Source organism: Elaeis guineensis, chromosome 7 (assembly GCF_000442705.2).
Source record: "Elaeis guineensis isolate ETL-2024a chromosome 7, EG11, whole genome shotgun sequence".
Classification (NCBI taxonomy): domain Eukaryota; kingdom Viridiplantae; phylum Streptophyta; class Magnoliopsida; order Arecales; family Arecaceae; genus Elaeis; species Elaeis guineensis.
Genome location: NC_025999.2, coordinates 17,996,605 through 18,068,693, shown reverse-complemented (window position 1 = coordinate 18,068,693; position 72,089 = coordinate 17,996,605). Strand labels below are relative to the sequence as shown.

The window sequence follows — 72,089 nt, the reverse complement described above, 5'->3', positions numbered from 1 at the left end:
CAACTTTTATTCAATGTCGGCCTGAGCCCTCTCAACCCTATCGGTATTTTTTCTTTCTCAAGTCATTCGCTGCTTCCTCTCTCTTATTTTGTTTCTAAGCTGTGCTGATCTTTTTTCATTACAGATATGGATGCAGACGCAGCTCGGATACTAGCCAAGGGTCTCAAGGCCCACAAGAGGAAAGGCGCCACAACTTCTGGGTTGGCGAAGATGGTGAGGGTAGAGGAGACAAGCTCGACCGTACTTGCCCAGGCGGCCATTGCCGTTGATGCCCCCTCCGACGTCGAGCCCGCAGTCCCCCGAGCTTCTTCAAGAAACCCTCCGGCCGAGGTTCCCACTCCAGAGTCTCATCCCGAGGAGGTGCCGGGGGTCGAAAGGAAGAGAAGGAAGAAGACGGTGGTCCGCAAGATCAGCAGCAGCAGGGCTGCCATCGAAAGGTCCAATGGCTCCGAAGAGGATCTGGGGGAGAATCCCTTCAACAATAGGGATTTAATAAAAAGGTTGGTCGACGGGTGCGTTCTGCCCGAGATCGTCCACAGGATCATCCATGTCGATCCTGAATAGTGGGTTTGGGACTCTCTGGGGTCCTTTCTTGAGGTAGGTCGATTTACTTTTTTTTTCCTTTCGCTTCTTCACTTTGTTCATTCCTAAGCTTTCATATTGACTTTCTGGCCGCTCTTGCAGATTGGACACCAGCTCATCATCAATATTGAGGCGATGAAAGATGCAAAGAAGGAAGCAGTCCAGGTAGAAAATGGTCACCAGGCTAAGGCTGCCCGTCTTAAGGAGAAGGTCGTCGAAGTCGCGAGTCTCCAAGAGGCACTTCAGAAGGAGGAACAAACTTCAGCGGATCTGAAGGCTGCTTTGGAGGAGGAAAGAAGGAAGGCAGAGGCTGAGGTCTCCAAGCTGAAGGAGCAGATTTCGACCCTAGTCTCGGAGGCAAGGGTCCAAGCAGTGGAGGAGTTCAAGACCTCCTCCGAGATGAGGGATCTGAATATCAAGTTCGGCCAGGCCGTCTTTATCATAGGCTTCAAGCTTTGCCAGGAGTAGGTGGTCGGAAAATTTTTCGAACTCGACCTCAGCTTCCTGGATGAAGCATCCGATGATGAAGCCAGACCTTCCAAAGCTGTTGCCGGTCTCCCTCCAGTTGGGACCTCTTCAACTGCCGTAGCTACCGTGACCGACCTTCCGGAGGCGTCGAGCTCCTCCACTTCTGCTCCAGAGGTCCGAGACTTCTAATTTTATACTTTTTCTTTGTTACAACTTTTTTTTCTTTCTCTTGTGCTTAAGAATTATTCAATCAATGAAATCAGATTCCTCTTTACAGAGAGCTCCTTTTTCTTCTTCAACTTCTCTATTTTTTTTTTCTTGCAATGATTTACATTGTGACGCTCTTGTTTCCCGACAATAGTATCCTGCCAAAGCTCTTCCCCTACCGCAAGGGATTTCTTTGAAGTCCATGATCCGAGATCTGAGAAGGAAAGTTCGTCACCTAACGAAGAAATCAAAGAAGATGGACGTCGAACTTCACAGGCTGAGGAAGAACCATTCGGAAGCCACCGTGGAGGTTACTCGCCTTCGAAACCTCCACAAAAAGGACTTCTTGGACTATAACCGGAAGAAGGCCAACTTTGAAAAAGAGCTTGAGGAACTTCAGAAACGTGCCAGTGATCGATCTTGAACTCAGGCCTCCAAGATCAGCTCCCTCGAGGTCGAGTTGGCGGCCGCACGGGAGAAGATCGATCAATTGAAAGGGAGCTCGAGCTCATCCTGGCTTACGACTCAGGCCGACCATGACTGGGACTGGTCGAAGAAATTCTCCGACCTTCAGAAGTAGCTACAGGATGTCGAGATGAATTACAACACGCATCGAGTCGGCTGGTGCGAGCAAATAGACAACTACAGAAAAAGGCTCAAGATGGTGACCGACGAGGTTACTCACCTTCAGAAGCAGTTGTTCGAAAGAGCCCAGGCCATTTTGGTTCAAGGCTCCGACGAGCTCCGATCCTTGTGGGGGACCATGAAAGAACTGTTCATAGCCTTTGGGAAGGAGAAGGCCGAACTGCAGCGGCTGAAAATTCAGCTGGCCTATGAGCAGCAGGCGGTCAAGGATGCAGAAGCGGGGTCCGAAGTTTTGAGGAAGAGGCTTCGAAAATCGGAGGGCGAAAGCCGGCGGTTCCACCAAATGTATCGGGAGATGCTGTTAAGAAAGAAGGAACTGGAAGAAGAAGTTGAGAACTTAAAGTAATCCCTGATAATGGTTGGAACCGAGAGTTCGAAGTTAGAAAAAGCCGAGCTTCCTTAGAGCTTCTTTTACCTTTTGTTCCATGTATTCTTTTCTTTTCTTGTTATTTTTTTTGGCTTTCAAAGATTTTTGTAATGCTCTCTTTACTAATGAAATGAAATTTTTTTTTTTCATTACCTTGTCTATTCTTGCTCTGAGTTATCGTTTACCGAGCTTCTCTTATCTTTTGTCTTATTTGATGTCGACGTTGTTTGAAGGTTCCTGATCATCGTCGCGTTGATTCACTCTTTTTGTTCATGATCGAAGATTTTTTTGAGGCCATTCGAATTTGATGCTTTCTCTCGATGTTCGAGCTTGGGGTCCGAATTTTTCGTTACTTCAAGGAAGTCTATTTTCTTCTGCTAGTGTTGGGTTCCCCCTTAGAGACTGTGGATTTTTGACAAGAGTTTTCCTCCTCGTTGAGATGAGATCCCTTGTGTCTTAGATGTAGTTCGTTTTTTTCTTATCTCTGGCGTAGCTCGTCGCTTTTCCTTTCTCTCTTCCCTTTTTTTTTTTAATGTTTGGGCGAGAATTTTCCTTCTGCTCCTAACGGGGTTGTAGGGGTGTAGAGGAGCCATTGAGGAGGCTTTTTTTCTCATCCGGTCTTAAACGATCAGGTCTTCGTTTGTGTCAGGATGAGGTTCTCCTCCTATTCTCGACACAGTCAATTTTAGCTCATGTTAGGATGAAATTTTTCTCCTGTTCCTAACATGGCTGTGGGGGCACATAAGGGCCGTTGCGAGGGCCTCTCTTCCCATCCGATTTTTTAATAATCGGGTCTTCGACTTTGCTCTTGTTAGGATGAGGTTCTCCTCCTGTTCCTAACATGGCTGTGGGGGCACATAAGGGCCGTTGCGAGGGCCTCTCTCTCCATCCGGTCTCTTAATAATCGGGTCTTCGACTTTGCTCATATTAGGACGAGGTTCTCCTCCTGTTCCTAATATGACTGTGGGGGCGCATGAGGGCCGTTGCGAGGGCCTCTCCCCCATCCGATCTCTTAATAACCGGATCTTCGATTTTACTTATGTTAGGATGAGGTTCTCCTCCTGTTTCTAACATGGCTGTAGGGGCACATAAGAACCGTTGCGAGGGCCTCTCCCCATATCCGGTCTCTTAATAATCGGATCTTCGACTTTGCTTATGTTAGGATGAGGTTCTCCTCCTGTTCCTAACATGGCTGTGGGGGCGCATAAGGGCCATTGCGAGGGCCTCTCCTCCCATCTGGTCTCTTAATAATCGGGTCTTCGACTTTGCTTATGTTAGGATGAGGTTCTCCTTCTATTCCTAATATGGCTGTGGGGGCGCATAAGGACCATTGTGAGGGCCTCTCCCCCCATCTGGTCTCTAAATAACCGGACCTTCGTTTGTGTCGGGACGAGATTCTCCTCTTATTCCTGACACGCTTAGTTTCGATTGTCTGAAGGAGCTACTCCCTGTCGTTATAAGCTCATGCCAAAAGAAAAGATATGCGAATATGAAACTTTTATTTAAGGCAAAGTTATCGGTAATACATTCATAAATTTTTCGAATTCCATGGTTGCGGAAGGTTCGCTCCTCCGAGCTCTTTTAGATAGTATGTTCTGGGTCGGACTACCTCCCTGACTTCATATGGGCCTTCTCAGTTTGGGGCAAATTTTTCTTGGTTCTGAGGTTGTGAAACAGCGGCTCGTCGAAGTACTAAATCCCCCGCTTTGAAGGTTTTGCTCTTGAGCTGTCTCCCGCTTTTCTTCTAACAAGTCGAGGTTGGCCTTGAGATCCTGAGAGTTGCGCTGCTCGTCGAATGCCATGACTCGTGCCGACGGAAGCTTGAGTTCAATCGGGATAACGACTTCTGTTCCGAAGGCTAAGGCAAAGGGGATCTCCCCTGTGGGCAATCTTTGGGTAGTTCGGTATGCCCATAACATATGATAAAGCTCATCTGTCTAAGTTCTCTTTGCTTTTTCAAATCTCGCCTTGATTCCTTGCAATAGAGTCCTGTTAGCCACCTCGGCTTCATCATTTGCCTGCGGATGGGCTACCGACATGAAGTTATGGGACATGTTTAAGTCCTCACAAAATTCAGCAAACCTTGCTCCAGCAAATTATCGCCCATTATCAGTAATGAGAGTTCTGGATAAGCCGAACCTACAAATGATTGACTTCCAGATGAAGTCCTGTACTTTAGCTTCTGTGATTTTCGCCAAAGGTTCGGCTTCGACCCACTTGGTGAAGTAGTCAATTACCATCAGGAGGAACTTTCGCTGCTCGGATGTCATGGGAAAAGATCCAAGGATATCCATCTCCCATTGTGCAAACGGCCATGGGGCACTCAAGGGTGTAAGTTCGGAGGCGGGCTGTCTTTGGATATTCGCATATCTCTGACACCGATCACATTTTCTGACATATTCAATAGAGTCATGGTACATTGTAGGTCAGTAATAACCTTATCAAAGTAGTTTGTGGGATAAAGATCTGGCCCCCAGGTGACTCTCGCAGACTCTTTCATGTACCTCCCACGAGGCAAAGTCGGCTTCAAAAGGTCGAAGACATTTCAGGAGGGGCAAGGAGTATGACCTCTTGTACAGCTTGCCCTTATAAAGGATATATCGGGAGGCCAGATTTCTAAGCTTTCGAGCTTCTTTTGCATCATGAGGAAGAACCTCGTCTTTGAGGTATGCAACCAGTGGGTCAATCCAGCTGGGTTCATGGCTAATCTCCATTACAAGCTGCGATTCCTCTGTACTTGGACGTTTCATAACTTCGAAGAGGACTTCTTTGGGTAGTTCAGTCGGAGCCAGTGTAGCCAACTTGGAGAGAAGATCGGCCCTGAAATTTTCTGCTCTTGGAATCTGCTTGATGTCAAAGCTGCCAAAGGTAGGGATGATCTCTTTTACTTTTTCGAGATACTTGGCCATACTGTCCTCCTGAGCTTCATAGTTTCCGCTAACTTCTCCCTCCACCAATTGGGAGTCACTGTAGACTTGAAGCCGATCTACTTCTAATTCTTTGGCGATCTTCAATCCTGCAATCAGAGCTTCATATTTTGCTCCATTATTTGTTGCAGAAAATTCGAAGCGCAGTGCATACTCCGCGATAATTCCTTCCGGATTGACCAAAGTCAGGCCCGCACCCACGCCAGACATGTTGGAGGAACCATCCACGTAGAGGGCCTAAAAACCATCAGAGAGATCTGTTCTTTCCTCAGGGGAGTTCGGCTGAAGCCCTGGGTTGTCAGCTTCACCTCGTTCAAGTTCAGCTTCTTTCGGGAAAGTGCATTCCATTATGAAGTCTGCTAATATTTGGACTTTTATCGTCGGTCGAGGTTGATAGTTGATGTCTAATTCCGTGAGCTCGATCGTCCATTTCGCTATCCTTCCGAAAGCATCCGCTCGATGCAGAACTATCTTGATCGGCTGGTCGGTGAGCAGTGTTATGGTGTGCCCTTGAAAGTAAGATCGGAGCCTTCAGGCTGCAATCAACAGGGCGTAAGTTAGTTTCTCTAACTTAGTATATCTGGTTTCGGCATCTCTCAATACTCGACTTATGTAGTAGATCGGCCGTTGAATTTTTACTTCTTCCTTAACCAGAACTGCTGCGAGAGCCACAGGGGAGACCGTCAGGTACAGAAACAACTCCATTCCAGGTTCGAACTTTGCCAATAGCGGAGGTGAGCCGAGGTAGTTCTTCAATTTTTCGAATGCTTGCTGACATTCAGTTGTCCAACAAAAGTTCTTCGGCTGCTTGAGAGTCTGAAAGAAAGGTAGGTACCGTTCGGCCGACTTTGAGACGAAGCGATTCAGAGCTGCTACTCTCCCAGTAAGGTGCTGAACTTTCTTTATTGATTTCGGGGCAGTCATTTTCTGGATGGCACGAATTTTTTTCGAATTTGTTTCGATCCCACGCCCCGATACCATAAAGCCCAAGAATTTTCATGAGGTTACTCCAAAAGTACACTTGGTTGGGTTTAGCTTCATCTTGTATTTTCGGAGGGCGCTGAAGGTCTCCTCAAGGTCGGTGACGTGGTTCATTGAGGATTTACTTTTTACAAGCATGTCATCCACGTAGACCTTCATGTTGCAGCCGATCTGCTCTTTGAAGATCTTGTTCACCAGCTGTTGATAGGTCGCCCCTGCATTTTTGAAGCCAAAAGGTATGATCCTGTAACAGTAAAGACCACGGTCAGTAATAAAAGCAGTCTTTTCTTCATTCTCTGGTGCCATCCTGATTTGATTGTAGCCGGAGAATGTATCCACGAAAGTGAGAAGCTCGTGGCTCGAGGTTGCATCCACTAGTTGGTCAATTCTGGGCAGAGGGTAACTATCCTTTGGACAGGCTTTGTTCAGCTTTTTGAAGTCTATACACATCCTTCACTTGTCGTTCGTCTTCTTGATGAGAACCACATTGGAGATCCAGTTCGGATAGTTGACTTCTCTGATGAACTCAGCTTTCAGGAGTTTATCAACTTCCTCAGCTTTTGCCTTCTGCCTTTTCGGTGCATGACCTCGAATTTTTTTCTTCATCGATCGTTGTTTGGGATCAACGGCCAGACGATGTTTCATGACTTCCGCATCAATCTCTGATATGTCCATTGGAACCCAAGCGAAAACATCTATATTTTTTTGTAGAAAATTGATGAGCTGTGTCCGTACCTCTTCTCCCAGGTTGGAGCCGATCTTCACCATGTGCTCTTCATTCCCATCGTTCAAAGGAATTGAGACAAGATCTTCAATTGGCTCACCCCATTCTTCAGCAAGGTCATCGCGGGTGTCTAATCCATCAACCAGACAGGTGTCAAACTGACCATTTCTTTGTAAGGCTATGTTATAGCAGTATCTTGCCAGGACTTGATCTCCTCTGACCTCTCTGACCCCTTGGCTTGTAGGAAATTTTAATTTCAAATGGTAGGTCGATACCACAGCTCGGAGGGCGTTGAGGTCTGGTCAGTCGAGTATTGCATTGTAGGCAGATAGCGCCCTTACTACCAGAAAATCCACTTGCGCTCTAGATTATTTTGGGTACCGACCTACAACTACGGTCAAAGTTATTATCCCTTCCATTGGCACAGCATCGCCGGTGAACCCTACCACTGGGGAGCTTATCGATCCTAATCGATCATCCGGAATGGATATTTTTGAGAATGCATCGTAAATAAAATATCGACCGAGCTTCCATTATCAACAAGAATGCGGCGTATATCATAATCAGTAATATTTAAAGAAATTACGACCGCATCATTATGGGAAAATTGAATCCCCAGGGTATCTTCTTCAGTAAAGGTTACTGATTCTTCAGTCCTCTGCCGCTTGGGCGGTCTGGCCGATCCACTGGCTGCTCCCCGCTGGGGTCCTCCAGAGATGGTGTTGACGATCCTGATTGGAGGTCAATCTTCAGGCTGTTCTTTTCTCCTTGGCGGCTCTGGTTGTGGTAGGGCCCTCGATCGATCTTTCCTACCTTCAGGCCGACGTCGGATAAATCTGTTGAGCCGACCTCGTCTGATGAGCTCCTCGATCTCATCTTCGAGCTGAATACACTCCTCCATGTCGTGGCTGTGGTCATGATGATAGAGGCAGAACTTGTTAGGGTTGCACTTTTCGGAGTGTGTGCGCATCTTTTTCGGCCTTGGCAGCTGCTCCCTGATCTCCATCAGCACTTGAGTTTTTGGAGCATTGAGAGGGGCGTAGCTGTGGAATCTTCCTGGGGGAGAGCTTCACCGAACTCTGCGGTCTGGGCTTCTCTGCTTATGAGCTCGGTGGGGAGTTTGGACACGCTTGCATCTGGAGGAAGTTTGAGAATGTGGTCGAGCTTCACTCGACCCTTTTTCAGCTGCGGGCTTGCCGGAGTCACCCGCCTGCCGCTCCTTCACAGCCTCCTCGTCCTTCAGCTTGAAGACTTCCTCTGCACAGGCATATCCTTCGGCCCTAGGCAGCAAATCAGCGAAGTCTCTGGGATACTTCTTTTTTAGAAAAAATAGAAGGTCATTCTTTTGAAGACCACTCTTCAGGGCAGCCATTGCAACTGATTGGTCCAAGCTCCGGACCTCCAATACGACGGTGTTAAAATGGTTGACATAAGTTTGGATGAACTCTCCCTCCTTTTGCTTGATGTTGATGAGGGACTCTGAACCTCTCTGGGGATGTCGGCTGCTGACGAAATGAGCCACAAACTGGTGGCTCATTTGATCAAAAGAGAAGATAGTACTCGGCTTCAATGTCGAGTACCAATTTTTTGCTGCTCCCTTCAAGGTAGATGAAAAAGCTCGACACAGGATGGCGTCTGGTGCGCATGGAGCAGCATCATTGTCCGGAAGGCCTCCAGGTGGTCAACCGGATCTGAGGTCCCGTCGTAGCTCTCAAATTGAAGGAGCTTGAAGTTCGACGGGATTGGTTCCTGCGTAATCTTTTGAGAAAAAGGAGGGTCGGTATAGATATCCTCACCGTAAGTAGGGGGAGTATGACGGAGCTCTTCGATCCGTCGGTTCATCTCTTGGAACCTTTGATCCGGGAGATCCTCTCGATCATGAATCTCGAGGGTCTTCTGACAGAATGGAGGTAGGGACCCTCCGGGGGTGGAATCGTGATCAGATAGAGGGCTCTCCGCCCTCTGCTTCTCCTTTTCGGGGGACACAGGGCGACTGGCCTAAGTGGGCCGCTCGATCATCGGCTTCTGAAACTCCGACGATGCTCTTTCCAGCCGCACAGATGCCTGCGGCTGTTGCTGCTGCTGCTGCTGCATGGCCTGCACTACTTCGGTGAGGCCTCTGACCTGCTGAACCAGCAGGTCAAACTGCTCTATGCCAACTGCCATTGCCGGAGGAGGAGCTTGAAAAACTGGAGATGAGGCCGGAGCTGACGGATCTTGCTGAGATCTGACCTTGGAGGCCATAGATCGCCTGGTGGATGCCATTCGGGGAGGCATCAGGTTGGGATCTGACCGGAGAAGAAGAAGAAGATGTCAAAGAAGATGACTGGAGACAGTCCCGTTGAGCACTCTTTTAAGAACAAGGGTCCTGCGAAGACACAAGCACCCTTCCTTTAGTGCCAATTATGTTGGTGCAGAATTTTGTCGATGTCGGAGAAGCTGGAGTCGAGGGGATCACAGCCACCATCGAAACCTGCAAGGAAAGTCTAAATCGGAGTTGGGGGTGCTCCGGCAAGACCCTCCGATGCTCAAGTCAGTATTCTGCTTCAATAGAAATGGAGCACTCGAATGAGATTTTAGCAGAGTTTTGAGATAATGCTTATAGCTTAGAGGAGAACGTATCTAGGAGGTCTCTTTTATAGACGGGAGAGCGTAACCGATTGACAGCGACGTTCGTAACTGCCTGGTAGTGGGCCGTTCGAGGTCACATGGAGTTTGTTACGGAGAGTAGTGGTGTCCATTGTCGCGACTTGCTGGAGAGTGGTGGGGCCACATGGAGTTTGTTACCGAAAGTGGATTGGTGTCTGTTGTCGCGACTTGCCAGGGAGTTCGGATCGGACGGCTGAAGCTCGGTTGGGACGTCTGGTGGAGCGGAATAGCTTTCTGTCTCAGCAATCTAAGAGAAGCTCGGATGTTTCTGAGGTTGCTGACGGGTTAACTGTTGTTGGGTGCCTTAGACGTTGATGCTGCAGACGGAAGTCATCTGCTGTAGAAGTCCGGACGGAAACTTTCTGTTGGAGTAATCCGGCTGGAGTCCGATTGCTAGAGAAGTCCGACTGAAATTTATCTAATGTAGAAGCTTGTCTGAAGACTGTCCGCTGGAGAGGTCCAGTTGCATGAGGAATCTGGCAGAAGGTCGATCGATAGCAAAATTCGGAAGGCGCTATAGAAGGTTGACCAATAGAAGAGTCCGGAAGGCGCTGTGGAAGTTCATCCGCTGGAGGAGTCTGGTTGGCACTGCTGAAGTCCAGTTGGTGCTGTTGAAGGTTGATGGCTGGAGAGGTACGGAAGACATCGGAGACAGTCGGTCACTGTAAAAATCTGACTGCTGGAGCCCGTCCGTTGTAGATGTTCGTCTGGAATCCAATTCTGTTGTAGAAGTTCGGACTGAGTCCGATTCTTGTAGGAGTCCGAAAGGAGGTCGCTTACTGTAGAAGCTCGGATGGAGGTTGGTTGCCGTGGAGGCCCGGATGGAGACCGCTTATTGTAAAAGCTCGGATGAAATTCGAAAGGCGGTCGACCACTGTAGGAACTTGGATGGAGTCTGGTTACTGTAGAAGTCCTGCTGCTGGAGAAGCCCGGACATTGACGAAGTCTGAAAGAAGCTCGGAGTAAAGTCGATCGTGACAGGAGGAAGTCTGAAAGAGATTCGGAGAGTAGTCGATCGCTGTAGAAAATTGGCTGATAGTGAAGCCCAGAGAGCATTTGGAGCAGTCCGATAGACGACTGAAGGAGCTCATTATTGGAGAATTCTGAAGGATACGATAGGAGTTTGTCCATTGGAGGAATCTGGAGGACATTGTGGAAGGTCGACTGCTCGAGGAGTCCGGATGGTACTGTGGAAGCTCGGACGGTCAGGGGAGTTCAGAAAGATGCCGCACAAGGTCGGAAGCTGGAAGAGTCCTGGGAGGGTTGGCCTCTTACGAACTTCGGCTGGGGTTATTTTATACCCAACAGATTATAATTAGATAAATGCAATGCAAGAAGAACTTAATCAATTCGAAAGAAATAATGTATGGACTTTAGTATCAAGACCTAAAAATTATCCGGTAATTGGCACAAAATGGATATATAGAAATAAACTGGATGAACATAAAATATAATTAGGAATAAAGTAAGATTGATTGCAAAGGATTATAATCAAGAAGAGAAAAATAATTTTGATGAGACCTTTGCTCCTGTTACTAGATTAGAAGTAATTAGACTTTTACTTGCATATGCTTGCTTTATGAATTTTAAGTTATTCTAAATGGATGTCAAAAGTACTTTTCTAAATGGATATATTACTGAAGAAGTTTATGTAGAACAACCTCCCGATTTTGAAAATCATACTTTTTTTAATCATATTTTTAAATTAAATAAAGCATTATATGGTTTGAAACAAGCACCTAGGACTTGGTATGAAAGGTTAAGTAAATTTTTGCTTAACAATAATTTTTCAAGAGAAAATATAGATACAACCCTTTTCAATAAAAGAAATCATGATGATATCTTAGTTATACAAATATACGTTGATGATATTATTTTTGGATCTACTAACGAAACTCTTTGTCAAGATTTTGCCAAGCTCATACAGAGGGAGTTCGAGATGAGCATGATGGGAGAACTTATATTCTTCTTTGTACTCCAAATCAAACAAACAAAGGAAGGAATCTCCATCACTCAAAGCAAATATATAAGAGAACTACTCAAAAGATTTAGAATGGAGGGTTCCAAAGCAATTGGTACACTTATGAGCCCATCATGTAAGCTTGACAAGGATGAAGGAGGTAAAAATATAGACTCAAAATTTTATAGAGGGATGATTGGTTTTCTATTATATTTAACTGCTAGTAGACCAGATATTATGTTTAGTATATGTCTTTGTACTCGCTTTCAATCAAATCCGAAAGAATCACACTTGAATGCAGTTAAAAGAATCCTTAGATATTTAAATGGTACATAAACTCAAAGACTATGATATTCTAAGGACTCATCAATTGACTTAATAGGATATTCAGATGCTGATTTTGCTGGATATAGATTAGATAGAAAAAGTACTAGTGAAACTTACCAATTTCTTGGAGTTAACTTAATCTCTTGGTTTAGCAAGAAGCAAAATTTGGTGGCACTATCTACGATCGTGGTCGAATACATTGCAGCCGAAAGTTGTTGTGCTTAAATCTTATGGATTAAGCAACAACGTGAGGACTTTGGCATCAAACTCAATAAAACTCCCATAAGATGTGATAACACTAGTGCTATCAATCTAACTAAAAATTCAATTCATCACTCAAGATCAAAACATATTGAAATTAGACATCATTTCATAAGAGAACATGTTCAAAATAATAATATAATTCTTGACTATGTATGTAGTGAGAAATAATTGGCTGACATTTTTATCAAGACCTTAAGTGAAGATAGATTTTGTGAAATTAGAAGAGAACTAGGAATCCTTGATCTATCAGCTTAAGTATCTCCTTAATTCCAAGTTCTTAATGCCAAAAAATTTATTGAACCAGATTTGTTGAGCTCAATTCTCATCTCTTCTTTTCTCTTAAAAGCTCAAAGCTATACTTCACATGATCAATCTCTATGTAGGCACTTTTCTCTCAAAGTTTTTAGATTTTTTCAATTTTTTTCATCATTCTTATGAATTTTTCTGTGCCATGAGTCGACCCCTAGGGTGGACCCTAGGATAAACTTGTAATTCTGTCAAAACCCTTCGGGCGCTCTCTTTTTATTAAAAAATTTTTTTTGAGCCGACTCAGCCCTTCTTCTTCTTCTTCCTCCCATTGAACCAAAAGCTCTCCCTCTCTTCTCCCTTAAACTGAAGATTTCTCTCAAATCTCTCTTCCCATCGATTTTCACCCTTCAAATTGCCCATTTAGGAACTAACTTCCTCTCTTCTTTCTTTCTCGTTTGGACGGTTCGAGCTTGCCCTAGATTCTACCCCTCTTCTCCAAATCGATGATTTACCTTTCCAAAATTCTTGCCTTTTCTTCTAAAATCCTTTCCTCTCTACCTCTCATTTAGTCTCCTAAGCTCCTTTCAAGTCTCTTTTGTCCAAATGACTCCCAAAATGAAGCTACCATAATGAAGAAAATCTGTTCGCGGGTTGGAAGAGAGTGTGCGCAGAAAAAGAATGACAGTCGAGCCCTCTCCTGCTCCAATCCCAACTCCAGGTCCTGCTTCAGTTTCTACAGAGTCCCCAATCAGTCCAAGCAAGGTACCTCTCTCTGATCGAAAAGTAGAATCCGAGAAGAATATAGATTTCAAATTTTTTGAAAAAGATGGATTCTCTATTGGATCAAAGATTAAAAATCAAGGATGGAAGTTTTACTGTTTATTAAAGATAAATACTTATGTTGATCTAGTCAGACAATTTTATTTAAATTTAAGTTACTTCAATGGATCAGTAAAGTCTACAGTGAAAGGTGTTGATATTATTCTTGATCCTTTGTATTTGAGATAAATTCTGCACTTGCCTTATGAAGGCTATACTAATATGGAGCTCCCAATTAAAGAAGAAAGAATTAATGCTATCTTAGGCAGAACTTTTACTGGTAGTTTAAATAAATTAGAAGCCAAGATACTTTCAGTGGAAATGAGGCTTTTACATCACATGGTGACCAAACTTTTTGTCCCTAGGAGTGGCAGGCATGACCTCTTATCCGGTAGGGATATTTGCATCATGTACCATGTGATCACTAAAACCCCTTTGAACCTTCCTGCTTTAATGTTTGAGGCCATGAGGGAGACCCTGAACAGGTATATGGCTCACTTGCCTTATGGTATGGCACTCACCCTGGTCTTTAGGAGGTTCGGAGTCGGTTTTGAGGGGGAGGCAGTTGTCAGATTATCTCTTTTCAACACCATCAACCGTCACACACTGCACCGCATGGGTTTTTCAAAGACTGATGGCGGTTGGTCAAAAGGTGTTGAGGAGAGAGCAAAGGTGGTTGGTCAAAAGGTGTTGACTTAATGTATTCTGTCACATTTTAGATATATATATTTATATGCTTTGAATTTCAATGAATGTTTATGACTGGGATCAAGTAAACCGTCTTAATTATGTGATATGAAAAATAACTCATATTTGTGCTATGAAATATGTTGAATAGCAATATCTTCTAAATGAGCAAATTGATATGTTTTTTATAATTGCTATAGTGAGGGAGAGTAGAGAAATAAACAATGAAAGAGGGGGAGTAAAGAAAAAAATATGGTATCAAAAAGGGAGAGTAGAGAAAATATATCCTTTATGTTATCTTTTTTTTTCTATCTTCAAAATCTCTTAAGATCTTAATTGATGCCGTCTAAAAGGGAGAGTAGAGAATCAAAAATTGAGATTAAGCAATAAGCAATAGAGAAATAGAATCGAGAGCAATAAACAAAATTGTCAAAGCAAATGTGTCAAAGAACCAAAATTATCAGCAATTTTCAATTTAATCTTCAAAGCAAATAATCTTATAAGCAAATTTTAAATTGATCTTCAAACTACTCATGATGCATTTCATTCAAATAACTGGCTATGATGTTTAAGTGATGCATCTTCATAAATTTGAAATTCATGTTCAATTCATTATATATGTTATACTCTACTTTTGCTCAAGTATTTTGTCATCATCCAAAAGGAGGAGATTATTGGTCTTTGAATTGATTTTGATGATTACAAAGCATTTATGGGAGTTACTAATGATTTTGACTTAGAAAAAGATTTATTATTTTTCAGAGGCAAAATCATAATTTTATCAAGTTCTGATTCGAAAGCCTCAAGAGAAAGAACAGAAGATTTGTGATCTATTGGAGGCAATATCAATATTTTTGGATGTGTATTTTGAAAGAAAATTATGTTTGTAAAATTGAGTCGACCCTATGAGTCGACTGATGTCAAAAGAGGCTAAACGGCATGCTGATTCTTTGGCTGACACACCCAATTGAGTCGACCCCATGAGTCGACCCCTGTGCATGAGTCGACCCTATGAGTTGACCACTGTTATTGTGTACGTCAAAATTACAGAACAGTTATTTTCTATTCTGTGTCACAAAAGTCGACCCCATGAGTCGACTCATGTATATGAGTCGATCCTATGAGTCGACCCCTGCGACGGAAAAACTCCATAACGACTAGTTTTTTAGCTCATTTTGGTACATTTAATGCACATTTAATGATCTCCAATGGCTCTAAAACTATCCAGATCACTCTCCACCATCATTTGAAGCTATAAAAAGTACTTAAAGAAGGGAATAAAGAATGTTTTGAAGAGGTTTTTCAAGCATTCATTTCAGTCTTAAGCAAAGAGCCTTCTTGAAGTTAAAAAAGTTTTTATTTCAAGTTCACCAACCCCTCAAGAGCTCATTCAAGTCTTCAACAACCTTGAGAAGAATCAGAAAAGCTTCTTCATTGTTGTGTAAAATATATTTAAAGCTTTATTTGCTCATTAAAGGAGCTACATTTGTATTTCTGTGTGATTAACTGTTATACTCTATTTTTGAGTTGATCTTTAGTTTTGGAAGGGTTCCAAAATGTGAAAAGGTTGATCCGAACTTTGAATCGAATTGTATTGGGTTGGCTTGTATCCGAAAAATAAGTGTTCTAGCTTGGGATAGCTAGAGTCGGAGGTACTAACATTGTATTCTTGTTGAATACGGTTTAGTGGATTTGAATTCTCAAGTAGGAGCTTGGAGAGTGGATGTAGGTGCAAGGTTGGCATCGAACCAATATAAATCTTGATAGTTTATGGTGTGCTTACTTATTCTCTATCTTATTTTCTTTTCCTTCTTGCACTCTTGCATCTAATATCTTCATTTTACTTAAATCACTCACTTCAACAAACTTGCCTTTTATTACTTAATCCTTGTGGTTCTAGATTAATTTAAAATTTTCAGAAATCTAATTTACCCCTCTTCTTGGGTTGCATAGCTGGGCAACAGGCGGTATCAGAGCCCGGTGCTCTAGCCCTACTTTGATTTAACCATCAAAGAGCTAAAGATCTTTGGCAACTCAAGTTGGTACTTCACTAGCCGAGGGGCAGTCCACAAACCGACCTCCACTTTTCAATGGGTCAAATTATATCTATTGGAAAGCTCGAATGAAAATCTTTATTCAAGCACTTGACTATGATATGTGGAGTATCATAGTAAATGGACCACACACATCCACTAAAATAATTGATGGTGTGGAATCAATCAAACTCGAAAAAGAATGATTTGAGGTTGATAAGAAAATGACTCAACTTAATGCAAAAGCCATGAAGGTTTTATATTGTGCTCTAGATGCTAATGAATTCAATCGTATTTCAACATGCATGTCAGCCAAGAAAATATGGGATAGATTAGATGTAACTCATGAAAGAACTAATCAAGTGAAAGAATAAAAAATTAACATGCTTGTGCATAAATATGAACTCTTTAGAATAGAGCATGATAAATCAATAACTGAAATATTTACTTATTTTACTAATATTATTAATGATCTAAAAAGTCTTGATAAGTCTTATTCAAACAGGGATCTCGTGAGAAAGATTCTTAAGTTTTTATCAAGTACTTGGGAGGCCAAAGTGATCGCAATTCAAGAAGTCAAAGATCTGAATATCTTACTCTTGGAGAGCTTCTGGGATCGCTAATGACACACGAGCTAAGCATGAAACAACATCAAGAAGAAGATGTCAAAAAGAAGAGGACAATCGCCCTCAAATTCACTGCTCAACTTGATGAGAAATCCGATGATACAGAAAATGAAGAGCAGGATGAAAAAAATAGCCCTCATTACTAGAAAGTTTAAGAAATTTTTGAAGAAAAAAAGACAAGGAATGAGGGAGAGGCCACCTACAAAAGGGGAACATAGCAAAGAGAAGGATAAAAAGCAACCCCTTATTTATTATGAATGTAAGAAGCCGGAACACTTTAAGTCTGAATGTCCATATTTAAGAAAGGTCTCAAGAAGTACAAGAAAAAGGTTATGATGGCTACATGGAGCGGAAATGATGAGTCAAGCTTCGAAGAAGAAGATTCAAATTAACAAGCCAACTTGTGCCTTATGGTACATGAAAATGAGGTAAACATTGAAACTCCTAATGACTTTATCTTTGAAGAACTTCATGAAGTATTTTATGATCTAATTGATGAACTAAAGAAGCTAGGGGTAAATAACAAAGAATTAAAATCAAAGAATCAATCTTTACTAAAAAATTGAGATTATTTCAAATGAAAAATTAATTTTGTCTCAAAAAAATCTAAACTTAAAAAATGAGATTGCCAAGTTAAAATCAATGGTTGAAAAATTCACTTTAAATTCAAATAAACTTCAAATGATACTTGACAATCAAAAGACCATTTATGATAAAGCTGATCTTGGATATAATCCTTTAAAAAAATAAAAACTTCTGAAAAATATCTTTGTAAACTCATCATGCAATAAGTTTTTGAATATTACTTGCTTTAAATATGGTAAAGTAGGACACAAATCCTATAAATATTTTTCTAACAAATCTGAAAATTCTAATGTGAATAAAATATTGGTTCCAAAAAGAACCATTGTGACTAACCAAAGAGGACCCAAAAAAACTTAGGTATCTAAAGTCAAAACTTGATTTTTGTATGTAGGTGTATCTTGTATCCCAAGGAACAAATCAAAAATGGTATCTTGATAGCGGGTGCTCAAGACACGTGACTGGTGATAAATTTCAATTCATCACACTTGATGCTAAAGATGGAGGGATGGTCACATTTGGAGACAATGGCAAAGAAAAGATCATCGATATAGGTAACATTGGTATCACTCCCTTCAAGTATATTAAAAATATTTTATTAGTAGATGGTTTGAAACATAATCTATTAAGCATCAGTCAATTTTGTGATAAATGATACAAAGTCTTTTTTGAATCTTCATTATGCATAGTAACTAGTCCTATTGATGAAGGCATTAAATTTGTTGGGCATAGACATGGTGATGTCTATATGATAGATTTGAATGGTCTTTCCAAAATAAACATGCAATGCCTAGTAGCCTTGAATGCCAAGATTAATGAGACTAGTTGACTTTGGCATCGTAGACTTGCACATATTAGCATGCATTCACTTTCAAAACTTATTAAAAAGGAATTGATTACCGGCTTACCCAAATTAAATTTTGAAAAGGATAGAATTTGTGATGCATACCAACTGGGTAAACAAACAAGAGTCTTATTTAAATCTAAAAATATTGTTTCAACTTCTAGGCCATTAGAACTATTGCACATGGATTTATTTGGACTCACTAGAACTACTAGTCTAGGTGGAAAACGATATGACTTTGTGATTATTGATGATTTCTTTCATTTTATATGAGTCTTCTTTTTGGTATATAATGATGAAATTTTTCATGTGTTCTCAAAATTTTATCGAAAAATCACTAATGAGAAAGATTTTTCAATTCAAAATATTCGAAGTGATCATAAAACCAAATTTGAAAATCAAGATTTTGAAAAGTTTTGTGATGAAAAAGGTATTGATCACAACTTTTCAGTATCTAGGACACTCCAACAAAATAGAGTAGTAGAAAGAAAAAATAAAATCCTCGAAGAAATGATCCGTACCATGCTATGTGAAAGCAACCTCCCAAGATATTTTTGGGTGGAAGCAATTAACACGGTATGTTACATATTAAACCGTGCTTTAATTAGATCAATTTTAAAAAAAACTTTCTATGAGCTTTGGAAAGGAAGAAAATCAAACATTGCATATTTTCATATTTTTGGTTGCCGATGTTTTGTTTTGAACAATGGTAAAAAAAGATTAAGAAAATTTGATGCAAAATTCGATGAAGCTATTTTTCTTGATTACTCCTCTTCTTGCAGAGCTTTTAGAGTTTTCAACAAAAGAACTTTAGTAGTAGAGGAGTCAATACATGTTATTTTTGATGAAACTAATGATCTTCCTTCGAGGAAGAATGAAGGTATTGATGATGCAGATCCTCTTATAGAAGGGATGAAGGAGATCACCCTAAAAGACTCAACAATTCAAAATAAAGAAGAACATAAAAATAAACAAGAGGATGAAGGTAAAGAACAACAAGAACAACCTCAAGGCTCAAATGATCTACTTAAAGAATGAAGGTATGATCACAATCACCCCAAAGAATTGATCATTGGTGATCCTACACATGGAGTAAGAACTCATTCTTCTCTTAGAGATGCATACAATTATTTTGTATTTGTTTCTCATTTTGAACCTAAAACCGTAGATGAAGTTGAAAAAGATTATAATTGGATAAATGCAATGCAAGAAGAACTTAATCAATTCGAAAGAAATAATGTATGGACTTTAGTATCAAGATCTAAAAATTATCCAGTAATTGGCACAAAATGGGTACATAGAAATAAACTGGATGAACATGAAATGTAATTAGGAATAAAGCAAGATTGGTTGCAAAGTATTATAATCAAGAAGAGGAAATTGATTTTGATGAGACCTTTACACCTGTTGCTAGATTAGAAGTAATTAAACTTTTACTTGCATATACTTGCTTTATAAATTTTAAGTTATTCTAAATGGATGTCAAAAGTACTTTTCTAAATGAATATATTGCTGAAGAAGTTTATGTAGAACAACCTTTCAGTTTTGAAAATCATGCTTTTCCTAATCATGTTTTTAAATTAAACAAAGCATTATATGGTTTGAAACAAGCACCTAGGACTTGGTATGAAAGGTTAAGTAAATTCTTGCTTAACAATGATTTTTTAAGAGAAAATATAGATACAACCTTTTTTATTAAAAGAAATCATAATGATATCTTTGTTATACAAATATACATTGATCACATTATTTTTGGGTCTACTAATGAAACTCTTTATCAAGATTTTTGGGTACACCCATGAGTCCATCATGTAAGCTTGACAAGGATGAAGGAGATAAAAATGTAGACTCAAAATTTTATAGAGGGATAATTGGTTCTTTATTGTATTTAACTGCTAGTAGATCAGATATTATGTTTAGTATTTGTTTATGTGCTCGCTTTCAATCAAATCCAAAAGAATCACACTTAAATATTGTTAAAAGAATTCTTAAATATTTAAAAAGTACATAAATTCTAGGATTATGGTATTCTAAAGACTCATCAATTGACTTAATAGGAGATTCAGATACCGATTTTGCTGGATGTAAATTAGATAGAAAAAGTTCTAGTGGAACTTGCCAATTTCTTGGAGTTAACTTAATCTCTTGGTTTAGCAAAAAGTAAAACTCGGTAGCACTGTCTACGACCGAGGCTGGATACATTGCAGCCGAAAGTTGTTGAGCTCAAATCTTGTGGATTCAGCAACAACTTGAGGACTTTGGCATCAAACTCAATAAAACTCCCATAAGATGTGACAACACTAGTGCTATCAATCTAACTAAAAATCTAATTCAGCACTCTAGATTAAAACATATTGAAATTAGACATCATTTCATAAGAGAACAGATTCAAAATAAAGATATAATTCTTGATTATATTTGTACTGAAAAATAATTGGCTGACATCTTTACCAAGGCCTTAAGAGAAGATAGATTTTGTAAAATTAGGAGAGAACTAGGAATCCTTGATCCATCAGCTTAAGTATCTCTCTAATTTCAAGTTCTTAATGTCAAAAATTTATTGAACCAAATTTGTTGAGCTCAATTCTCATCTCTTCTTTTCTCTTAAAAGCTCAAAACTGTACTTCACATGATCAATCTCTAGGTAGACACTTTTTCCTCAAAGTTTCAGATTTTTTCAAATTTTTTCATCATTCTTATAAACTTTTCTGTGCCATGAGTCAACCCCCAGGGTCGACCCTAGGGTAAACTTGTAATTCTATCAAAATCCTTCGGGCGCTCTCTTTTTATTGAGAAAAGGCCGACTCAGCCTTTCTTCTTCTTCCTCCCACCAAACCAAATGCTCTCCCTCTCTTCTCCTTCAAACCAAAGATTTCTCTCAAATCTCTCTTTCCATCGATTTTCACCCTTCAAATCGCTCGTTTAGGAACCAACTTCCTTTCCTCTTTCTTTCTCATTTGGACGATTCAAGCTTGCCCTAGATTCTACCCCTCTTTTACAAATCGGTGATTTACCTCTCCAAAATTCTTGCTTTTTCTTCTAAAATCCTTTCCTCTCTGCCTCTCATTTAGTCTCCTAAGCTCCTTGCAAGTCTCTTTTGTCTAAATGACTCCCAAAATGAAGCTACCGCAAAGAAGAAAATCTGTTTGCGGGTTGGAAGAGAGTGTACGCAGAAAAAGAATGGCAGCCGTGCCCTCTCCTGCTCCAATCCCAGCTCCAGGTCTTGCTTCAGCTTCTACACAATCCCCAATCAGTCGAAGCAAGGTACCCCTCTCTGATCGAAAAGTGGAATCTGAAAAAAATATAGATTTTAAGTTTTTTGAAAAAGAAGGGTTCTCCATTGGAACAAATATTAAAAATCAAGGATGGGAGTTTGACTGTCTATTGAAAGAAAATACTTATGTTGATTTGGTCAGAAAATTTTACTTAAATTTGAGTTATTGCAATGAAACAATAAAGTCTACAGTGAAAGGTGTTGATATTATTTTTGATCCAGTATATTTGAGACTAATCCTGCACTTGCCTTGTGAAGGCTATACTAATATGGAGCTCCCAATCAAAGAAGAAAGAATTAATGTTATCTTAAAGAGAGCTTTTACTAAAAACTTGAATAAATTAGAAGGAAAAATTCTTTTCGTGGAAATGAGGCTTTTGCATCACATGGTGATCAAGCTCTTTGTCCCTAGGAGTGGTAGGCATGACCTCTTATCTAGTAGGAATATTTGCATCATGTACCATGTGATCACCCAGATCTCTTTGAACCTTCCTGCTTTGATGTTTGAGGCCATGAGGAAGACCCTGAACTGGTCTAAGACTCACTTGCCTTATGGTATGGCACTCACTCTGATTTTTAAGAGGTTCGGAGTTAGTTTTGAGGAGGAGACAGTTGCCACATTATCTCATTCTGACACCATCAATTGCCACACACTGCACCGCATGGATTTTTCAAAGACTGATGGCGGTTGGTCAAAGGATGTTGAGGAGAGAGTAGAGGAGAGAGCAGAGGAAGAGGGACCGTCTTCACCTCCTCGTGATCACAGAGCATCTTCTGATATTCAGTTCGTGTCTGATCATGAGGCTGGTCCCTCAGAGTCAGTGAGGAGGCATGCTTCAGTTCCACAGTCAGAAAGTAGGGTACATCCTTCGGAGTTCAGACTTGTAGATGATCAGATTGAGCTGATGTCCCAGCGTATTGCCTTCATTTTATCTCAGCAGTTTGTCACCTCAGTCTTTGCTCAGAGGTCGACATCTCAGGATGACTCAGATCAGACTTTGATCCCTCGTATCTATACTATTTTTCAGATGCTCATAGCTCAGTCCATACGACTTGAGGTGCTTGAGGGATGTGTTTTGAGATTGATGGATAGAGTTCTAGATTTACAGAGGTAGGTATTAGCCTTAGCCCATCCCCAGCCGCATGAGGACATCACAGAGGTCTCCAATCTATCTGCAGAGGTGGCTAGACTTCGAGGAGTTTTGGAGAGTGGATTTGACTTTTTGAGGAGAGAGATCAGGGACTCCAGTGAGACTGCCTCTACTCAATTTAGTACCTTGATGCAGTCCATGACGAGAGTTTTAGAACAATTGGACACCATCAGACTTTCTCTCCTTGCACAGTTCATAGCTTCCCAGGCTCCAGTATCCTCTTGCCTCTCTACTCGTGCCGGTACTTCTATCCATGGCCGAGGTAGGCGTGGTCGAGGTCATGCCCGTGGATTTGATCCTACATCTCCTCATCATATCTCTGACTCTTCAGATTCTGATCCCTTTAGCCATGATATCTATTAGATCTAGAATAGTTAATCTTTTTTTATTTTTGTCTAGGATCTATCTTATGGCCTTCGTATTTTGTTGGCTGATTGACTCTTGGTTAGTTGTTATCCATGATTTTTGTATGATCTATATATTTTGACTTAATGTATTCTATCACATTTTAGATATATATATTTATATGCTTTGAATTTTAATGAATGTTTATGATTGGGATCAATTAAACTGTCTTACTTATGAGATATGAGAAATAACTCATATTTGTGCTATGAAATATCATGAATAGCAATATCTTCTAAATGAGCAAATTGATATGTCTTTTATAATTGCTATAGTGAGGGGGAGCAGAGAAATAAATAATGAAAGAGGGAGAGTAAAGAAATAAAATATGGTATCAAAAAGGAAGAGTAGAGAAAATATATCCTTTATGCTATCCTTTTTTTTCTCTCTCTTCAAAATTTCTTAAGATCTTAATTGATGCTGTAAAAAAAGAAGAGTAGAGAATCAAAAATCGAGATCGAGCAATGAGCAATAGAGAAATAGAATCGAGATCAATAAGCAAAATTGTCAAAGCAAATGAGCAAAATTGTCAAAGCAAATGTGTCAAAGAATCAAAATTGTCAGTAATTTTCAAAGCAAATGATCTAATAAGCAAATTTCAAATTGATCTTCAAACTACTCATGATGTATTTCATTCAAATAACTGGTTATGATGTTTAAGTGATGCATCTTCATAAATTTAAAATTCACGTTCAATATTTTATATATGTTATACTCTGCTTTTGCTCAAGTATTTTGTCATCATCAAAAAGGAGAGATTGTTGCTCCTTGAATTGATTTTGATGATTACAAAGTATTTGAGGGGATTACTAATGATTTTGGCTTGAAAAAAAGATTTATTGTTTATCAAGAGCAAAATCATAATTTCACCAAGTCCTAACTCGAAAGCCTCAAGAGCAAGAATAGAAGATTTGTAATATATTGGAGGCAATTTCAAAATTTTTGGATGTGTATTTTGAAAGAAAATTATGTTTATAAAATTGAGTCGACCCTATGAGTCGACTAATGTCAAAAAGGGCTGAACGACACACTGATTTTTTGGCTGGCACACCCAATTGAGTCGACCCCATGAGTCGACCCCTATGCATGAGTCGATCCTATGAGTCGACGTCTGTTGCTGTACACGCCAATATTATAGAACAATCATTTTTTGTTCTGTGCCATAGAAGTCGACTCATGTGTATGAGTCGACCCTATGAGTCGACCCCTGCGATGGAAAAACTCTATAACGGCTAGTTTTTTAGCTCATTTTGACATATTTAATGCTCATTTAATGATCTCCAATGGTTTTAAAACTATCCAGATCACTTTTTACCATCATTTGAAGCTATAAAAGGCACTTAAAGGAGAGAATAAAGAAGGTTTTGAAGAGACTTTTTAAGCATTCATTTCATCCCTAAGCAGCGAGCCCTTTTGAAGTTAAAGAAGCTTTCATTTCAAGTTCACCAACTCCTCAAGAGCTCATTCAAGTCTTCAATCATCTTGAGAAAAATCAGAAAAGCTTCCTTCTTATTGTATAAAGTGTATTTAAAATTTTATTTGTTCATTAAAGGAGCTAAATTTATATTTTTAAGTGATTAACTCGCATACTCTGTTTTGTCTTGATCTTTAATTTTGAAAGAGTTTCAAAACTTGGAAAGATTGGTCCGAACCTTGAATTGGATTGTATTGGATTGGCTTGTATCCAAAAAATAAGTGTTCTAGCTTGGGATAGCTAGAGTCAGAGGTACCGACGTTGTGTTCTTGTTGAATACGGTTTAGTAAATTTGAATTCTCAAGTAGGAGCTTGGAGAGTGGATGTAGGTGTAAGGTTGGCACCGAACAACTATAAATCTTGTTTGTTTGTGTTGTGCTTACTTGCTCTTTCTTTCTAAATTTCTTTATCTTCTTGCATTCTTGCATCTATTTTTTAGACCATGCTTAAATCACTCTCTACATATATCTTGCTCATTGTTATTTAATCCTCATAGTTTTAAATTAACGTTAAAATTTTAAAAATTCAATTCACCCCCCCTCTTGGGTTGCATAGCTGGGCAACACGGAGGCTGCTGCATTTTGGGATTGAAGGGCGACCATAGGTCCCCTTGTTACCCTAGGAAATGAGAAGGAAGAAGAAAGGGAAAAAAAGAAAAAAAAAGGAAAAAAATAAAAAAAATAAAAAAATAAAAGAAAAAGAAGAGAGAGAGAGAATTCCACTCTCTTCCCTCTCTCTTTTTTTTTGTTTCCCATACTTTTCTTCTGCACTTTATCTCTAGAAAGTTCTATTTTCTCTCTTTATAAGTTTCTCTCTCTAAAAATATCTTTCTCCATATTGTGTCTCTCTTCTAAAATTTTTTGGATCTTAGAAAAATCTTTTAATAATCTTGATAGACCCTGATGAAAGGATCTTGACCCATGATCATTGGACATCATGCTGGCACCATCCTAATCAAATTGAATACTATTAGATTTGATCATCCATAATATTTATTGATCAATCTATGCTCTAGTTCAATCATAATTTGATAAAATTATCTTAATTGGACTGATCAGGACATCAGTCGCTACCAGTTGACTCTTGTCAGATACCACTAGATTTGATTCTTTTGATCTCTATGAAGCTAATTATATCCTAATCTGATCTTGATTGAATAAATTTATTGTGATCAAATTGATCTGGATGGTTGGTTGCAAACAATGCATCAATCATGTCTTCTTTAAGTATCCATACCCTTTCTAATTATTGAACTCAACTCTATATGGGGATATAGTCGTCTTGACAAGAAGATATCCAATAGTGAGATACTATAATATGACCTATTAATTGAAGATTTTGAAAAAAAAAATTAAAAAATTATTTGGATTTGTTGGAGTATATGTGAGGTAAGTAATGCTTCATCTCTTTTTTATTTATTGATAAATTATAAAATATTTTTTATATTAAATTATTTATGATTTATGAATCTGATGCATGGTATTTTAAATTATCAAATATGCTCTTTATTGAAATATTAAGTGATTTATGATTGAATTTATTGAAGTTGATATAGATTATATCCGATTGATTTTGACATTGTATGGTTTTACAAATATACTTTGTTGTAGATCTAGACTAAAAGACATGCATATCCTGTCAGTCGATCGATTTAATATTAGTACTATAATAGCCTATTAGTGAGATGGTTAAATGCCTATATTTTGATATCTTATCAGTTGAGATTATGCACTAGTAATTCAACACCCTGTTAGTAGGATGGTTAAATTTTTTTAATTTGATACTCTATTAGTGGGGATAGTGCGCTGATACTTTGATATCCTACCATTGGGAGTTAGACAGTGGTACTTTGATTTAATTTATGACTGTCGAGATGAACGTAATATTTTAAAAGAAATCAATTTATAAATAAAATTTGAATTCTAACTGGATTAATCGGATCCACATAGTTATTGATTGGAAAGTATCATATATTTTGAATTAGATTTTAAATTGATGTATCTTGCATGTTTATTTTTAATATTATTATTACTGAATTTATCTAGTCTGGATGTTCATTGCTTGCTGAGTTGTTTGGCTCGATTATTTTTATATATTCAGTAGACTAACTTGACTTGGAGATTTATTATAGGAGAGTGATTAAAAGTAGAATTCCATATCTTTATTTAGATTAATAATTTTTGTGAAGTTTAATATAAGATCTTTTGAATAATGTGGGTTTTTATAAGAAATTAAAATTGATTTCAGTTAGTTAAACTCTGGACTTAATTTGTTGCATTTATTTCCTACATGATATCATGAGGAGATGCCTTACATGCCTGTACAGAGAGTTCTTCATAAGTATACGATGGTTGCTATGATCCCTGGCTCATGATTTCGGATTGAGGATGTGACAATTAATATAGTATCAGGGCATAAGTAAAAAAATTATGACATATAAAATCAAACATGAGTGTAAGTGGTTAGACAATAGGGCGTCGGGATAACAACTTATGTTGCATTGTGATATAACTTATAAATCTAAATTTGATACAAGTGTATTGGTGTATTTGAATCAAAGTGTGCAATTGAAGTATAGTGGTTTTAGTCATTTATAAATTGATTAGAACAATAATTCGATTTGAAGGATATTATGATGAAAGACTTGATCGTAAAATTGGAGGTTGACTATGACTTAATAAAATAGTCTTAGATTTTTGAAGACTTGGGCAAAAAAATCTTGAGGATAAAATTTCTTTTTAGAAGAGAAAAATGTAATATTCAGTCCAAATAGACTTGACATCAACCTGGGCCTAATCCACTTGACCATCCCAGCCACAAAAAAAAAATGGTCCAAAAAATGTCTTTGCATGAATTTTAAAGCACCAAGAAAAAAATTGAAAGAGGAGTCTTCTTCCTTGATAGACTCCTAATCGGAGTCGGAGATTAATGATGGGAGAGAGCCTAACTCTTTCTCTTTGGCTTTATTTAAATGGAAGAGACTTTCCTTGACCTTCCCATTAAGGATCAATACCCTAAACAAAGGAAATCACCTAAGTTCGTTGAGTTTTTGCTGATGGTTTCAGCACCATCACAGCCTGAGCACCATCAGAAAAGAGGCAAGGGTCTTTTTATCTTTGAGCTTAATTGGTTTGCCATCCTCCTTAACCCTCACAGCTCTTGATTTTGATCGGCAAACATCAGATTTTTCTTAAAAATTTGATTCTCCTATTTTTCCATCGAGTTTTAAGAATTTTTCGGTTCCACTTGCTGTTGCCGATCACCGGTTGACTATCTCCAGTTATGCCACCATGGCCAACATCATTGACAACAATCACCACCACCAATGGAGGCTGTTGCATTTTGGGATTAAATGGTGACCAAAGGTCCCCTTTGTTTTCCCTAGGAAATGAGAAGAAAGAAGAAAGAGAAGAAAAGAAAAGAAATAAGAAAAGAAAGAAAAGAAAAAAAAAGAGAAAGAGAGAGAATTTCTCTCTCTTCATCTTTTTCCATACTTTTTTCTCTTTTTTTTCTTTCTAGAAAGTTCTACTTTCTCTCTCTAAAAGTGTCTCTCTAGATTATGTCTCTTCTAAGATTTTATGGATCATAGAAAGACCTTTTATTAATCTTGTTAGAACCTGATGAAAGGATCCTAACTTATGATCATTGGGCAGTGTATCGGCAACCACTCTGGCCAAATCAACTGCTATTAGATTTGATCTTTTATGATTTTTATTGAACTATTTATGCATTAGTTCAATCATGATTTACTAAAATTATCTTGATTGAACTGATAAGGATATCGGTCGCCACCTCTTGGTCATTGTCAGATATCACTAGATTTGATTATTTTCGATCTTTATGAAACCAATTATATCCTAATCTATTTTTGATCGAATAAATTTATTATGATTGATTTAGACCATTGATTGTGACTATCTATCAATCATGTCTTCCTTAAGTATCCATATCTTTTCTTATTATTGGATTCGATTCTGTATAGATGTATGTCATTTTGACAAAAAGATGTCTAGTAGTAGGATACTATCATATGATCTATTAATTGAAGATCTTGAAAAAAAATTTTAAAAATTATTTGAATTTATTGGAGTACGTGTGAGGTAAGTAATATTTTATATTTTTTAGATTTATTGATAAATTATAAAATATTTTCTATATTAAATTATCTATGATTTATGAATGCGATTCATTTTGTATTTTAAATTATCGAATATGCTCTTTACTGAAATATTAAGTGATTTATGATTGAACATATTGAATTTGATATAAATTATATTTGATAGATTTTGATGTTACATGATTTTATGAATATTTAATTGGATTGTGAAAAAAAATATTTTGAAAAAGTATTTTGACTTAAGATGAATTTTGACTCGCAGCTTGATTACATATTGAACCCCACCATTGAGAGTTAAGCATTGATAATTCGATATCCTGCTAGTAGATAATTAAAAGCTGATATTTGATACCCTACTAATGAAGATTGTGCGTTAGTAATTTATTTCTCTATTAGTAGAATGGTTAAATATTGATAATTTGATATTCTACCGGTTGGAGTTGTATATCGGTATTTTGATATCCTACCATTGGGAGTTATAGAATAGTACTTTAATTTAATTCATGGCTATCAAGATGAATGTAATGTTTTAAAAGAAATTAATTTATAAATAAAATTTAAATTATAACTAGATTGGATTCACATATTTATTAATCGAAAAGTATAATATATTTTGAATTAATATACTATGCATATTTATTTTTAATATATTATTATTGTTGAATATATCTAACTAAAGTGTTCATTACTTATTGGGCTATCTAGCTCATTACTCTATATTTTATTATTTTTAAATATTCAAATGACTCACTTGACTTGGGAGATCATTATGAGAGAGCGATTGAGGTAGAATTCAATATCTTTATTTAGACCAAAAAATTTTAATAAAGTTTGATGCAAATTCTTTTGAATAATGTTGGATTTTATGAAATATTAAATTTGATTTTAATTAGTTAAATTTTGGACTTAATTTGTTGAATTTATTCTGCTATTTCCTTTGTGATATCATAAGCAGATGTCTTGCATACTCGTATAGAAAATTCTTTATGAGTATACGACAGTAGCCATGACCTCTAGCTTGCGATCTAAGATCAGGGGTGTGATAATATTAACCAAAATTCAAATAGGAGAGCAGGCTAAGATCTCTATTGGCTTACACTGCATATTATGGGCAACAAGAAATGAGCATCTATTTCAGAATGTGGCTGTTACTCGAACTCAACTGGTAAGAAATTCATACTGTTACGTGGAGGATGTGGTTTCTAGTTATGCACATGATTTTATCAAAACATAGTCAAAGGTCTTGGGGCGGCTTTTTTACTAGATTTTCTGACCCAAATTTTTGATGGGTAGTGAGCTGGCTTCCCCCTCCCCTTGCTGTCTTAAAAATTAACTTTAATGAACTGCTAGGGGATCTCAAGCAAAAGTATGTTTCATAATCAGAGACCCCATCGCTCGAGTGTTGTGGGCTGAGGGCATGGCTCTGACCTCCCCATGTTTTGTACCCTATTTTGAGATGGTTGCAACTTGAGTAGGGTTATGGTGTCCAATCTTCAAGCTTGAGGCATCACAATTATGGGTTGAAGGTGATTCTTCAATAATTATTTTATGGTTAAATGCAGATTCTGCGAATTGGAGCCACTCCAAATGCAATAATCAAGAGTGTCCTGCAATGGAAACGGTCCAAAGCAATATACATCTCCTGTGAAGGCAATTGAACTATAGATTGACCAGCAGGCCAGGAAGCTCAAGGTGACTTTGTAACGAATGCTCTAATAAGTATACCACAATCTTACAGGTTGATTTTGTAAGCCAATCTAATGGATATGTGTTATCATAGATTTTTATGCAAGCTGTTGAGAGTATATCATTAGTCTCATATTAGTTATAAGTCAAAAGGAACACTGGCTTATATGGGATGAAATATTTCGAGATATTTTTTAAAAGATAAAATTATAAGATCCTGTGCTATAATGCTAGCGATTGAAGCAAATGATATGTTATGTGTGTGTGTATATATATATATATATATATATATGTATAGGAGTGGAGAACGGTCCGTTCGGATCATGAATTTTTGACCGTAACACAAGCAATGCCTTCAACCATGTATCAGAAAGTGCAAAAATATTTGTGGCATTATGCATTATTTTTTTAATATATAATATTGCTAGGTCCGGCATTTGAATTATTAAGTTTTATAAAAATAAAAAAAGAGAGAAAAAACTCAAATGGACCATCAAAGTCAAAGGTCTGATCAAGACAATCCGTCACAACTTTTAGACGCTGTGGACGCCTCACACCCATTCATGGAAAGCGACCTCATTATGGATGTTGGATTCCGTTCGCTTCGCCATGAAAAGTCCGTCTCCTCTCGCGCGACAACGTGCCCCTCGTTGTCCAGGTGGCCTTACCCTAAAACGTTCCCAAGGAGCATCTCAACACCTGCAACGCCAACCCCGGTTTAAGAACCGACACCATCAACCGCATCATCACCGTTAACTAAACAAGCCTGGATGGATTCAGTAAAGTTTAATCAGATCAAAGGGGACGGTGTCGGGATGGACGGTTCGATCGAGTGGCCGGCAGCGCCCCGGGGCTGGGGGTCCAACGTAACCTAAAGCGGGCCGGCGATCCACCGATACCGTCATCATTATTGTTAGTAGAGTATGATTATTCCCACCGGATCTGGAAAAAATGATTTCCGTCTTCGAGCGCGGGGCCCACATATGTCGTCCTATAAAAGGCTCTCTTGCCAATCCCCAAACCCACAACAACCTCCTACGAGTTCTTTTCTTAATTAATAAAAAAAAAAATTTTATTTATCTAAACAATTTAATTTTTAACTTATTTATCAGAATGATATAAAATTAATAAAAAATTATTTTAAATAATATTTTATTATGACCACGTCACCCCCTATTTTTCACGTAGACCACGTAAAAAAAAATTAAAAATAAAAAATATCAAAAAATATGGTGTTTTTAAAAATACCATATTATTTGGCATTTTTTATTTTCCTCCAAAAAATGGTAAAAAATGAAAAAAAATAAAAAAAAATTAAATTTATAAAAAATAAAAATTTTAATTTTGATAAAAATAAAAATTATCATTTAAAATTAGTATCTCCATTTCAAATTATCTTTTTAAAAAATATCTGAAAAAAATTAGTGTTAAAAAAAAATAAAAAATATCATTAAAAATTTAAGAAATAGAAATTATAATTCTAAAATTTAAGAAAATAAAAATTTTAATTTTAATTCAAATAAAAATCATCATTTCAAATTACAATCTCTTTTTCAAATTAATTTTTTTAAAAAAATATCATAAAAGAAAAAAAAATAAAAAAAATAAAAATTATAATTTTGAATGAATTTTAAAGAATAAAAATTTTAATTTTAATTCAAATAAAAAAAATAATTTTAAATTATTTTATCCATTTAATATTTATTTTTTAAAAAATATCTCAAAAAAATCTTAAAAAATTAAAAAAAATAAAAAATACCATAAAAAAATGAGAAAAATGAGAGCCAAATAAAAATTATAATTTTAAATTTAAAAAATAAAAATTTTAATTTTAATTCAAATAAAAATCATCATTTCAAATTACTTTCTCCATTTCAAATTAATTTTTTTTAAAAAAATATGTCAAAAAAAAGTGCCATAAAAGAGCAAAATATTTAAAAATTGAGAAAAAATAAAAATTATAATTTTTAATTTAAAAAAATAAAATTTTTAATTTTAATTAAAATAAAAAATATCATTTCAAATTTTTTTTCTCATTTCAAATTATTTTTTTAAAAATTATTCCAAACAAAGAAGTAAAAAATGAGAAAAAAATAAAAATTCAAATGTTAACTCAAATAAAAAAACATAAATTCAAATTATTTTTTCATTTAAAATTATTTTTTTAAAAAAAATATCCCAAAAAAATTTATAAGGGTCAAAAAAATAAAAAATATCATAAAAAATATCAAAAAATGAGAAAAAATAAAAATAAAAATTTTAAATTTAAAAAAATAAAAATTTTAATTCAAAATTTTTTCAATACTGCACCGTACATAGCTGTTTGTGTCCGTACCAGATCGAGATGTACCAGTGCGATCCGATTCATCTCATAATTAAATTATCTGATATACTATTATTATTTACATTATTATTTCTATAGTCCTTTTAGCATAACTTTTTCTCTCCTAATGTTCTGAGATATATTAGAGTATGTGTAACCATATCTACAAAGCATAATATCCGATCACTTAAAATTAAATAATATAAAATAAAATTAATAATTAATAATATTAAATAGAATAAAAATATCAAGCGTACAAAAAATAGTAAAATAAAAATTTCAAAAATACTAAGTACAAATCTAAAAAAAGACTAAGTCCCACAAGGACGTCGTGATGCCCGTGGTCACATGGACCTTCTCAAGAAAGTCCTCAACATCTGCTCCTGCTCCTGCTGTGATGGCTCCTCGCCTATATCAGTGGCGGAGGTCTGCTGGTCATACTGCTCAGGAATAACGGATGCTGTCGGATCATCTATGGACTGAGCGATCCGCTCAACCCTCTCATCTGGATACACGGATGGGCCTGAAAAGAAAGTATCATACTTATGTGGCCAATTGAAATCCGGTGATGTCATCTGGGGAATGTAGGAAGAAGAAGACGCTACCATCCATGGATCAAAAGATGGTGGCATCTGTGCAGCATCCAGTGATGACATCCGCGGAATATGCGGTGATGACATATGTGGAATATATGATGATGGCGTATATCTCATATCTGGCGCATCGGTTGCTCCATACCAAAGCGCACAGCTATATGGATCGACACCAAACGCCACCAATGTTTCGAAACTTGTTCTCTCTATCTCATGCAGTATCCGAATCCGTTCGTCCTCATCAGTCGTAGATAAAGCACGACGAGCGTCCAATACAAGATCCGATATAGAATCAGTCTACAAAATAAAAATAAAATGATCAATATACTGTAAAATATAAAACAAAAATATAACACAAACAACATAAACTAATTTTTGTAGTTTTACAAAAAAATGCACAGCAGAACTCTCGCCCTCGTATCTGAAAACTGCATACCGAGGCTGTCCAATGACTCGCACTATAATGCTAAAAAATCAAGCCATGTAGTCATCGGTATATGAACGACCTCTCAAAATGGGATCACCATGAACAATGTGATCTCGATGTGCATCCCAAATATCGATGTACTCTGCATGTCTGATACGCCAGTCAATATGAGCTCTCTCTCGTCGATCAATACGATGAAGTCCCTAGCTGGTATCAAACTGCTCTGGGATACCCTGAATCCGACCAAACTACCACAGGACACGATTGGAAAGATGCCACTCTACCACATCAAAACAAATAAGTGGCACCCTAGCAGTCCATATGTCATGTCCAACTGTACACATCTGCGGCAATATAGCTAATATCTCATCTGTATATGGCTCCTACAAAAATTGATAGAGTTAAAATAAAAAAAATTAGTAAGTTAAAATTTTAATAGATTATGAATACTGTAAAATGATATTTATAAAAAATTTAAAATTTACCCATCTATATGTATCAATTAATGTATCCAACTGGCACCTATAAATCCGTGCCACTCTTGTCGATACGTGATGAACGTTGAATGCAACGTTCCATCTATTTCACAATCTACTCATATTAAATAAATTTTATCGAAGGTGTCTGAGCTCCTGCAATAAAATATAATAATTAGATAATATATATAATTTTTTTTAAAAAAATTTAAATAGTAAATAAAATTAGAATGCTTACGTCGCCATCTAAAATAGTCTGTGATCGATGGTGCTCCTGCAATGTAAGAATACTGCTGTCTCGAGGATCGGAATACCACGGATCGTAAGCCATAATACGCTAATGAATCTAAAATAATGATATTATCACAAGTGTATTAAAAAATAAAAAATATGATATGATAGCTATTCATTTTATGAGAAATATATTTTAAACACAATATTGTCACACAATACAACTTAAACACAAAATTCAATTTATCTCAGGATATTAAATACGTATATTCAAATACAATCTCACAGAAATACATAAAATAATGACGAAAATACATCTTCGAAGCTTTTAATTTCTTCCACTGCTTGAAGTTGAAGTGTGTTGAAATATCCTAGGACAGCGACGGTGGTCATGACCCTGTTCCTTACAAATGCCACAGTGGTTCTTATTTCTTATTTGCCTATCATCCATCTCATTTCGTAGTCTTGTTGACTTTGGTTTACCTTTCTGCTTGGGTTTCAAACGATGATGATCATGAATATATTTGAACATACGTGTATACATCCAATAATCTTCATGTGGTAATGGATTAAAGTCACCGCTCCAAGTATTCATATATGCTATAATTGTATATGTATCATCCACAAAACCACTAAAATGTACAGTAATTTTTTGACACACAGCTAAAACGTGTGAACATGGATATTTGTACATGCTTCACTTTTCATAAGAATATTTTCTTTCAGCTAAAGTAACAGTATGAAAATTTTTTTCACCTCGTAACCCTGCGCTTGCTCTCCTCGTAAGCACTTCATATATACCTCTTTGAAGGTTGAATGCTGTTACTCGGTGCTGATTAGCTTTAACTTGATCTTCAACAATCTTAATTGTAACATGAGGAGTAAAAAGATTATTTAGATTTTCTTCTACATATCTCAAAGCTTGGGCATGCCTCGAATTAAAGTATTTCACAAGACGATAAAATGTCATTTGAATACAAGCTGTAATTGATACATTTCTAGCTCCTCGTAAAATACTGTTAAAAACCTCCGACAAATTTGTAGTTAAGACACCATAGTGCAGGCCATCATCATATGCCAACGTCCACTTCTCCTTTTCTATCTCAGACAACCAGCTCCAAGCCTCTTCATTCACTGTTTTAATCCTACCCATGATAAAGTTGAACTTGCAAACTTGATGAGCGCTTTCTGCTTGCCATACTACTCTTTTCAGCTGCATATTTTTAAAATGAGTGTTGAAATTACTGCAGATATGTCTTAAGCAGTATCGATGATAGGCACGTGGTGGACTCCATCCAATAGACTCATCCATTATAGCATTTAATATACCTGGATACTTGTCAGAAATTAAGCATATTTCATTTCTATCTTTGATGATATGTGTTCTAAGCTGGAAAAGAAACCAACTCCAACTTGCAGTCGTCTCCTCATCTACAATTGCATATGCTAATGGAAATATCCCATTCTCTACATCAATTTCTGTTGCAATTAACATCTTACCTTTAAACTTTTCATACAAGTACGTGCCATCAATGCTGATTACATGACGACAGTGCGTAAAACCCTGGATAGATGGTTTGAAAGCACAAAAAATATAATTTAAAACTCGGACATTAGAATTCACAGTTTGAAAAAAAATTTATGAAACAACTGTACCAGAATTTGCATGTTGAAGTGCAGCCATATAATAGGGTAATTTAGCATAAGACGGCTCCCATTCTCCATAAATATCAACCAATGCCTTCTGCTTTCCACACCATGCTTTCCTGTATGACACTGTATATTGAAATTGATCATTAATGGCTGTCACAATAGCTTCAACTTTGACAACGGGATCTTTCTCAATAATATGTCGGACTAGTTTGCCAATCATCCTTCTACTGACATGTTTGTGGTCTCGACTCAATCCTGTAAACAAACAAGTGTGAGGATTCTCATATTTTGTGATTTGAAAATATTTATGTTTTTTCAACAATGCAGCACGAAGCCTCTATTTATAATTTTAAGCATTATTTGATGATGCACATCGTACGGACCATAATTTTGAATGCGACTGAACTACATTGTATGTCCGATGCTTCATAATATGATAAAGATCAACAGCTCTTCTTACATAATCTTTACTCTCAAATATTAAATCTTTAGAAAATTCAGTCATCGAGGAGTCCCAAAACTGATAGTCTGAGTTCAATTTTCGACTAGCACTAACATAACCACCATCATCTAAATTTAGATCGTTAAAAAATTATGGGGGTTCGTGCAAACGAGGTTAAGGTTCTCCCACATTAATATTAGCCTGAACATCTTCATCATCATTCTCATCTTCACCATCATCATCATTACTGCTACTGTCCTCATCCATCCAATAGTCTTCATCTCCACTTTCATCTGACTCAAAGCCTAGATTATCAGAATTTATTCCACTGACTACCCAGTCATCGTTTCTTATATGAGTGTTGTCTCTCGCACTTACCACTACTTCTTGTAAAGGAGAAGTCACCATAGCAGAAGACATAGGAGAAGTCACCATAGGACTCTGAATAATTGGACAACTAGGGTCGGCAGTAATGGAATATTGTTCTACAAATATGGCCTCAACACTATCGGTTTGCACCATAGGAGTTACGAAAGGTGAGAAAAGCCCAACATTATTGTCCGCTTGAGTTAAAAGCCGACTATAGTATCCAAAGCTCAGTACATCTTCCTTTTCAATATATAATTCTAAAAATTGACATTCTGCATATTTTAAAGGAAATGTCAGTATTTCTTCGACATCTTCATTGTCATCAATTGGAACTAAGATATAATTGCTCTGCATTAACTGTCCCGATAGATTAGGAGATTTTCATTTCAATTTTATTTCATATTTTTCTTTATCTACAGGAATACTGCTGCATAAATGGTCCAATAATTTTTGACGTGATAATGATGAAGATACTCTAATCATCTGATTTAAAGAGTGACTGTACTGCACACCAGTTTCATCATTCTGTATCATGCCATCATAATACAATAGTACATGAACTCGAGTACTGGCCATTTTCTCGGAGAAACCTATGACAAAATCAAAATCAAAATATTTAGTATTACTAATTATTTTATCGTTTCAAAAGATTTATATGATAAATACATCGTATCATCAACAAATAGGTATAGATAGATCCTATCCCATTCGAAAATTGCATTAATTCTATAGATTAATTATATTAATCAAATGATACGCAAAAGGGACCGAAAAAAATTTCGACAGTATTTTTCCTTGGTTCTTCCTACACGACTGAAAATGTGTGAGGAGAACTAAAGAAAAATACTATCCGAAATTTCTCTCGAACCCTCCGCATATCATTCGAATAATGTAATTATCTATAGAATTAAATGCAATTCCCAAACTGTCCAAACTGGACAATCAATTGACCAATGTATATATTTTACGGTATCCGTACAAAAATATATAATCAAATATATATTTTATATGGATATCATAGAATATCTTACATTGGTCAACTGATAGGTCTACATTTTCATGAAATATAATATATTTTAAAATTTTTAAATTATGATCGAATCTAATTTTAAAATAAATCTGAATCTAATGAGATAAAAATAAAAAATAATGAGATAAAAATAAAAATTAAAAAGACTGAAATAGAAGGGTGCCGCAGGGCCGCATGGGCCCGCCATCGAAGGGCCGCCATCGCGGATCGAAAGAGAAGGGCGTCGCAGGGCCGCACGGACCCACCGTCGGAGGGCCGTCGGGGCCTGCCGCTGCGGATCGAAAGAGAAGGGCGCCGCAGGGCAGCACGGGCCTGCCGCCGGAGGGTCGTCGGGGCCCGTCGTCGGGGGCCCGCCACGGCCCATCGCCGGGGGGGCCGCCGTCGGGGCCCGCCGTCGGGCCACCGTGGGGAGCAGCCGCCGGGGCCCGCCACCTGCCGTCGGCCGTCTGTCGCCGGCGGCCAAGGAAAAAGAGGGAGAGAGAGAGGAAGAGAGAGAGGAAGAGGGAGAGAGAGAGGAAGAGGGAGAGGAGGGGGCTAGCCAAGGGAAGGGGAGGGCCGAGGCCCGCTGTAGGGGGCCGCCGTCGGGGCGCGCCGGCCCTTTGTCGCCGGCGGCCAAGGAAAAAGAGGGAGAGAGAGAGAGGAAGAGGGAGAGAAGGGGGCCGGCCAAGGGAAGGGGAGGGCCGGGGCCTGCCATCGGGGCCGTCGTCGGGGTGCGTCGGCCCGCCGCCGGCCCTCTATCGCCGACGGCTAAGGAAAAAGAGGGAGAGAGAGAGGAAGAGGGAGAAGAGGGGGCCGGCCAAGGGAAGGGGAGGGCTGGGGCCCGCCGCCGGCCCTCTGTTGTCGGTGGCTAAGGAAAAAGAGAGAGAGAGGAAGAGGGAGAGAGAGAGTAAGAGGAAAGAGAGAGAGGAGGGAGCTCACCACCATCGGGAGGTCGCCGTCGTGCCATCGGAGAAGAGAAAATGCTGGAGAACGCCGGAGAAGAGGGAGAAGAAGGAGAGAGGGGTTTTTTTTTGGATTTTAAGCTTCAAAAACACCAAAGGGAATGGCGTTTTCAAAAACATCGTTCCCTTTGACGTTTTCCTACATTTTTTTTAATGATTTTTTTAATTTTTCTTTACTTATTTTTATGTGATTTTTTAATAAATAAAATTAATTTAAAATGGGTGTAGTAATTTGAGATGATAATTTTTTATTTGAATTAAAATTAATTTTTTTAAGTAATAATTGCAAATTTTATTTTTTTACCATTTTTATTTGAATTATAATTAGAATTTTTAATTTTTTAAATTTAAAATAAAATTTTTATTTTTAAATTATAACTATAATTTCTATTTTTTTCAATTCAATTTTTTTCCCTTTTTCCTTTTTTATGATGTTTTTTATTTTTTTACACCAATTTTTTTCTTTTCTTCAGATATTTTTTTAAAAAAATAATTTGAAATGGAGAAAATTATTTTAAATAATATTTTTTATTTTCATTAAAATTAAAATTTTTATTTTTTTAATTTTAATTTATAATTTTTATTTTTTTCACATTTTTTCTTTTTTTTCACTTTTCGTATGGCATTTTTTTCTTTTATTTTTCTTGAATTCAAATTAAAACTTTAATTTTTTTATAACTTAAAATTATAATTTTTATTTTTTTCTCATTTTTACCATTTTTTTCCTATTTTTATGAAATTTTTTTGAGGTATTTTTTATTTGTTTGGAATATTTTTTTAAAAAATTAATTTGAAATGGAGAAAGTAATTTGAAATGATGTCTTTTATTTTAATTAAAATTAAAAATTTTATTTTTTTAAATTTAAAATTATAATTTTTGTTTTTTTCTATTTTTTTAAATTTTTGACTTATTTATGGCACTTTTATTTTTTTATTTTTTTGAATATTTTTTTAAAAATTAATTTGAAACGGAGAAACTAATTTGAAATGATGGTTTTTATTTGAATTAAAATTAAAATTTTAATTTTTTAAAATTTAAAATTTAAAATTTTAATTTTAATTTTTTTTCTCATTTTTTCTTTTTTTATGGTATTCTTTATTTTTTAAAATTTTTAAGTTTTTTTAGATATTTTTTTAAAAATTAATTTTAAATGAATAAAATAATTTAAAATTATCTTTTTTATTTGAACTAGAATTCAAATTTTTATTTTTTAAAATTTATTTAAAATTATAATTTTTATTTTTTTCTCAATTTTTTCTTCTTTAATGATATTTTTTAAAAAAAATTAATTTGAAAAAAATAATTTTATGGTATTTTTTATTTTATGCTATTTTTTAAGATCTTTTTTAAGATATTTTTTTAAAAAATTAATTTTTAAATAATTTTAGAATTTTAATTTTTATTTATTTTTGATTCTTTTTTTAATGGTATTTTTAAATTTTTTTACACCAATTTTTTTCAGATATTTTTTTAAAAAGATAATTTAAAATGAAGATATTTATTTTAAATAATAATTTTTATTTTTATCAAAATTAAAATTTTTATTTTTTTATAAATTTATTTTTTTATTTTTTATATATTTTTTTAAGGAAAAAATGTTAAATAATATGGTGTTTTTAAAAATACCATATTATTTGGTATTTTTTTAAAATTTTTTTTTATATGGTTTAGGTAGAAAATAGGGGGTGATGTGGTCATGATAAAACATCATTCAAAATAATATTTTATCGATTTTATATTATTCTGGTAAATAAGTTAAAAATCAGTTTATTTAAGTAAATAATTTTTTTTTTTTTATATTAATTAGGAAAAGCACTCGACCTCCTACTCTCTATCTTATTCCTTCGATGCGGGGGACGCAAGGGGTCGATCTGCGGTCCGTTGGAGTATAACCGTTTCTCATTGTCCTCTTTCTCTCCGAAGGCGAGAAGGGAGCGTGGAAAACCCTAGATTTGGACTTCTGATTGAGCTTTTCCTGAAGAAAAAAGCTACCGCATTCGTAGTTTGATCGGATCTGAGATCGATTTGATGCTTCGGACGGAAGAGATCGTCGCGTTTGATGTCGGAGATCGACGGAATGTCGAGATTTGGTGCTCTGGTGAGTGGGATTTGCTGTTTTTGTTTTGACTGATCGTGTTTCTTCGCCGATAAGGAAGATGGTTGTCGGGGATTGCTGGGAGATTCGGTTCTTGATGGCGTGGGAGGTTGATCAGGGTGGTAGGGTTGGTTTACTCTGAGAGAGGCGGTGATCTGGCTGCGGGTTTGCTTCGATCCTGCTGGTGATATTGTTGTTTGGTTATCGTTTGGATGGATTTCCTGATCTTCTGTTCTTTATCTGGAGATCTGGCCTTATTGTGCTCCAATCTTGTTTCTTAATATTCTATTCACAATGTGGAATTTGAATGCCCCCTTCTGGCCCGATTTTAGTTAAGTGCTGTACAATTTTGAGGATTATATGCTATGAGAGTTGAATGGGACCTGATTTGAGCTTAGAATTTCAACAATTGGTTGTATGACCTGATTGCCATTTGTGCCTTTTGTGTGCTGTATTTGCACTCCACTTTATAGTTTACATCTCGTATTAGGTGTCGGTATCAGCTAAAAGTATCTGTTTTTCTGGCTGAATCTGAAACTTACATGCACTTACATGCACCAGCATTGATCGTGAAACTCTTTGTTACATATAAAAGGAGTATATGGGAATGGTTGATTGGTCCACTTTTATCTGACGGTATATTAATTTTGTTACGATTTTTCAGGATGGTGCTCCTGGAGGATAATCAGATTGCCTTCCACTCTGAGGATGGTGTGACTTTTGATGGTTTCAAAGATTATGCACGTCAAATTGCAGAAATGGTAGGCCTAGGAAGTGACTCTGAATTCCTTCAAGCTGGTGTATGTTTTTCATTTTTTTTTTTTAAAAAAAAAATTCTTTCCTGCATTACCTATTGATGTTAATGTGCTGTTTGTTTTATATTTATGCATTGATTTATTTGGCTGCAACATAAAACATAATCCACTCATCATCTTCCAGATGTGAGATAAGATTATGATAATTTGGTGGATTTTTCGCCTAAGTTATTTTGCTTTCTTTTTGATCCTTTCTAATACTTCCATATTATGTGTATCCTCTTTCACTCTCAGCTTTTATTCTCAGTTAGGTTCCTTCCTGATGTGGATAACAGAGAAACAATAAAAGTTGTTGTCAAGTTAGCTACAGAGACTACTTCTACAGAATCAAACAATGTTTCTTAGTTGTTTAAGAATACATTCATACACACACACATACATACATCTAGTAGATATGTTTGTACGTACATATGTCTGTATGCGTACATACATGGGAAGTAGGAGATTATGTTATGAAGTAAAAAAAAAAAAAAAGCTCAAATGGTGGTTATCATATGTTATCAGGTACAGAACATCCTTCTTGAACATGGGAAGATATTACAATGGCTCTGCTGAAGCTGTAGCTTTTCTTCAGTTTGAAGGGCGAGGGCACATTAATTTTGAGTATGGAAGGATAGAGTTTGTTAACACTGAATGTACAAAATGGAAAAGCTTACTTTTGGGAAAATGAGCAAGATGCACTAAATAGTAATTTGGTTCATCTGATTGCTATGGTTAATAATTCACAGTTTTATTATTTGCTTGATAGAATATCTCTAGGATTCTTACTTGTGACTTGGATATTTTATAATGTTGTTTGTATATTTAGAAATTATTGTGATCTGGGTAGGAGTAGCAATGTCTTTGTGGGCTCAACTTGGTCCATTGGTGCATTTTTTGATCATCAAGAAGCTATTTCATTGAGTACTAGAGGTCTTTTAGTTGAAGCAATTTAATCTGATAAGATTTAAATGCCTAATCTTCTGACAAACTCATTTTACAGTTGGTAGTTTGTAATTTATAGTGTCAGTCTTATTTGCTCGATGTTTTATGATCTATTTAATTTCTCATTTGGCCATCCTCCTTGTTCTCTCTTAGCAGCATGTTGACCTTTTTAACCATTCTAGCTAATCACCTCTTCGAGGATTGAACTTAATCCTTTATCCTCCTTATATACTAGAGGTAGGCAAGAATTATATCAAGCTCATGTTAGATAATCAAAACAGAGATGCCAAAAGCATGTCAACACCATCTAATTGCTGAAAATGATAGCTGTTAGTTAGATATTTGATTTTCTAGTCTTAACAACTACAAAATATATCAAAGTTTTTATCTATCCAAAATATAAACATAGTCTAGAATACACAAAATAAGAACAAATCGAAATAGAAACTTTTCAAATTAAACAAAAGCAAAATCATCAACTTTATAAAAGGAACCAAAAAATTAGAAAAATCCAATGTCTTATGCAATAGAATTTCTACTTTTATAGTTGCCAACTAACTTTAATCAACTACTGCCTAATATACTCTTTATCATACTTGTCTAGTACCTTTTCTCCCCTAGAGTTGAGCCCATCCAATATTACAAAAAGAGCTTTATGTCAATGGATGATTAAGAAATCAATACAACTCTAGCCTATTACCTCTATGCTTATGAATAGGCTATATATTTGGAAGATAATTGATTATCTATGATGATTTACTTCCTTCTGAAAATGAAAGATGTATGTGATGTGGACATAGCCAAGACATATTTGCCCCAGTCAAAACTAACGAAAGAGGCAAACAAGTTTGTTATTAGATTTGGATGCAAGATGGTTTTAGAAGATTAATGCAGACAAGGAAGATAAGTCTCAGATATATGAGGAAAAATGGTTAATATCATTGAATCTAGGCAAATTTAGATCAAACATAGATACTATCAAATCCTATTTGAATACAAGGAGCTTCATTCTATATATACTTCCTTTGTTTCAATTAGATCCTAGAAAATTGTGTGGGAGAATTTTTAAGTTGAATATATTTCCATTCTTTGCTCCACTCTTTTATATGTTTGGGATTTATTTTTCTATTTTTTTCCTTTTTTGGTGCTATATTATTGGGGAGGTCTCTTCCTTTTCAAATGAAAGGTTGTTATATACTATATTGGGGTCAAAGTAATTCCTTCATTTCTAGAATACTTGCAATGGCGCCCTAATACTAGATATTGATCCAAAAGATATGGAGAACCAATAGTTATGAGAATAGATAGCACAACTATAGGTGGAGCATGATTGTATGGTTGCCATGAATATCTATCGGATATGATCTTTTAAGTGCCGTATCATCCTTTTATGCAATCATGCTTTATTTGGAGAGTCGGTTGCTCTTCTCTACTAAGGAGGGAGCAACGAGCTCTTCAACATCAAAATATAAGTTTATTCAGTTCCATGAAAGACTCAACCTAGAGATCATCTTTGATTGAATTATCTCCATTAAGTTACATAAGCATGCATCTTATAACTATAAATATTTGACCTTGAAAATTATATCATCCATCTAGAAAAGGGAAAACGAGAAAATAATTTTGTTAAAGAAGATGGCTAAACCATTCTACCTCCTCTTGTGTTCTCATATTCCTTATAATCATCTCAAGTATTCGGCTATCATCCTTTTCTCTTTATCAAATAATTGATGTTAGTTAAAAATTATCTTGATTTTTGAATTTAATATTTCTAGTACTAAAATATACTTATTCCACCTTATATCCATTGATGGATAGTTTTGGATCTCATGAATGGTGTCATTAATTTGTTGTAGTAAAGCTCAAAACATCCTATCGTACATGCAATAGATGGTATACCTTATGGGAGATCATAGATTTTTATTTTAATTAGGAAGAACTCCATGTTACAACCTATTATGTGAAGACTATCTTTTTAATGAAGAAAGTAACACCAAATTATTAGATCATTGATTCGTCTATCCAAGATATTTTAACTACCCAATTCTCCATTAACAATGTTCTATACCAAAAAGGAAAAGATAATTTTGACATTTTTATTTGATTTGCATTCATGTTTCCTAGAATTAACTTAACATAATTAGAATGTATTTCTTGTGAGCGAGAAACTTTTGAACCAGTCTATATATCCTATGCTCTTATTATTATTTGGTAGAAAAAAAATGCTTTAAAATTATCATGATAAATTTAAGCAAGTTCATTTGAAAAATGGTTACCCATATATTTGGTCTTTAATGAGGCTCAAGCTCAACAGGAGTTTACAAAAGCTTATAAATTATTTTATTATTCTTAATGCTCAATAAGCTTATTTATGATATGATTTGCTAAATGTAGATAGGATGGTGAGTGCTAAAGCATCTTTCATTAATTAAGTGAAAAAAAATTCTAACATATATTCTTAAAATTAGGCATTTGTTTACAAATCAACATAAGAGATTAATAACACTATCTACAATAAAAATAATCCCTAAAAGTTTAACCTAATACCTGTTTATTTATTTCTTTTAGAAAATCTTATTATTTGATTTGTTTAATAATTTTTTTCATAATATCTAGTCAAGATTATGGTGCCTGAAGCAGTCACAAATGATCATTGCACAATATTTCTCAATCATGAGTGTCTCAATAGGCTTTGTCAAAGGCAATGACTCAAAAAAAAAGAGAATTTGAAAAATATCTTTATGGCATTAACTCACCTATCATTTGGTGCCTTTGTTATTTCATGCTCCTGACCTGAGACTATAAAACAGAGGTCACGACAATCATCGTATACTCGTAGAGAACTCTTCCCATGATAAGCAAGGCTTCTCATAATGATATCATAAAGCAACAACGGAACAAATAATCATTAAATTAATGTTCAAGTTAAATTTAAATAGCTAAATCAAATATCTTGCAAAATTTTTATCAAACTTCATTAAATTCTAATCTAAAATAAAGATATCAAACTATGTTTCAAACTATTTTCCCATAATGAATCTCCAAGTCAAGCAAGTCCTTTGAATCTATAAAATCAATAAAATATAGAGTAATGAATTAGATGGCCTAGTAAGCAATGAATATTTTGGTTAGATAAATCTAGTAAAAATAATATACTAAAAATAAGCTTGTAGAGTATATCAATTCAAAACCCATTTCAAAATATACAGCACTATCAAAATAGGATGCATGCAAATCTAATCTTTTCAAAATTTATTTTCAAATTTATTTTTATTCATAAACTAATTTTTTTTTAAATATCCTATTTATCTTGACAATCATTAACTATGACTATACTTATATCCTATGGCTAGGCTAGAATGAGCTTAGAATAGTCAAAGTCAAAGTGCCAATGTATAATTTTCATTGACAGGGTATCAATGTACCGGCACATAATCTTTACTGATAGAATATCGATGTACAAGTATATAATCTCCACTAGCAGGGTATTGATCTATCAGTGCATAGTCTCTATTGGTAGGAAGTCGATATGCTAGTGCCAGTGCACAATCTCTATTGGTAGAGTGTCGATATATTAGTGCATAACTTCCATAGGTAAGATATCAGTATATCGATGTATAACCCTCACTAATAGGATATTATTGTACCAATGCATAATATCTAATGGTAAGGTTTCGATGCATAGTCAGATTACGAGTTAAAATCCATCTTAAATTAAATCTTTTTTTTCAATAAAATCAATTTCATATTGCAATCGGGTAATATGCAAAACTTGCAAGTTAAAATCCATCTCAAATCAATTTTTTTTGATAAAATTAATTTCATATTTCAATCGAGCAATATGCAAAACTATTTTGATAATACATCAAATAGTACTCTATAATAATTTCAATAAATAAATATCATGCTTCATATTCATAGTTACAAATAATATGATTCAAAACTCAATGATATAAATACTATATAATCCGTTGATAAATCTAGAAAATGAAGTATTACTTACCTCATATGTACTCCAATAAATTTAAATAATTTTTAAATTTTTTTTTTGAAATCTTCAGTTTATAGATCATATTGTAATATCTCAGTGCTAGATATCTTTTTGTCAAGACAACTACAACTTTGTATATGATCAAGTATAATAATTAGAAAGGACATAGATAATTGAGAAAGATATGATTGACAAGTAATTGTATCTAACAATTAATCTACGTCGATTTGGTCATCCAACTTTATCCGATTAAGATAAAATTAAGATATGGATGATTCAACAGAGATCAAGGGTGATCAAATCAGCAGCATTTGACAAAAGTCAAGGTGGAGGCTGGTACATTGCCCAATGATCAGAAGTCAATTCGATCAAATAACTTTATTTAATTAGGATCATTAAAGATGCAAGGATTTGATAGAGGTCAATAAAAATTAGATTCTGTGATGCTTGACAAAAGCTCGAATGGTGCGTAGTTTCTGACTGATAAGATAATTCGAAGTCTATCTATTGGATCAACTTGGATTCAAAGGAATCAGGCTCGGACCTGTCATTGGATTCATAAATCAAATAGAGAGACAATGTCAGAGGAGAGAGAAATTAATAGGGTGGGGCAAGGCTAATCAAGTGAAACTATCTGGCATTCCGATCGATTTGATCAAAGTGATTTAATCAAATCATAATAGAACTAGTATACAAATTGTTCAATAGAAATCATAGATTATCAAAGCTAGTAGTACCTGGTTTGATCATGATGGGTGTCAGTGTATTGTTTGGTGATCATTGATCAAGATATCTTCATCAAGATCAATCAAGGTCATCCAAGTGATCCACTATAAATCAACAGTTATACTAAGATGCAATTGATGGTGAACTCTAATGGTGCTCGATTTGATTGGGGTAGGGACTAGCATGCCATTCGGCAACCATCGATTAGAATCACTTCACTAAGTTTCGTCAAAATCATTGAAAGAAGATCTTTTTGAAGATCCAAAAAATCCTAAAGACAAAATAAAGAAAGAGAAAATTATAAAGAGAGAAACTAGATATAGAGATTATAGAGAAAAAATATAGAGAGATTATGGAGAGAGGAGGGAAGAGAGAAAAAGTTTTTTTTTTCTTTTCTCTATTTTCTCTCTCTCTCTTCTTCTTCTTCTTTTTCTTCTTCATTTGGGTGAAGAGGGGATTCTGTTGAATCCTCTTCTTCCCCGAAATCAATAAAGTCTCACCTTATCAAGGGACAGTGGCTGAGGATGCAGCCAATGATGGGGCAACAGCATCTCTAGTCTAGCGATTAATGGGACGAATGGTGTCAAGGAATCAAGAAAAAGAGCAGAGAAAAATAGGAGAAAATGGGGCTTGTTTCTTTCAAGAAAAATCCAACGACAAACCAATCAGAATCAAGGCTGCAAGGGTTGAAGAAAAGGGAGAGAAGGGTCAGTCAAAAATTTTTGACTTTATTTTATTTTTTCCAGCAGTGCTTGGGCAATGATGGTGGTGGGTGGCGTCCGATGAGACTTAGAAATCATTGACGAAATTCTTTGAACTCGATGTGGGATTCAAAGGAGTTTAGGGTCCTTAAATAAAGTGGAAGGGAGGCCAAATCCTTCTTGGAATTGGCTTCCCTCTCATCAGAAGTCTTCTTCACCATATTAATTTTTTTTTTTTTGATACTTTAAAAATCACGCAGTGTGACTGGGCCAATCAAGTGGACCAGGCCCAATTGGTCTCAGGTCCATTTGGGATGGGACATTACAGTTATAATCTATGTAGATGAGCATATTGTATCTTGTATGTATAAATAGAGCAATGGTTGTAAAAGTTTATGTTGAATGAAAAAAGAAAAAATATACATATGGGTAGATGTAAAATGTTTTGAATCTTGCTCTACCTTCTTAGGTGTATATCATGATTTTTTCATCTCTAGAATTATGTGACAAGATGTTGTCATCATGAAACTTCTACTTTGTTTAGAGATAGTTTGGATATTTATCTCATGATGCAAGTTGTATTTTTGTGGTCTAAAATAATGGTCATATGTATAAATTGAAAAATTTAGACATTATTTAAAGAGAAGACCTGAAAATAGAGTGAATTAGGAAACCATTCTTTAGCAAAACATCTTGTAAATTAGTAATTTTGAATCTATAGAAGACTTTAGTCCAATTGTCAATTGGATGGTCTAGTTCAACCACAGAGCGTGTCATATTTTATATGTGATGCAACATACAAGGCGGGCTCATCATACTTTATATATGACATTGCATGCAAGATTGCAATGGAAGAGATGACCAAGCTCACATGAGCTTTCCATATTAATTTTATTTTGAATAATTAGATTCTATATATAAATCACTAGTGATTCGATTTTTCCTCTTTCATAATACATTTCAATGTGATTTAAGAAGTGGGGAATAAAAAGATAAAACAATATCTTTTTTAATAAAAGGATTTTAGAACTATTTAATATGGGAGGGGATTCAAAGGTGTGGAAGCACTCCAAAGATGGATTTAAGCTAGTGGGAGACTTGTGCCCTTGAAAAACAAGGGTGATTGACAAAAGAAAGTAGGGAAGAGCACTTCTAGTGATCAAAATATAGAAGTCTTGTAAAACATAACAATTATATAGACTTCAATCCAAATAATTCTTATTTATTATATCATTTATTATTATTATTAAGAGTTTTTTATTTTCTTAATCAAATTTTATAACTAAGCTATATTCCAACAAGTACCTATACTAATTACACATAAATACATGTTTCATCTCTAATATTGTATTAGATATATTAGCAGACAATAAATACCGAAGTATGGTTCCGAATCCAAACCTACCAAACCAATGAACTAGGTAACATAGTGTTGATGTACTATAAGTTTAAATTCACTTATATCCTATCTAAGTTGACTTTATATTTAAGTTTTGCACCTCTATCTTTCAAATCAAGGGTCTTGTTGGTTTTGTCCTTTTCTTGATTAGGCCATTTATATTTTAAATTCTAAATGATATTTTGGCAGGTCTAATTTGGCATGTATAGATTGATCAACTTGGGTACAATTTTGAAGATCTATTAGGGACCCAATCAGTGGGTTGTAAGCCTTTTGAGCTACACAACTATTTTTTGACCAGATATTCATAATCATAGGGCAAATTTATAGCAAAAACAGTATATTATTTTATTTCCTTTATTATATGAAATTATTAATATTTAAACTTACTGATAAATCAATAAATGGCAAGAACAAATCTCCATAATAAGTTCAAACGACATTGGTGGTAAATTTGAAAATTGTTTATAGATTGGAATAGGTGCTTTCTATATCTTGATTTATATTGATTTGTCTAGTCATCAAGCTGTGGCTTAATACTCAATCCCTTGCACATTTCTATTCATAGAAATATTGTTGCTCCATCAATGATCTGTACATTTAGGCCAGTTTCATTTCACTAGAATGAGTTTTAAAAATTTTAATAGTTTCCTGTTCTAACCTATTCCCATGTTCAATAATTAACATAGAAATGGAAATGTTAATTCTAGCAGGTATTAGTCTCTCATATAAAGGAATAAAGTGGCACCACAGTGCTTGGTATTGTATTTCTAGATAAATAGATGAGGGCTAATGTATAATATATAATATATTCTGATATATAACATATATTATAATATTTATTGTTTAATATTTTTTTAAAATACAAAGTAGTAACTAATATCATTGCAATATATTGTTTGATATATGTAGCAGTTTTATACAAGATAAAATGTTTTACTTGCATATTACATTCATATAATTGTCATTGTCATTATGGTATATTACTTACATGAAATACTAATAGAATAAGTTACATAAGTTTTAATATAATAATATATTCTAATTTCATAAGATATATTGTAATATATGGTTATCATACTACCAGTAATGATTAGATTTTTTCCCAATTTATACTTTCCAATACCAATCATCTGAAATAGTTTTAAATGACAAGAATCATCCGTGTGCGCAAATCTTAGATTCCAGCGGTAAGACATCAAGCATTACTTTGTTCTCCGAAAGCAGATGAAGGGTCGTGATCTGGCCGAGCCACTGTAACGGTCGAATCAGTTCAAATGAGAGCGGGATAGAATGGACATTTCCAATCCCGGCAAACGGGAAGGTACCGGGATCACTCATCGGTAAAGTTGAGCGCTGCGACGATAGAAGAAACAGCTTGGCTGCTACTGTCATTGTCGTCTCCGTGAATCTGGGTGTGATAGGAGAAGATGTCTCCCAGATTGAAGAGAGAGGAATGCCTGCGAACCAAGCACGACTCCCTCTTCTTCAAATGGAATGTTAGTTTGAAATATATTTTCAGTCTTTACTTCTTGTGTTGATCTTTTATTCTCTCCTTGTCATGTAGTTGCAGTGTTTGTTCTTTCTTTCCTCTTATCTTTCTTCCTTTTTTAACTGCATCTAATTTGATTTTCTTCTTGCTTTGTTTTATTTTCTATGATTGAGTAGTTTTGAATTTGAGTTGACTTGTGGCTTTATGTGCTTTTCTTGTGTTAAAATTTGACTCAGTGGTGCATCAAGCTTGTTAATGAGAAATTAGAAAAGAAAAAAAACTTTAGATTTTGCCAGAAAAGAGAAAAAAGGATGAACCTTGGTTAGGTCAGATTCGTGCAAAACATGTTCTTTCTGTTGATGTTACTGTATCAGAAAATTCCAGCATTAATTAGCCTCTGTTTTATAGATTGCAAGGCCTCATATTTTCAGTGAAGGGAGGAGATTACAGGGAATTGTTGTAAAAATGTTTTATTAAAATCTTTTCCACAGCAGGAAGAAAATTTTGAGGCACAATTTGAGGGTGAGGTCTTAACCTAGCTGGTTACCTTTGGAGGATCATGACACCAAATTTGTTTCTTAGTTAGGCTAAACATTGAAAGCGTATCTGGGAAGCATTGTCTAATCTGCACACAGATAGGAGACTGAATGATATACTATAAGAATTAAGAGGAAAGACTTTAACATTTGGGCTGGAACAATGATAGGTTGCAGACAAATGAGTTAATGTTGAGGTGTAGAGTTTAATTTGATCCAATATTGGTGAATCTAAAACTTATCATAAGCTGCTTTCCACATGGTTTTGCTTTTAAACATGATGGGCATGAATTGGATCATTTGAAACTGGAAGGAGTATTAATTCATTATGCTCTCAGAGTCAATAACACAAACATCTCATATTTTAAGGCACACAAAACCTAGCATGAGTCATATGCCTACTTAGGGATTTTGTGAAACTACATCTTTATACTTGATCTTACTCGATATTTCTCCATGTTGTATTATCTTTTTTAAGAGTTCATACTGGTTTGACTTGAATCTCTTTATCTTATTGTTTTTTCCTCTCCTCTTCCTTGTGTGGGGTCTCATGTTTTACATTAGTCTTTATTTAGTGCCTTGCCTTTACTTACAAGTTGGAAGTGTCATAGTCAATCAAAGTGGATAGGGGACACATCTGCTTGTGTTGTATGTCTGTAGGTGTTTGTCTTTCGGAGAGGTATACTCCCATGGAAAGGTTTTTGTGCTTGCGTTGCTCATTCTTATTATAGTATTTATGTCTAGCTCTTAGAATTATTTGACTTCTTTTCAGGCTTACGTAAACCACAAACTTATAGTTATGGTTTGATCTATAACTTCCACTGAGTTGAATTGAAAGAACTAGTGCCAATAATTGATCAGCATAAAAGTGTCCATGATGGCAAAATTGAAGAAGATTTTTACTCTGTTCCAACACTCGGAGGTTATACTCAAGGGATGAGCCACATTGGCACCCACCAATTCCAGAGTTCTCTTAGTAATACTACTCTTTCTGTATTGGTTGACCTTATCTTCACTTAATATGCCCCTCTGAAAGAACATCAAAGGCCCCCACCTCTAGGAACACCAAATTGTAGCTTATTTCAAGATCCTGATTGTGAGACTTGGGTCTTCCCAGAGGGAGAAGCCTGTGAAGCAGGGTCCATTGATGTACTTCCAAATTTTCTTTTAAGGAGGGGGAGGGGGTGTATTAGGTGAAAATAAGTAGCAACCAACATGACTCTGTCCCATTTTTTATCATCCAATCTTCCCAAATAATTTAAATAATTCTTTATGGAAGGTCCAATGAGTTACTAGATGAGTCCATCTTTTTACCAAACTTTAGAAGGTGCAATCGAAGAATTTTTTTTTTGTTTGATTATAAGATGTATCCAATTGACTAATACATATTTAAGGTTGATTTTTAGCCAGATCCAAAAGTCTATTAACACAGCCTTCGTAGGTGAAGATCTCTTTCTTTTGATTCTTTTAATGATGAAAATCTCATCTATGGTGCCAAATACTTACGGCTGGAATATAGAACTATATATGGGTCTTGGGATTCAATTGGCTATGACTGGAGGTTAAATTATTTAATAAGAAGTTCATGTTTTACTTTTAAGATTATTTGATGTATCAACTGTAGTTTTCTGTACTGACCCATACCCCCTGGTTACCACGTAGACCACACCAACCTAATAGGTTACTGGTACAATAATAGGGGCTTCATACGGTACTACACTGGCACATGGTACAGCTGCTGTCATTATATCATCTGTTGGTTAAGGTGTCTCCTATGCCGCCCTGACCTATACTAGTAAGCTACCATAAGGGATCTTGTATTGAGACTGAAATCCTTGGTATAGACAGCATAAGGGCATTTTAGGTAGTTTAATCTTGAGTTAGAACAAGTAACAGTAAAATCAATCATTGTTGATCTATCGAGGATGAATCCATATGATACAATTTTTGGACAAAAGATTCACACTTTTTCTGACAAGGTCAGGGTCCTATGATATGATGACCCTATCCTTAAGGATCCTAAGGGTTTTGCAAAGTATATTGTCAACCTGATGATAGATGGTGATATATTGATATGATTAAGATAAACCATAACCATCATTTGATAGTTGCACTGTTTACTCTCCACTATCAAACTGAAGATCTAATGGAGGTGAACGATAAGAAAGATAAGTAGTTTACTATAATAAGAAGGATAAGTAGTTTGCTATAATTTTAGTCATTCAGGTTCTTTTAGTTAGTTAGGTTCTGCTTTAAGCAGAAATAGTGCACAAGGCTCCTATCTCAACCAGACAGTTTTAAGTCTTGGTGTCAACCAAAACAAAGATTAGCCATGTTTAGCTTCCTTTCTTCCCTATCTTTCTCTCTTTTTATCACCCATCCCTTCCGTCTCTACCCTCATCACTTCTTCTTGGTGTCCTTAATTTCATTGCTTTATACTTCTATATTGTCACAATTTATTTACCTTGATTACTGTTTCCTCTAACTCTGAACTTGCTTCAAGAGGTCATACGTAATCGAATCAGGCAATTAATTTCTTTCCCTTTCCTCATACAATTTTCAATAGATTTTTTGCTGATAGAAACTTATTAAATTTGCAGTTTATAGTGAAGTTTGTGCAGAAATCAGCTTTTGAAACCTGAGATTTACTTATAGGACAAATATGAATCTTCCTAGATTCACATGAACTTGGAGATCTACTTTCTGGTGATAGCCTCAAAACCAATTTGCGGCTTGGAAATTCTATTTGTTATATGCAAGCATTTAGATCTTGTGGGATGTAGGTGTCCCAGTTTCATCATGGAATGCGATGCTCCGCTGTCCTATCCCATCCAGGAAGCAGTCCTAGATTCTCAATCATACATTTTGACAGCTGTCTTCTATCTTTCTCCCCTTCTTCTACTCCCTATTTCTTTCTTTCTTTCTTTTCTTCTACCTTCCTTTCTTTACTTTCTTTTTATCTTCTTTTTTTATATTCTACCTTTTTTCTTTCTTCCATCTTCTTTCCTTTCAGTATTTTTCCTTTTCTTCATCTTTTCTTCTTTTACTTCCTTTATCTTTCTTCTCTCTCTGCGTGGATAGGTTTTGGAGTCCTAAACCCATCCTGGTCCTGCTTTTTCATAGAAATGGGACATAATGGCTAGGATGTCCCCCATCCCATTGGGATGTAAGACCTTGGTTATATGTACTACATATTATGCAGAGTGTTGGTCTTCTATCTTTAGCATGTATCCAATACTTTTTACAATTAAAATTATTGAAACATGGAGAAGCTTCTCTGGATTTTATTACCGAACTTTCAGAGTTTTTTTATGTTTGTTTTCCTTTTGCATTGGTTTAAAGCTGGTTCAAATTCACAATTATAAATTTCTTGGAGTGCAAAAAAAAAAAAAAACTTAAGGCCTGAAGTTCGTTGTATCATGGGTGGAGACCACCATCACATTATTTGTAGGAGGACTAGGTCCAAGCTGACTTAAAGAAAATACTGGCCATAAATTCTTGAGCTTAGGTAACCACTAGCCTATTTTTCTTATTCATGAAGAAACAAGATGTTTGTTAATAGAATAACTATATGAGTTTGCGAATATGATTTTCCAATGGAGTTTTTAACATGCTAAAACCCATAATATGAAATGAGCTACCATCAGTGAACTTTTTAAAACCACGCATCAACTTCAAAAAATGGTTATCTGGGCATGAATTTGTAAAGTTCTCAACAAGCAGAAAAAATCCCTGAATTTTCCCAATTTAGGAACTTCTGGTAATGAATGGTGGCACAGTTGCCAATTTTCAGTGATAATCCATCAGTAATACCTATAATATTTCATAATACAAATTCAGGAAAACTGAATCCAAAATTTGGATCATCAAGATATCTACAAATTTCCACCATTGAAAGCCCAACACTTTCTAGTGGATGTTTCAAGCATGAATCCAATGTCTAATTCTTTGATAGCAATTGGAAGTAAATCTAGGAAATGAAGACTGATACATGGAAGTATAATTTATATACATGTACATCTGAGTTTGATCTCACTTGTCTGTACAAACCTCTTATTCTAATGGGGATGAATTGGCATTGTTTGTGTATTATCTAGTATGGCTTAGTTAGGAATGCACATACAATACTCTCTCTCTCTCTCAAAAAAAAAAAAAAAAAAAAAGAAAAGAAATACACATATAAAATAAATTATTTTTTTAATTTTTCATGGCAATATCAAAGTAGCCATGATTTTATATCCATAAAATTAAAAATTACATTCAGATTAAGTCCTTCTCACTTATCATAAAATTTACTTCCACTTTGATTTGTGAAACCAAAATCTTGGGGCTGGTGTGTGTGTATCTGTGCAAGTGCATGTGTATATTTGGTCATGTTTCTAATTTCCAAGTCAGGTTTTTGAACAATTCTCTCAAACAATCTGGATGGGACAAAAAGGCAAATGAATACTTCTGAACTGCATCTTCCTTTACAACATATTCCAGAGCTACAATATCCTTTTGTGTCAGCATTTTGTAATGCTTTGTGTAAGAGGCATGGAGAAATATGACTCTTTGAATTGTCTAACAATTGCTCGATAGATGATATTATTGAACTTGAATTACAAGTGACAGCATTGCCATTCTAAAATAACATTAAGAGCGCACTCTCTTTCAATATACATTTTAGAGACATATATTCTCACAGACATACATTTGTGTGTATATAAGAGGATGCCTTCTCTCAAGCTCACTTTTCACTCTTTATAAGTAAGTTGCTAATGTTTTTTTTCCTCTGTATCTGCTTAGGTTCTTATTGGACCATCTGATTGGGAGGACTACTCCTTAGGAAAAGATGGAGTAGAAAGGTACAGGATCCATAATATTCCTATACATAGTGCATGCCCTGGTCTTTATGAGTTAGGCATAGCTTCAAATCCTGGAGGTGAAGATAAGAGGACTCGCAGGCATGCTGCAGAGAATGTTATTGTTGTGTACCTTGGGCAAGCTGATAATGTTAGAACAAGGCTCCAACAATATGGCCGTGCAGGAGCTCATTTGGACCAGAGAAATTCAAGTACTTCTGCAGATAAAATTGAATTCCCGTTTACTCAGAATGGACCAGGACTGTTCAAAGAGATTTTCTCAAGGGGACACTCCATCATGTTCAGATGGGTTCCGGTAAGGAGGGTTTTTTTTATGCTTCCCTCTCTTTTCTTAATGCTTTAGATGACCAATGAATTTTGGACATCACAATGGAAGGTATTACAAGGCAATCCATGGAACTACAGTGTTCCAAATTTTAGGTGAGGAAGCATGAAAACCATTTTGCAGCACTTCAAAGGACATGCAAGAAATAATATGGTAACAAGGATGTAAATTGTTTTGGAACTTTTTTTTCTGTATTAAAAGATTCTATTAGATAATCTTGGACCTAGGATATAACATGGGATAATGATGATGACACCTTGATTAATAATAGAACTATCATCATTCCATGCATATGTAACTAAATCTTCTATCAATATCTTATCTAAGGTAGAACTCTTGCGAGGTTTACTGGTAAATAAATAAATAAATGCATCTGAGAAAAAGAACCACATGCACAAATAAATGCGAAATCATTATTGATTGTGAACATCTGAAAAGCTTGATCCATTCCAGATGTCAAACAAATTCTAATGCTCAATGGTATCAAACATGTGTTTTCCATACTCCATAGAACTTGTGCTTGCTTTTCTAAAACATCTTTGGAAATTTTAAGTCTCTGCTTTATTTTAGCTGCTGCTTTATTACCTTCTAAGCTCTTAAATGAATCTTGTTGAAATCGACAGATGACTAGCAAAAAAGAAGCTGAGAAGAAAGAGGCCAGCCTGCTTGAAGTCTTTGACTATGCCTGGAATAGACGTGGAAATGGTGTCTGTCGCCGAGAAGAGGTCCTCTCAAAGTTAGATAATGCAGCCAGACCTCTCTCAAAGTTAGATAATGCAGCCACCAGCCCAATCTCATCTGCCTATAGAAAGGTACAGCAGTGGAAGCAGACTGTATTTGATAAGAAAGCAGGGATCAAAATCAATGGAAGCATGCCACTTGATGAAGTGGGATCATCTGAAGGTAGGAAAGGTTTTCTCCCAGATGTGCTCAAGTTTGTTACTTCCCGCCCTCGATTAGTTCAAGGGGGTGATGGCATTCCTGGGGATCATGATATCTGTGGAGTGGCTATTGGTGGTGGATTAGTTTGTAGAAACAAACCAGTTAAAGGAAGAGAAAGGTGTGAAGAGCATAAAGGAAGGAGGATTGCTGGCATTGGTAAAGTAACTAGCGGAGAAGTCACAGCAACCTCAGAGAAATCATCTGTGTGTGGTTTTTTTTCGGAAGGCGGTTCTGTTTGTTCCGAACTAGCAATTCATGGAAGAAAGAGGTGTGAATTACACAAAGGCAGAAGGGTTCTTGAATCTCATCTACACATATCATCTGATAGTAAACTCCAATCTCATATGATGTTGACCAAGAATATAACATCTGCGTATGATGTTGACCAGGAATATAACATCTGTGGAGTCGTCTATTGGGATGGGTCTATTTGCAGGAAAAAGCCTGTTTCAGGGCGAAAAAGGTGTGAGCACCATAAAGGACAGAGAATTGCTGGAACTAGATTATTAACAAGTGAAGATTGGATGACAAAAAAAGAATGTAACCTTGATGAGCCCTATGATATCTGTGGAGTGGTCATTGGTGATGGCTATGTTTGTAGGAGGAAACCAGTATTAGGAAGGAAAAGATGTGAAGAACACAAAGGAAGGAGGGTCACATCACCTGGGTTAATGATAAGCATGGAGAGCTCTAGAGCGGTGAGCAGATCATCATCTGCATGTGGTGTTACTTTAAGTAATGGTTCTATTTGTATGAATTCACCAGTTCCAGGAAGGAAGAGATGCTCACTACACAAAGGTAGAAGGGTCACCTAAACCCAACTCCATAAATATGTACAAATATCCAGTTTGCCAAGTCCAGTTGTTGCTGCTAAGTTTTCACTGAACTCTGATATAAAACTTGCAAGAATGATAAATAATTTGTAACGTGTGTTTGGTTTAGAGAAATGCAACTTGAAATGCTGGTGATTTGTTCTATTGTAGTCTTTGGTATTCCATATTCAAGCGACTGTCAGAAAGTGGCTGTGTCACTGATAGTGCAGTTGAAATAAAAAGGTGCAATGGATTTTTCAGTGCTTTTTTTTTTCATTCTTCTAATGACATGTTTACATAGTAACCATCGAACTTTAATTCAGATGGTTACATGGTAACCATTTTTTCATTCTTCTAATGGCATGGTTACATAGTAACCATCGAACTTGAATTCATATGGTATCACCTCTTGCCACTTGGATAAGGTCGACTTTGATTTTAGTTGGAGTCACCCTGAAGTGTGGGGTGGAAATAAGGGTAGAAGGTGGGGACTAGCCCCTCCTAGTCTCAAGAAAAGAGAGGGAAAAAGATCATATGATAGTCAGAACAAAGAGTAGCAATCTAGGACAACCATTGGTATTGCTTTTGTTTTTCTTTTTTGTCCAAAAACCCAAGAAGGAAACATGTACAATGAAACTCTTTTATTTTTTCCCCATATTGTTGGTAAAAATAAAATCATGAGAACTTTGGAAAGTAGATATTTATTGCTTGATAAAAGTTCGATGGAAATGTTGTGTCCAACGTCAATCTTCATATGATATTTTACTAATTCGGAGATAAACAAAAATCCAAAAAACAACAATGCCAAATAGGCACTCTATTTCTATAGTTCCTGAAGATCCTGATAAAAGTTCTCCCTGTGCATGAAACATGACCCCATTTTACATGTCTTCAATGGATGCCCTTGAAGGTTTGTGTTAGATAGCTTGGAAGGTACCGAACAGAATCCTACAAATTTGGTGATGGTAAATTCTAGTTTAACCATATTCTATATTGACGTGGAGGGTCACTGTCATGCCCCAAGTTCGGGATACGATATGGCTATGTTACCTTAGGATATCACCCATGATAACCTGAAGCCAACTATACCAATCTATATAAAAATTCAATTCATATAATATATAAATGAATCCAAAACTCTCAATAAATTAAATAATGAAAAAAAATGTTGATATAGAGCTTCTAAATCCAAAATTTAAATATTCAAAATTTTATCATTCAAAAATTTGTAAATCATTGATTACAAGTCCATAATGCCATTAATCAGCTAGTAAGATACATATCCACTGCAAAAACCTCCAAGCTTGTAAGTACGAACTCTCAAATTTGGATTACTCTCCGCTTCTACCGATTTTACTTATCTGAAACGATAAAAGAATAAGTGACCTACGCAATTCAATGAGCAAACCTTGTAACATGATTTGCCGAATCGAACAAAATTGCATGGTTCAGGGTATGTCGAACTGTATAGGCAATAAATCGAGATGGTTCTACCATTCAACGGCAAAGAGGAGGGGAGGGAGAAGGAAAGAAAGGAAAAAAGAGATAGAATGGGGGAGGGTAGGAGTGGAAAAGGTCAGGGAGGCTGTTGGAGGTCGTCGAAGGGTTGCAAAGGCTCCAGAATGATCGGAGGAGTGGAGGAGAGGGAGAGATAGAGTGAGGAAGAGAGAGAGAGAGTGGAGGGAGAGAAGTAGAGGGAGAGGATGGCAGTGGCCTCCAAGGCCCTTAGAAGTCCTCCCCATCTTTCAGATTGAAATAGTAACGATTTATCCTTTTTCAATCGAATTATATTTTATAGGCTTCACCTACAATAGGATTGCGGACTTTACTGTGAGTTGACAAAATAAAAAAAATTAGAATAGGGATGATCGGTCTTATTTTGATATGGAGGAGGTGGAGCCACTCCTTTAGTGATCCGAGGGCCTCTGCGGCCCTCTAGTGGCCACTATCAGGGTCTTCGTCATCTCTCTCTCTCTCCCTCCCCTTTCTCTCTCCTTTCTTCTCTCTGATTCTCCCCCTCCCTCAATTTTGGCCCAAAGGAGGGCGAATCTGCTCCTCTAGTCATCTAGAGGTCTGCACGGCCCTTCGGTGGCCAACGTTGGGTCTTTGCCATCTCCATCTCCTTCCCTCCCTCTCCTTTCCTCCTGCCTCTTTCTTTTCCTCTCTAATTCTCCTCTCTCTTTGTTTCAATCCGAAGGAGGGTAGAGTAGCTCTAGTCATCCAGGGGCCTCTGCACCCCTCTGATGGCCACCGCTGGGGTATCCTCCATCTCTATCTCCCTCTTTTCTCTCTCTTCCTCTCTTCAATTCTCCCCCTCCCCCTCTTTCGATTTGGAGGAGGGTGTAGTTGCTCCTCTAGTCACTTGGGGGCCTGCATGGCCTTTCAACTGCCAGCATCGGGATCTCTGCCATCTCTCTATTCCTCTCTCTGTCCTTTTTTCTCTGTCATGCCCCCAATCTAAAATCATGAGCCAGGGCCAGGACAACTGCCGTATGCTTATGGAGGACTCTCTCCAGTAGCATGCAAGGCATTCCACATATGATATCAAAGCATCATAGCAGATTTAATTTAAATAACTAAAAATCTAAATTCAATTAACCAATCCAACTAATAAATATACTTTTAAAGTCTTTACATCAAATAATTTTTGATTGATAAATCTTAACTAATAATAATAAATCTAAATCTAAACAATATTGATATTATTGAATCTTACTTCTAATCTCACTCTCAAAATAGTATCCATATCTGAAATTAAGCATCTGAATATGAAAAAGAGAAAGAATAATGAGCTTCACAGTCTAGTAAGCAATGAACACTTTAGCTAGATAAATCAAGCAAAATAATATACTACAAATAGGCATGTATAGCACATCACTTCAAAACTCAATTCAAAATATACAAAACTATTAAAATAAGATGCATGCGAATTCAATCTTTTCAAAATTTATTTTTAAACTCATTTTTGCTTATAAATCAATTAGTTTCAAAATATTTCATTTACCTCGATAGCCATGAACTATGACCATACTTATACCTTATGGCTAGGTCTGAACGAGCTCAGAATAGTCCAAGTCGAAGTGCCAATGTATAACCCGACTGACAGCATATCGATAAGCTAACGTATGATCTCCACCGATAGCGTATTGATATACTAGCACACAATCTCTACTCATGATATCGATGTACTAGCATGCAATCCCTACAGACAGGATATTGATGTACTATGCACAATCTCCATTGACAGGGCATCAATGTACCAATATATAACTATAGTAAATAGGGTATCGATGTAGCAGCACATAACCACCACTGGCAGATATTGATGTACCAGCATATAATCTCTACTGATAGGGTATCAGTATACGAGCGCAAAACCTCCAATGCTAGGATATTGATGTACTAGTGGACAACCCCCATTGATAGGGTTTTGATGCATAGTTAGGCTATGAGTTAAAATTTATCTTGAATTGAATCTCTTTTTTGATAAAACTAATTTTATTTCAATCAAATAATACATAAAACCATCAATAATTAAAATTAATCAATCAGAACTCCATAATAGAATCAATATATTCAATAATACGTCAAACAATATTCTATAATAAAATAAATTTAACAAAATATATCATGCTTCATATTCATAAATCACAAACAATATAACTCAAAGTTCAATGATATAAATATTATACAATTCACCGATATATCTAGAAAAAGAGTTATATTACTTACCTTATATGTATTCAAGCAAATCCAAATAATTCCAGAAGTTTCTTCTCTTTAAAATCCTTAATTATTGATCATATTATTGTATCCCACCATTGAACATCTTGTCAAGATAACTATGCCCCTGTATTGAACTGAGTTCAATAATTAGAAAGAATATAGATAATTAAGAACGACATGATTGATGGATAGTCATATCTAAAAGTCTGGATCGATTTAGTCATCTAACTTCATCTGATTAAGATCAGACTAGGATATAGGTGGTTCAACAGAGATTGGGGATGATAAAATTAATAGTGTCCAATAAGAGTTAAGGTGGAGGTCGGTATATTGCCTAATGATTAGAGATCAGTTTGATCAAAAAACTTTATTTTATCAAGATTATTTAAAATACAAAGACTCGATAGAGGTCAAGAAAAACTAGATTCTATGATGTTTACCAAAAACTCAGATGATGTGGAGCCATTCGACTAATAAGATGATTCGAAGTCTCTCTATCGATTTAACTTGGATTCAAAGGAATAGGACTTGGACTTGATATAGCAAATCACAAATATAGGCAGTAAGGTATATTACAAAAATATTACTTGCAAAAATTCATATTACTACCTAATATGGAGGTTACCTATCGTCCGACCCAACCTTTCTCATCGGATTACAATCGAGCACCTACTGAACACTAAAGAGAAATTCAAGAGGTTAAGATAAAGCGATGTTATTTGATTCTGTCCAACCTTTGGATCGGTGTTTATCGACCCCAAGGTCAGGATCCAGCCGATGATAGGAAACGAAGCCCAATGATCTGCACAAGTGCCAATACATCTAGGGCAATGTCTTAGCTCTGTTTCGACCTCAAGCCACCAGCCTCTTTAGCCACATGAGCAATTTTTGAAATATGCCAACAACCTTTAAAATGTGGGCATGACCTGTAACCGACATTCATAATTAATAACTTTGATTCACAAATTAGTGGATAAATTTTCTATCTTGACGGCCTGTCAGATCGTAGCCTAATAGGCCTTGACTGTCTACCAGATTCTGACATAACAACCTATGACTCTATCTCTATATAAAGAGGTAATGAGGGAACTCTCAGATAAGCTTGACTCTAGAAAGTAAAAAACTATGCTCTTGTTCTTCTTCTTTTCATCTTCGACTGTTCTCTAAATTCTGGCTGACTTAATCATCGAAGGATCCTCGTCGGACATACTTTGATGAGTGGATGCTTTTTTGTAGGTTCATCGATAATAACGAGCCTATGCCTTTCGAGGTGCTTGTTTGATCTCCAGATACACCATTTGAAAGAATAGTGCTCTACAAGTCAATCGCATAGATGATGCGATGGAATTATTCTATATTATCTTTATACTCATGTAAATGGCATTGATCATTTATTAATCATATAAGGTATTGTGTTTCATCATATGCTATATCTTGTTATCTCATTTATGGCTTAATTAAGATTATGACAAACCTAATAGATTAGGACAATAATTTTAAGGTTATGATGAGATCATGCTAGTGAGATTTGAAATCTTGATAGTCTCAATCTAAAATATTCTCAATCATAGGATCATTGAGTCAGAGATCAATGATACCAGTAAGACTGACACATCCTATGTATGCTTAATGGAGAGGATGATTGATCTCAAAATCACTTATGTGGAGACATTAATATGGAGATGTAAGTGCTCATTGAAGAATAAGTTCATTGAACTGATCCATAGATAGAACATTTGATGGAGTCTTACCAGCATGTCAAAAGATAATTCTCTCATGGGAGTGGTGCAAGTGATCTTTAAATTTGAGATCACCATGGTATCTGTTAGAATTTGATGCCTCGAGATTCAATCCATATTGAGTTCACAGCGAGGTCCGTGATGAAAAATAGAGTCCAACGAAATCAAAATCACCTAAAACGGAGTCCGAACAGAGAAGATACGGGCTTTTGAAGATTGCATGTAAGTCGAGGCGGTGGAGGACTGCCGGTGGCCGGCGGCGGGCAAGCGGAGCAGTGGCGGCATGGCCGCAGGCGGCGGAGAGTGGCCCAGGTGGGGCCAACACGTGGGATGCGCGACCCAGGCGTGCCGCCCAGCCCCTGCACGGGCCCGCGTGCGGGCCGGCCCAGGCCCAGGCGCCTTGCCTGGGCCCTGTACCTCGATCTACCGTGGATCGAGCAGTCCATGGTGGACCTCATGGGCATTTTTCATGCGTTTCTCGCGATCCATGGCACTATTTCATGGATCGATCGCGATCGGATGGCCCAGAGAGTTTTCGATCTTGATTCGACGGTCCAGTGGCTTGATTTGGATTGATTAAGGAGTTTTAAATCTAATCTAATTGGATTTAAGCCTTTTAAAAGGGTCTGTACATAGGAATAGTGGCTGTGTGGTCTAGTTTTTTGCCGTGGACACCATACAGAATCTGTGAGGAGAGAAACAAGAGCGCGCATTGCTGAGAGAGAAGGAGCAGAAGGCTCCTGGACAGCGGATGCCGATCGTTTCAGGGGTTCAGGGGGTCTTTCAAGAGAGAGAGCTTTTGTGAGGAAAACTTCTAGTGAGAGAGAAATTGGGTGTACGAGGGTTGAGAGTGAGATCTCCTCTTGTAAAATTTTTCTTTCATAGTAAAGTTTGCATGCCCCATGGAGGCGAGCCCTTTTGTGGTTGATCCACGTATTTTGATTATTTTTTGTTTTATTTCTTCTTTCTTCCCGCTGCATCGCGTGGTACTAAAAAGGTCCTGGGAGGTGGTGTCCTGGTCAGACATCCACCCCAATAATACCTTATATATGTGGATTTATGCTTTGGTTTATACCCCAACATAACTCTCTGTGTGGGATGTTTTGGATGTGGTGAAGTATGCATGGAGGTTGTGAGTGGTCAACAAAAAATTAATCACTCTTTATAAAAAGAGAGAATATTCTATGTAGTCTCATAGGATGATAACTTAGGAAGTCTTTAGCCAAAGTAGGATAAAAATTAGAAAAAATTTCTAATATTTCATCAACTGAGTCATTGTCATTAAATCGAGAAACATATGGATAGGTATTTGGTCTTGACATGATTCTATGCTCATGGCTTATTTGGGATGTTGTGTTATCGAAAGATTGAATTGCATGGTAACTCACCGTAGAAGGATATTTTGGTATTTCACCGAAATCATGATACGTTGCTAGACATCAATCTTAACTTTTAGATTTTTATGAATTAAATAATTTAATTTAATAATTAATCTAGAAGAGTTCTAATTAATTATAGCACATGGGTTTAATATATCTTGGACCAAATTAATTAGAAGAGTTCTAATTGAATTAGGTTGACATGAGCCTGGGCTTACTACTAGTTGGATGTGAAATCCAATGGATCACATACAAAAAAAAATTGATCAAAGACTTATAATTAGGCTTTAGAGGACTTAATTTAGATTTGATTGAAATCCCAAAGGATTTAGAATATACATGCTAGTACATATTTAAATCTTTGAATCCCCATCAACTTGGACTCCTAATTGGATAAGGATTTGATCTCCACGCCCCTTAAGAAAGCATGCCAAGGGTTGGTGCACCAATTGATTTCTTACGTGAAAGTGTTCATGTTTGAAGAGAAAGCACACCCATATATCCTCCACGTGAAGATGTCTTGCACGCCTCCAAGTTATTCCACACCCCAGGAGTTTTAACGTGAGAAAGGAGTCCACTCCCCTCTTTCACACGTGAAGAGATATCCAACACCCCTCTTGTGGATGTATAAAAAGCCTCATGTCCCTCCTCTTATGAGAGAACGTCCATGGGTTGGATGTTAAGAAGGGTCACATCAAAAGGGTTGATAGTGCACATCTCTTATGCTCGAGGGGCTTCATGCATCCAAGAGTTGGACACCTAGGGAGATGATGCCATAACTCCTCAAGTCAAGAAAGATTCTTAGCAAAAAAAAAATAGAAACCAAAAAAGATTCTTAGCTAAGAAAATAAAGAAGCCAAGAAAGATTCTTGACAAAGGGAGGAAAGAAATAAAGAAAGATTCTTGGAATAGGTGTGTTGATTTTCTTGTGAAGAAAATCAAGAAAAAGAAATGAGGGGCTTGAATTCCTTGAGAAGGGAATCAAGAAAAGGGCAAGATTCTTTGAGGAATTCAAGAGAAGTTTTGAGAAAAGTCCTTGATTTGTTTCTATGTGGATCACCTTTGGAGGGCACACATTTGGATGCCTCATGAATATTAATCAAGAAACCTATTGATCAGCGAGCAATCAAGATCTTCTTGAAGGTATCCCTATTCTTTTTTTATATTTTATTAAGTATCCCTTGTATGTATGATTGCAATCATCAAGATGATTTTGAGATTGGGGTTTGGATCTTAAGTAATCAATTGTTGATGCATGGTTAAAAATTTTAAAATCTATTTTCCATTACGTATCCAAATCCCATCCCTATCTACTAGGGTTTAGCAACAGCACTACCTAAAACTCTTACTCGGGCATGAAAAAAATTAGCTTTTTTGATGAAACTTTTAAAAGATTAGATTGTTATTTCACACTGGATACCCGAAATCAAGCCCAAAACATCAAGAAATAGAAGAAAACCAAAAAAAGACCGAAATTAGTAGAACTGTTAGGATTTTTTTCATGGATTGAGATAGATACACATCAGAGTAGTTGTTGACGAACTTGTACTTGGAATCGATGTTTTCTTCCTCCTCAACCTCGAATTGCATGTCGAAAAAGCTCTGCATGATTTGACTCCTCGTTGATTCCTTCATGTCTCTCTCCCCACCCATTCTCCTCCTTGATCTCTCTCTCTCTTTCTCTTTAACCTTCAGCTCTCTCTCTAGTGTCTCACTTCATTCTCATCGAACTTTCGAACAACAGAGTTCTTATAGTATGGAATGCAGGCACTCATGGCTGTGAATGCTCATGGAGATGGTGTCCTCTACATCACCATGGGCCTTTATATGAAGGTGCGAGAAAACTTACTAGATCGGATATAGTTTTGAGAAATGGGGAATCTATTATGGATTGAAACCTGATTATTAAATATGGACCATTATGGCTCAAGAATTTGGAACATTCCTAATTAAGACACTAAATCTTAAGTGGATGCAAAGTAGGGCTGAAACTGGATCAATACAGATCGATACTAGTATATCCATATCCATATTTGTTTTGTTTGATGAATATAAATGTGGATACAAATATTATTCGAATACAAAAATTTATGTTCATATTTTTAAATAGATATGGATACAATTTAGATACTAAAAGTATTGATACAATTATGGATATAAGTTAGATAATTAAATGTTACGACTATAGAATCAAAGATATTATTAAATAGATGATAAATCATGTTAATAGTATGTTTATATCATTGTATATTTTTTTTAAAAAAATTAATAACTGCTATATAAAACTATATAGAGTTACAGATAGATTCGGATATAGATTAGATAGTTATCTATCCATATCCATATCTTTTTTTTGATGGATATGAATATTAGATGGATCCTTAAATTTCTATCAATATCCATATTGATTCAGATACAAAAATGGATCCAGACGGATATTATCCATGCTACTTTCACCCCTATTATAGAGTGATATGGTGGTATCTAGCGTATCAACCTAAGCAAATTAAAATTTCATATGATATTTTGTTGAAACTATTTTGTATGGACTTAGGCCTCTTCCTCTTCTTTTCTTTTATATTTGTTTTTCACTCGAATGTATTCTATGCATTGCAAGGATTATAGAAGTTCAACCTCTTGAGTAGAGTCTCATCAACCACTCAATAATTTATTATTATTAATATAATAAATATATATTCTATTAAAATAAAATAAAATATATAAATATATATTGTTAATTTTTTATTTTGTCCTGAAAAATCCGATAAATATAAAATAAATTAAGAACTTGAACCCAAACTACTATCAAAAGTTCTACGACCTAGTTATCTATAAAAGATAAAATAGATCATATATGAAAATAACAGATAAATAGACCTAAGACAAATAAAGCAAAAGTAGATTAGTGTTGAACGACCGGCAAATATGAAGCCCAACTTGAATGGATATAATCAATGGCAAAAGACATCAAAATGTTTATTAGGTCTAAGTTTGATTTTTAGACCCAAAGCTAGCACAAGTTGTTTGAATTGCCTAGAACTAGGTACACTTATTTGCAATCCCACAGTTAGTTCCTTGATTTTGCTAAAAATTAATCAATACAGTTATGAAAATTTGCTCAAGTAAAGAAGGAAAAGTGATAAGAGAAAAATTACTGTTTTGTTGACCTCTTTTTCTGTCTTATAAGATTAAAAGTGATAACCTGTTATGTTTTTAATTGAATAACATATATTTATAATTATGAGAAGCATGTCACTAACCTTTCTGCGACACATATGAGGCTACAACTTACAATATGTTTAGTTTTATTCAATTGTGAGCAAGAATTGAATTGCTTTACATATACGATAATAAACCAATAAAATTGAAGAGTTGGAATTCTTCACGCTCGTATGATCTTCTATAGATATGATTTGTGATTGGATAGATTAGACATAGGAAGAATATGAGCATGCATGCACACAAAGAGGGAGGAGGAAGAGAGAGAGATGGAGGAGTACAATAGAATGAGATAATCTAAAAAATAAAATTAAAAATCTACTTAAAATTTTTAAAAAATAGATTTTATCTCTTAGAATAATGTTAAAAAATTCACCCAACATGTTCAAAACCTATGCATAAAATGGTGCAACTTGTATTTTCACTAAAACAAGCAACAAACATCATCAACTGTCATGCTTTCCAAATTTGATAAGTGTAATAAGATATGGTCCAATTATCATATTATCCATTATCTATTTGACACGAGGCCATGACATTCTCAGTCATGCGAGATAAATTAACAAATATTTGTTGCAATACTCTATCATAGGACCTTAGGCTGATCAATGTTGGGCATCAAATCAATCCATTCACATCACTCTAAAGGGAGGTCTGCCAATTCTCGAATACTATATCACAAACAGATGTCTGAAACTTCTACGTATATATGTGTGGAAGTTATGGGTGCCTATGTGGGTTAAAGTGTAATATTTTGTTGGAAGCTTTTATGGTTAAAATTAACTTGCAAGCAATTGCTGCATCGATGGAGAATTATGAGTGAGGACTTCATGTCTTGTGATCTATGTCTTGACCAACAAAAGACTACAATCATGTGATTGTCTGCTATCTATTCGCACAACAGCACTTGAAATAATTACTACCAGTAATAGGCCAAGATTCTCCTCCTGTAGCTTCTTTGCTAGTATTATTAACTACGTTTGCAATAACCAGCTCAAATGGCCTTGATATCAACCTAGGCCTGGGACACTTGACTGGCCCAGCCACAAAAAGAACCAGCCCAAAAAAAGATCTTTGCATGAATTGTAAAGCATCAAAATAAAATTGAAAGAGGAGTCTACTTCGCCGATAGACTCCTAATCGAAGTCAGAGATTGATGCTAGGAGGGAGTCTAACTGATCCTCCCCTCTAGCTTTATTTCAAGAGAAGAGATTTTTCCTGACCTCTCCATCAAGGATCAATGTCCCAAATGGAGAAAATTGTCAGAATTTACCAAATTTTTGCTGGTGCTTTCTGCCACCACTATGGTCCAAGCACTATCGAAAAAGAGGTAAGGATCCCCTAATCTTTGAGCTCAATTGGTTTGCCATCCTTCTTAACCCTTAGAGCTCTTGATTCTAGCCAGCAAATGCTAGATTTTTCTTAGAAATCTGATTCTCCTATTTTTCCATGAGGTTCTAAGGATTTTCTGACTCTAATTGTTGCCACTGATCATCGGTTTGACCATCTTCAACTGTTCCATTATGGCTAATGTCATCAACAAATAGCCACCATCATCGATGGAGGCTGCTGCATTCTAGGATTGAAGGGCGACCATAGGTCCCCTCGTTACCCTAGGAAACGAGAAGGAAGAAGAAAGGGAAGAAAAGAAAAGAAAAGAAAAGAAAATAAATAAAATAAAAAAATAAAAGAAAAAGAAGAGAGAGAATTTCACTCTCTTCCCTCTCTCTCTTTATTTGTTTCCCATACTTTTCTTCTCCACTTTTTCTCTAAAAAGTTCTATTTTATCTCTTTATAAGTTTTTCTCTCTAAAAATATCTTTCTCCATATCGTGCCTCTCTTCTAAAATTTTTTGGATCTTAGAAAGATCTTTTAATAATCTTGATAGACCTTGGTGAAAGGATCTTGACCCATGATCATTGGACATCATGCTGGCACCATCCTAATTAAATTGAATACTATTAGATTTGATCATCCATAATATTTATTGATCAATCTATGCACTAGTTCAATCATAATTTGATGAAATTATCTTAATTGGATTGATCAGGACATTGGTCGCTACCAATTGACTTTTGTCAGATACCATTAGATTTGATTTTTTTGATCTCTATGAAGCCAATTATATCCTAGTCTGATCTTGATTGAATAAATTTATTATTATCAAATTGATCTGGATGGCTGGTTGCAAACTATGCATCAATCATGTCTTCTTTAAGTATCCATACCCTTTTTAATTATTGAACACAATTCTATATAGGGATATAGTCATCTTGACAAAAAGATATCCAATAGTGAGATACTGTAATATGATCTATTAATTGAAGATTTTGAAAAAAAATTAAAAAATTATTTGAATTTGTTGGAGTATATGTGAGGTAAGTAATGCTTTACTTCTTTTTTATTTATTGATAAATTATAAAATACTTTCTATATTGAATTATTCATGATTTATGAATCTGATGCATGGTATTTTAAATTATCAAATATGCTCTTTATTGAAATATTAAGTGATTTACGATTGAATTTATTGAAGTTGATATAGATTATATCTGATTGATTTCGATGTTGCATGGTTTTACAAATACATTTTGTTATAGATCTTGACTAAAAGACATACATATCCTACTAGTCGATCGATTTAACATTAGTACTGTAATGGCCTATTAGTGAGATGATTAAATGTCTGTACTTTGATATCCTATCAATTGAGATTATGCACTAGTAATTCAACACCCTACTAGTGGGATGGTTAAATTTTTTTAATTTGATACTCTATTAGTGGGAATAGTATGCTGGTACTTTGATATCCTACCATTGGGGGTTAGACAGTGGTACTTTGATTTAATTCATGACTGTCGAGATGATGAATGTAATATTTTAAAAGAAATCAATTTATAAACAAAATTTGAATTCTAACTGGATTAATCGGATCTACATAGTTATTGATTGGAAAGTACCATATATTTTGAATTGGATTTTAAATTGATGTATCTTGCATGCTTATTTTTAATATTATTATTGTTGAATTTATCTAGTCAGGATGTTCATTGCTTGCTGAGTTGTTTGGCTTGATTATTTTTATATATTTAGTAGATTAGCAAGGCTTGGAGATTTATTATAGGAGAGTGATTTAAAGTAGAATTTCATATCTTTATTTAGATTAATAATTTTTGTGAGGTTTAATAGAAGATCTTTTGAATAATATTGGTTTTTATAAGAGATTAAAATTGATTTTAGTTAGTTAAACTCTGGACTTGATTTGTTGCATTTATTCCCTACATGATATCATGAGGAGATGCCTTACATGCCTGTACAGAGAGTTCTTCATAAGTATACTATGGTTGCTATGACCTCTGGCTTACGATCTCGGATTGAGGGTGTGATAATTAATATAGTATCAAGGCATAAGTAAAAAAATTATGACATATAAAATCAAACATAAGTGTAGGTGGGTAGACAATAGGACATCGGGATAACAACTTATGTTGCATTGTGATATAACTTATAAATCTAAATTTGATACAAGTGTATTGGTGTATTTGAATCAAAGTGTCCAATGAAAGTATAGTTGTTTTAATCATTTATAAATTGATTAGAACAATAATTCGATTTGAAGGATATTATGATGAAAGACTTGATCATGAAATTGGAGGTTGACTATGATTTAACAAAATAGTCTTAGATTTTTGAAGACTTGAGTGAGAAAATCTTGAAGATAAATTTTTTTTTAGAGGAGAATAATGTAATATCCAATCCAAATAGACTTGATATCAATCTGGGCCTCATCCACTTGACCGTCCTAGCCACAAAAAGAAATGGTCCAAAAAAGGTCTTCGCATGAATTTTAAAGCACCAAAAAAAAATTG

The 72,089-nt window shown here is 35.7% G+C and overlaps 1 protein-coding gene across 4 annotated transcripts; it reads left to right on the top strand.

The window, feature by feature from the left end:
- The first annotated feature begins 40,367 nt into the window (after positions 1-40,367).
- LOC105060444 (protein EFFECTOR OF TRANSCRIPTION 2) lies at positions 40,368-58,442 on the top strand. Of its 4 annotated transcripts, none has more exons than XM_073260722.1 (5): positions 40,368-40,632; positions 41,294-41,390; positions 50,413-50,684; positions 56,002-56,373; positions 57,027-58,442. In XM_073260722.1, the coding sequence occupies exons 3-5, from the start codon at positions 50,616-50,618 to the stop codon at positions 58,158-58,160; spliced, it is 1,575 nt and encodes a 524-aa protein (XP_073116823.1). In that variant the 5' UTR covers positions 40,368-40,632; positions 41,294-41,390; positions 50,413-50,615; the 3' UTR covers positions 58,161-58,442. The 4 variants fall into 4 exon arrangements, with proteins under 4 accessions (XP_073116823.1, XP_073116821.1, XP_073116822.1 ...); XM_073260720.1 differs by having other exon boundaries at positions 50,367-50,684; XM_073260721.1 differs by having other exon boundaries at positions 41,294-41,429; positions 50,367-50,684.
- Positions 58,443-72,089: the final 13,647 nt, after the last annotated feature.

Coding starts and splice junctions, on each gene's coding strand:
- LOC105060444 (XM_073260719.1), top strand. CDS start 41,295: ATGGTGCTCCTGGAGGATAATCAGATTGCCTTCCACTCTGAGGATGGT. Junction 41,391..56,001: donor CACGTCAAATTGCAGAAATG/GTAGGCCTAGGA, acceptor GTATCTGCTTAG/GTTCTTATTGGACCATCTGA. Junction 56,374..57,026: donor TCATGTTCAGATGGGTTCCG/GTAAGGAGGGTT, acceptor TGAAATCGACAG/ATGACTAGCAAAAAAGAAGC.